This window comes from Cherax quadricarinatus, chromosome 39 (genome assembly GCF_038502225.1).
Source record: "Cherax quadricarinatus isolate ZL_2023a chromosome 39, ASM3850222v1, whole genome shotgun sequence".
NCBI classification, from domain to species: Eukaryota; Metazoa; Arthropoda; class Malacostraca; order Decapoda; family Parastacidae; genus Cherax; species Cherax quadricarinatus.
The window spans coordinates 10,148,243-10,220,331 of NC_091330.1; the positions used below are offsets into that span (position 1 = coordinate 10,148,243).

General features: G+C 40.2%; 2 protein-coding genes across 4 annotated transcripts; both read left to right on the top strand.

The window, feature by feature from the left end:
* The first annotated feature begins 17,170 nt into the window (after positions 1 to 17,170).
* Positions 17,171 to 23,682, top strand: LOC138853767 (golgin subfamily A member 6-like protein 1). 3 transcript variants are annotated; one of them, XM_070092361.1, is made up of 2 exons: positions 17,171 to 17,495; positions 17,526 to 18,934. In XM_070092361.1, the coding sequence occupies exons 1-2, from the start codon at positions 17,204 to 17,206 to the stop codon at positions 18,818 to 18,820; spliced, it is 1,587 nt and encodes a 528-aa protein (XP_069948462.1). In that variant the 5' UTR covers positions 17,171 to 17,203; the 3' UTR covers positions 18,821 to 18,934. The 3 variants fall into 3 exon arrangements, with proteins under 3 accessions (XP_069948462.1, XP_069948460.1, XP_069948461.1); XM_070092359.1 differs by lacking the exon at positions 17,526 to 18,934 and adding an exon at positions 22,192 to 23,682 and having other exon boundaries at positions 17,172 to 17,495; XM_070092360.1 differs by lacking the exons at positions 17,171 to 17,495; positions 17,526 to 18,934 and adding exons at positions 21,900 to 22,221; positions 22,252 to 23,682.
* Positions 23,683 to 34,612: 10,930 nt separating this feature from the next.
* LOC128696223 (uncharacterized) lies at positions 34,613 to 53,847 on the top strand. Its single transcript, XM_053787348.2, has 3 exons — positions 34,613 to 35,476; positions 51,215 to 51,552; positions 53,135 to 53,847. The coding sequence occupies exons 1-3, from the start codon at positions 34,865 to 34,867 to the stop codon at positions 53,385 to 53,387; spliced, it is 1,203 nt and encodes a 400-aa protein (XP_053643323.2). The 5' UTR covers positions 34,613 to 34,864; the 3' UTR covers positions 53,388 to 53,847.
* The last annotated feature ends 18,242 nt before the right edge of the window (positions 53,848 to 72,089 follow it).

The following is a 72,089-nucleotide window of genomic DNA, read 5'->3' on the forward strand; positions in this document are numbered from 1 at the left end:
ACCAGATGATTCAGTCACCAGATGATTCAGTCACCAGATGATTCAGTCACCAGATGATTCAGTCACCAGATGAATTAGTTACCAGATGATTCAATCACCCGATGATTTAGTTACCAGATAATTCAGTCACCAGATGATTCAGTCACCAGATGATTCAGTCACCAGATGATTCAGTCACCAGATGATTCAGTCACCAGATGATTCAGTCGCCAGATGATTCAGTCACCAGATAATTTAGTCACCCAACCTAGGGGCATTGCTTCGTAACCCAACCAAACGATATTGTTCGACCTTCGACCACTGGATTTGGTTCGTTACCCGGCCAAATGGGCACTCGTTCACGGCTCTGATAATGAATCTGTCACTAGTGGAACCCAAACAAATAATCAACGATTCTCCAAGGTGTGCTGGGCTACAGGCAGGGAAAATTTATTGCGAGAAATTAAACCGCGCTTGATGTTAGGGAGCACGACGTACTGATGTGTGTGTGTGTGACATGGGAAGGAAAGATGGAGTAAGAGAAATGACACAGTTTGTAGTTTATCTTAACATGTATTTTTAAAAATTTCGGACATCGAACTTTAGCTGCATATTCAAATTTTGACATAAGCTATTGTTTTGAAACATTTCCCCATTCGTACATCAGAAGGGTATTGTAAAGTTAGTGTACCACAATAGTTTCCCAAAATTTTGTCTGTGGTGACTCTTAAGTCTCTCTTTCTGTATCTATTTCTATGTTTTATCACTATCTACGCAGCGCTGTATAGCACTTGTGGCTTAGCGCTTCTTTTTATAATAATAATAGTAATAATAATAATAATCACTATCTACAGTGTATATTTTATTGGGCTTGTTGTCTGTCGCTTTCTCTTATGTCAATAACATAATTCGGGAATAAGAAAGATAACAGCCGATAATATTAAAGAGACACGGGGGAAGAGGAGACTTGGTGGGACACAGTTTTGCTCTGTGAAGAGCTTTATCAATTAACTCTTATCCTTGATTTGACGAAGCTCTACAGAGAGCGAAACGAGTGTAACTAGAACAGACTCTTATGCAACTGTGTCTTTCCTATACGATACCTGTTTACAGTCAACTATTATGCATTTCTCATTCAAATGGCTCAATTTCATTTCTTCTTGTAATAATCTACAGACGTTCATATTGCTTTCTTTGTAGGAGAATTTTTTTTACAGCATTATGAAAAACATGTTCATATATTGCATTTCTTCTGGCAAGTCACATGAATAAATTAGAAACATTTTGGGAACCAGTACTGAGCCTTGCGGGACCTCGGTGGCGCCATATCCTGTGTGAGCGTGTATTCACCTTTGTGTACTCACCTAGTTGTGGTCGCAGGGGTCGATTCATAGGGGTCGAGTGTGTGTGTGTGTGTGTGTGTGTGTGTGTGTGTGTGTGTGTGTTAAGTACATGTACACGTCTTGGGTATACATGACATAGATAATACGAATATTGTTTAATCTTATCTAATCTTTAATCTTACCATATGCTTTCAGACTGCATTTATGTCTTACGCAGAAATATTATAGCGCCTGGGTGAAGAGAGGCAACCATCCTTGATAAACAAATTGGAAGGATAGCTCTAGTTCACTGAATCAAAAGCCCTCTATCCTTAAGGTGAAAAGCTAGGAAATGATACCCTTTGAGGCCAAATTAACTGCAAAATATATAAAATTTTACCTCCCTCAGAATTTCTCTCTCTCTCGCTAAACACATCATTATTATTATTATTATTATTGTTGTTGTTACTAACATTATATTTATATATGGATCACCCATTACAGAAATTGGAATAGGCTCGCTCATCCAATTTAATATAGACCTCGAGGGACTAACAGATCACAGGAGAAGCCAATCTTTATAACCAAATCGCATAATGGTCACCTGGATACTGGCACTAACATATAACTAGCTGCATATAAGGACTCCCAGAGATCATAATGCCCACGAGGAAAAATAAATAAGAAGCAAAGAATTGCTCTACTATTGTTTGAATTCAAACTAGAGTAGTGAACTTAATTGTGTAGGATGATGAGCACCACCACGACCACCACGACCACCCATGACCACCCAGGTTGTTGCCAACAGGACTTTGGGAAAGTTTGAGAACAATGGCCATTTAAATCTAATTATGCTTTTTTAGAAGCTTTCGGCAAATTCGAAAAATGTATAAGTTTACACACACACACACACACACACACACACACACACACACACACACACACACACACACATATTCAACACATTGGCCGTTTCTCACCAAGGAAGGTGACCCAAAAGAAACACTTTCACCATTATTCACATATCACTATGTTTGCAAAGGTTTAAAGATACGACAGTTTAGATGTCACTCCAAACAGCCAATATCCAAAATCCCTCCTGTGGGGTGCAGACATTGTACTTCCCACCTCCAGGACTCAAGTCTGGCTAACCAGTTTCCCTGAATCCTTCACAAAATATTACCCAGCTTACACTCCAACAGCTCGTCAGGTCCCAAAAACTATTCGTCTCCATTCACTCCTAACACGCTCACACATGCCTGCTGCATGTCTAAGCCCCTTGCACACAAAACCTCTTTTACTACCATCCTCTATCCTTTTCTAGGACGACCACTTCAGATTTATACACCCTCCAAGTCATTTGATTTTGCTTTACCCTCTCTAAATGACCAAACAACCTCAAAAACCCGTCTTCAGCGCTCTGAATAAAACTCTTAGTAACTCCACACCTCCTCCTAATTTCCACACTACGAATTCTCTGCATGCATATATATATATATATATATAATATATATATATATATATATATATATATATATATATATATATATATATATATATATATATATATATATATATATATATATATGTCGTGCCCAATATGTAAAACTGGTCAATTAGCAACAACTCTTTTAAAATTAAGTCCTTTCTAAAATTTTCTCTTATACGTTTAAAGATATATTTTTTTCATTAATGTTAATGTAATTTTTTTTAATTTTGCTCCAAAAGAATCTTAGAAAACTTACCTAACCTTATTATAACAAGAACAATTTATTTTAGCCTAACCCAACTAAATATATTTTAGATTTGTTTATAATAATTTAATACTAAACAAACACAGTGAAATGTATCTTTTTCATTAGGTTCAGGATGATTTTGGAGAAATTATCGCATATACAAATTTTCGCTTGTCTTATATGGCAAGATGAGCGTTGCTATTTAAGCCAAGATCGCAAGTTCTGCCTATTCGGCACGACGTATGTATGTGTATATATATATATATATATATATATATATATATATATATATATATATATATATATAAACAAGTCGGCCGTCTCCCACCGAGGCAGGGTGACCCAAAAAAAGAAAGAAAATCCCCAAAAAGAAAATACTTTCATCATTCAACACTTTCACCTCACTCACACATTATCACTTTTTGCAGAGGTGCTCAGAATACAACAGTTCAGAAGCATATACGTATAAAGATACACAACATATATATATATATGTCGTGCCGAATAGGCAGAACTTGCGATCTTGGCTTAAATAGCAACGTTCATCTTGCCATATAGGACAAATGAAAATTTGTGTATGCAATAATTTCGCCAAAATCATTCAGAACCTAACGAAAAAAATATATTTCACTGTGTTTGTTTAGTATTAAATTACTGTAAACAAATCTAAAATATATTTAGTTGGGTTAGGCTAAAATAAATTGCTTTTGTTATAATAAGGTTAGGTAAGTTTTCTAAGATTCTTTTGATGCAAAATTAAAAATTTTTACATTAACATTAATGAAAAAATATATCTTTAAATGTATAAAAGAAAATTTCAGAAAGGACTTAATTTTAAATGAGTTCTTGCTAATTGACCAGTTATACATATTCGGCACGACACATTATATATATATATATATATATATATATATATATATATATATATATATATATATATATATTAATTGACAGCCGTGGGACAGGAGCTACATTCTGTCACTGTTTATTGGATCGAGATGAGAGGTGTGTAAAAAAAAAAAAAAAACTTGCACTGGCTGGCAGCTAGTGACTGCTTTTTCCTACCCACTTAAATACTGTCCACACTGCTATCTCCAAACTTTACGTATCTTGTATGCTTCACTTTCTCATTATTGTATTATAGACCTCGTGGTGCAGTGGTTGTCGTCGCCACTGGCTAGCACCCCCGCTTTGCACTTTCGTATCCCAGACAAATCTTCCGAGTGTGAACACTGAGGCGAAGTACACAGTACTATATCCACTTAGATGAATGGTTCAGAGAACCTCAAACTCCTCCTGTTCTTCACCATTCTCCTTTGTATGGACTGATGAAGCCACTGTGTGGCGAAACGTTTCCTCATTAAAGATACCTAAGTGTTGCACATGTGTCTAAGTGTGCAAGTTTGAGCGTCTAGTATATACTAGGTGTTGTTTACTAAAGCCAGGAGCATCAGGTTGGTCTCAGGATATTTTATATCCTCCCGCATGCAATGTCTCTCGAGAGATATTTTATATCCTCTCGCATGCAATGTCTCACGAGAGATATTTTATATCCTCCCGCATGCAATGTCTCACGAGAGATATTTTATATCCTCTCGCATGCAATGTCTCACGAGAGATATTTTATATCCTCTCGCATGCAATGTCTCACGAGAGATATTTTATATCCTCCCGCGTACAATGACTCACGAGAGATATTTTAGAATGCTCGGCAATTCGCAACGAGATAAATTATTTAAAAATATTTTGTTTCAGGCCAAATAAATATTTGAACCACCGCACGTTGTTTTTTTCGCTAATGTACTGGAAAGGTTAGGTTAGGCAAGATTCGCTGGGTTTCAGTCATATGATAACCCAGCCACTGGAGATTTTGGTCATCAGACGGAGGTCTGCCGCTGGCTTACCGGGCCACCCTTATAAAAATTAAGGTGACAATTATATCCCACATTATTACTGGAAAGGTTATCGATTGTTTGTTTAACAGGAAGTACAATGTATCTGCCGGGTGTAATGTAGACATTACACCCGGCAGATACATTGTACCAAGTCTTCCTTACTATGCGTAAGGAAGACTTGGTTGACATAGTTACAGTCTTCTTGCAGAGATGCTGGAGTGGAAGAAGTGTTTTGAGCTCTTAAGAACACGAGGATCATCCCACACTCCACTCTGTCGTTGTGACCTGAGAACGAGCGGTGAAAACTTGATATATTATACCGTCAACTTGCAGGCAAAGACATATGAGCCAACACTTCGGACCATTTCATTACGAAACGTTTCGATACTAGGATATTGTTGAGTCCATTCACATGGCTTCCCTATACAAACCTATGTTACTTCGATCCCAGGACCGAAACTTTTCCGTAGGAGGACTGAAGAAACCACTCGTGGCGAAACGTGCACAAGCGTCTTCGTCCACACGTTTCCATAATAAAATACTCAAATGAATAAAAAAAATGTTGATCACTTTTATTGGTTCACTGTTGTGGCCTTGAAGTCCAGTTTACAGTTAAGCCTTCTGTTACAAAACTCGTCTTCTTAACCTTCTCCAATGGTATGGTAGAGTGTTAAGGTAGCATTCTTGTTGAACATATGGCCTGTTTACGATTTTGTAACAATAACTTTTAATAAGAATTCAGGATTACAAAACAAATAACTAAAACTTAAAATCTTTACTAGTAGAGTTTTAGCTTAATGTATGATATGTTATGATTAACATAAAATAAGGAGTTTAACTCTTACATTTCTCTTGGTACGTACTAGTACATAGATATGAATAAATGAACCTCTTATGAAACTCTTGAGGTTGAGCTTTGTACTGAAATCACCAATATGCACCTATAATGGTTATTAAGACAACCACAAAGTAACTTATAATGGTTATAAAGACTTATCTGAACTATCAATTCAGAGTATACAAGAACTCGTAAGTGACGGACTTAGTCTCATTTCCATCCAACATGACTAAGAATAGCTTAGACCACGAATTAACATAAAGGCCGACAAGGCTTATTCAGTCACCTGAAAAAGATTAATTTACCAGAGTATAAATAACTCTAAAGTGACAAGCTTAAGAAAGGAAGTCAGTCATGAAAGAAAAACGACCACAAGAGATAACTTGACATGTCTCTTATGAGAGGTCAATGAGTGAGGTAAGCTCCCTTGGCTATGCAAGCCCAGACTAGAAGTGGGAATGCTAGTCAGAGTGAGTGTGAAGGACATACTCTCAGCGAGTGCTGTAAAACTACTCAGAGCAAGGGTTGTGGACCTACTCAGTAAGAGTAGTGAACCTACTCAGAGCAAGGGCTGAGAACCTACTGCCGGTACCACTGAGTGGTAAGCAGACGTCACGTTGGTCACGTGACTGAGGGAGACTTAAGTACCTGAAGTGCTAACCGGCACTTACACTAGTGGTTTCCCACTACATGACAATATTAACAACTGCTAACAAAACGTAATATAATACAATATTAGCATTAGCATATATATTATAAAATAAAGGAGCACATCCTTGTATAAAATATAACGGGTATGCCCATACTCGTAACATCTTCCGACGAGCTCATTTACAGGGTAAGAGCTGAGTTTTAATTCTTCCTCAGCTTATTTCTAAGGTGATAGTCCCAGCTCCTTCCAAGAGTATGTTTAATAATTCACAGTGTGTGTGTAATCATTCGCAGAGGGTATGTGATTATTTATTGTGTGTGTGTGTGTGTGTGTGTGTGTGTGTGTGTGTGTGTGTGTGTGTGTGTGTGTGTGTGTGTGTGTGCGCGGTCAGCTTACTCTCAAGCTTATCCGAGGTAATGAACTGACTTCTCTCCCAACAGCCTTGAAAATGGAGATACACCCGATGAGATCTATATTTAAGGAACCGAAGCTATTCCTACACTTTTTTGGATGAAGTCTAATTACCTCCTATAGCCCAGGCTTCATTTGGCCCATCCGGATTTATCGCTTAACCATGAATATTATGGCTGCTGCTACTACTGCTATTACTACTACTACTACTAATAAATATTATTATAGTAATACTCTTAATAATAATTGTAATATGACCAAGACAGTATTAGACAGTATTACTGATAACGGCATGAAGTCTTGTTATCTTCGTTATGTTATGATAACTCATTGAAGAGTATCTCTTATCATATTACGAATACTAACTTCTTGAACTGCTTGTTATTTTAGGTATGATAACTTTTATTTCTGTTTGTTATGCTTGTTATACTAAATATGATCATTTCTATTTCTGCTTGTTATACTAAGTATAACTAATTTTGCTTGTTATCCTAATTATGATAACTATTTCTGCTTGTTATACAACCTTGCTAATCAGCCTCGTCAGTTTCAACTCCTGATACGAGGACAGTTTCTTTAAACAACTATTTTGTATGACTATGGGCAATCCCCCGAGTGCTGTACTGGCCAACGTATTAATGGAGAACCTCGAATCAGGAGGAATTCCGCTCCATCGTACCTAACACCGTGACTTGGTTATGGACCGTAAATGGCATCTTGGTCATTTCTACCTTTGACGTCTAGATATCCGTGCCATCCTAAGTAAGATCAATTCAGCGGATCCCTCAATCAAATTCATTCTGGGCTTGAGAGACAGGAGAGACTTCCCCAACTGACGTCCTCCTCTGCAGGACACCGGGCAGTGATACTCTTCCTACATTGTAGATAGGAAGCTCACTTACAGGGACGGCCTTATATCCATTTATTCTCACCATGACATACCAAGAGAGAAGTAACAATTAACTTCCTTCTTCTAGTCCTTCACATTTCCAGTCCTCTATTCCTTACATAAAACAAGCCTTCACATACTTCCACTTTCCATCCTCTTTCATCCAGGACTAAAGACACAGGGTTCTGTTCATCCTATACACCAGTCCACTGAAACCTCCACTAAAAAGTACTCATACGCCTATGTGGTGGAGCGACTGATAACACAATCCCAGGTTTAACCAGGAGTAACATCAACGTGAGGAGTAACATCAACGTGAATATTGTAACTCCCACATCCATCAGACACCAAACCAAAAAACGACACACTTCCTCTCCCACTGATTCTGATGCTGGGAGCTACACAGTTCCGAGCAGACACTTCATGTTCTGTGTTTCTTGATCCCTTTATATCACAGGAGTGAACGAGGCCCCAAAACCCAAACGTTTCGTAAAAAAATGTCGTAAGTGTTTGCACACGAGTCTTTCCCCTCATACACCTGGTTTTGTCACTCCTTGTGTTGAATGACCCACATGGATTTAGAGCTTAACTTAAAATGAACATGTATAAAAATCTTGGTAACAGAATAACTCCAATAATAAGATCCTGTTTAATATTCGTCTTTTAATATCCTGTCACTCATTAATTTTAAAAGAGGTTTTCTCTTTATATTTCAAGAACCCATAAAAATTCTAAGTAAATGGGATTATTATTATTCTCTTTTAACAAGATTTAACGAGATAAAACACCTCAGTTACTGGGAGCGCTTGAAGTTCCTGAACCTGTACTCCCTGGAACGCAGGCAGGAGAGATACATGATCATTTACGCCTGGAAAATCCTAGAGGGACTAGTACCGAACTTGCACACGAAAATCACTCGCTACGAAAGCAAAAGACTCGGCAGACGATGCAACATCCCTCCAATGAAAAGCAGGGGTGTGACTAGCACGTTAATAGACAACACAATAAGTATCAGGGGTCCAAGACTGTTCAACTGCCTCCCAGCATACATAAGGGGGATTACCAATAGACCCCTGGCTGTCTTCAAGCAGGCACTGGGCAAGCACCTAAAGTCGGTACCTGACCAGCCGGGCTGTGGCTCGTACGTTGAATTGCGTGCAGCCAACAGTAACAGCCTGGTTGATCAGGCTCTGATCCACCATGAGGCCTGATCACAGACCGGGCCGCGGGGGCGTTGACCCCCCGAACTCTCTCCAGGTAAACTCTCCAGACTCGACCTCTCACTCCCGTCTTGTGACGGAGTCGTTCTAAGCTACAGTATTTTTGTTTATCTTCTGGCACTGGGTGTAACACACACACACACACACACACACAATGACATGACGGATATGATAGTCAGAGGTGTCCCTGTTTGGAGACGATGTGAAACTAATGAGGAGAATATAAGCAGACGAAGATGAGGTGGGCCTACAAGGGGGATCTGGACAGGCTGTAAGCCTGGTTCGACAAATGGCTCCTGGAGTTTAACCTCAGTAAGTGCAAAATTATGAAGCTTTGGGAAGGACAAAAAAAAACCGCAGACGGAGTACAGCCTATGAGATTAAAGGTTACAAAACTCACTCAAGGAAAAGAATCTTGGGACAAGCATCATACTGAGCACATCTCCTAAGGTGCTGAGGCATACGGGCACCTGACAAAACTGACAACAGCGACACTGTACACTGTGTACGTGAGACCCAAACTGAAGTATGCAGCACCAATATGGAACCCCCACCTGGGCAAACACGTCAAGAAATTAGAGAAAGTGCAAAGGTTTGCACACAAGACTGGTTCCGGAGCTGAGGGGTTTGTCCTACTAGGAGAGGTTAAGATAACTCAACGTGACAACACTGGAGGAAAGGAGGGATAGGGGGATATGATAACAACATATAAAATACTTAGAGGAATTGACAAGGTGGATACGGACAGACTTTCAGAGATGTGACACAGCAGCAAGGGTTGCTGTTGAGACCTCACATGAGTCACAGGGATGTTAGGAAGTACTTCTTTAGTCATAGAGTTGTCAGGAAGTGGAACAATCTGGAGAGTAATGTAGTGGAGGCAGGATCCATACTTAGCTTTGGCAAGAGGTATGACAAAGCTCATGAAGCAGGGAGAGAGTGAATCAATGAAGAGGCGGGGCCAGAAGCTATGAATCGACCCCTGGAACTACAAATAGGTGAATACACACACACACACACACACACACACACACACACACACACACACAACAAGCACTCCCAGCATAAACACAGGCGTTGACACACGTACACATCTTAAAGTGAAAACCCAGCTAATGAAGGCGTTACGTGTATCTTATAATTACCACAGCACAGGTGTTAGGTCCTTAATTCTACACATTTCCTGCGTTTATTCTGACAACTGTTTTTCTTTCTCTCTCTCTTCGTTTCTTTTTAAAGTTTGCATAAAATATTACCAAAAAACAACAAGACAGATGGATTAGATGTACTGAGGAAGAAAAAGATGTTCGGGAAAGTGTTTTTGTGCTATTTTTATACTATTATATATATATATATATATATATATATATATATATATATATATATATATATATATATATATATACATATATATATGTTGGGTTACTGTTAAAATGAAAAAGAATTTCTAGTAGCATACGACAAATGGTATGAAAAAACCGAATCTCCCTTAATTTTTATGTCTGGAATGTTTTAATTTACTTTGATTAGAATAAATCAAGTCCATTCCTCGAATCCAAATTTTTTTAATCTCCTCGATCTAGCGTGGCACTTACGTAAGGAATGTGAGGTAAGTGAGTAGTATCATTCCCCTACACATCTACGTTGTTGCTGAGAAAGAGTTAGTTCACTGACGGAATGAGAGCAGCAGTACAGGCAGAGAACGATTGCAATTTGGCTGAGAAAATAACAGCTTTGCAGGTGATGCCGACGGGGTGATGACAGCCAGAGCGGTGTACCCGAGATCATGAGCACTGCAAGGTGTGTATGATTTGAGAAATGAATAGGCATTAGGTGTGCTAGCAAAGTGGACGGGAGTGATGCTGCTTCGAGCTGTTCCTGCACACACACACACACACACACACATTGAAGAGTGAATGCAGATCACTACTGATTTAGAGTTCAGCGAAACAGCCCCCGGATCACAAACGTAGGATTCGGATTATAATCCTGGGTAAGGCGAGACGAATCACTGAATAATGGTATACAATACCTGCAAAATTAGGAATTAGACACATGTACAACACTTGGGTAACTTTACTGATGATGTTTCGGCAACCAGAGGCTTTTTTAACTCAAAACAGAGAAATGCGAAATGGAAGACGAGGTAGTCAATCCTTCAGCTTGGAAGCCGGTGTTCAGTACCTAAGACTTGATGAATCTGGTGTTCAAAAGAAGTAGAAAGACACTCTCTAATATCCTGGCGTTAGGTGACGTACATATTTCTAAGTCTTCATCAAGGAGAGATATACTGACGTCTCCTTATACCTGTTGCCCTAATTTAACTAACCGTAAAGAGGAACCTGGATGTTAGTCACTTGTTGTGGGTGGCATCTTAGGAGAGGGCAGTGTACCTAAGACAGGACTAGATTTTAAAATTAATCGGGGCAGGATGACAGCTCCTGGCCTGTAAATAAGACGACGTAAACGAGCTGAAGTACCGCAAAAACTCTTACTCTCTGACTTAAGTAGTGAATAAGAAAAAAAAAAGTGTTGACACCAGCACTTAAAGCCGCCATTACGAAAAAAAATAGAAGACGTCGAGACAAAAAAAAATCAAGATAAAAATTTGCTATTTTTTTTTAGAAAAAGGGAAGTGTTGATGACTTAAGAAAACGTGCCAAGTGGCTACAGCTCAAGCTTAAGAAATAACAAACAGAAATAGAGAAACGAATGGCAGAATTAAACAGAGAAACGCGACAGATGATGAAAGGTAAACAAGGACTTGAGAAGATGAAAAAAATACGATGAAAGCTAAATGGTTACCAATGAGAAAAACAATAATGGTGATTTATGAGTAACTAAGAGGAATGGGGCTCCAAGTGGACCCTTTCGAGAGGAAAAAGAGGGATATGGGGAGTGCTTGATGCTAGAGAAGAACCCTTGATATTGGAGCTGTCCTTTCATTCCTTGAAACCAAACGTAATTCCCCTCTCTCGAGGCGCTGCTTGACCCTTACGCATTTAGCGCTTCATCGTCAAGATATCAAAGCGGCGAGAAAAAAGTGAGTTAGATAAAGAAATTAAACCAAAGAAAATCTAAAGAAAAAAAATGACGTACAAACAGACGAACCAAGAAGATCAAGAAATACTTCTTAAGTAGGAAAAATATATGAAAAAAAAGACGTAAGAGATGAAGATGAACGTTGAATATTTCTTAAAGTCATTAAGAAGTAGTAAAGAAAATCGTTAAGAAGTATTTAAGGTCATTAAGATGTAGTAATGAGCGAAACACATACTACTGCAGAGAAGAAATCTACAGTGACGTTTCGCCTTTTCAGGCTTCTTCAACCATGGAAGCAGCCTGATGAGGCCGGTCCAAAGGCGAAACGTCCCTGTAAATTGTTCCAGTCCCTGCCATAGTGTCTTCTGTACCTCACTAGTCGGCTGTTAGTTAGTTAATTAAAGATTAGCCGGTATTCTCCCGGCCCGGGCCTTTTCCAAGTGGTGGCCCGGCCTTGGCTCCGTCTTTAGGGAGTGTCTGAGAACTAAGTCTCCCATGGGAGGAGGCACAAGTACCTCCTCATCTTTGGGACCAACTGTCCCTAGGCCTAGCCACAAGCTAGGCCTCTCTGGTCTGCCATCCCCGCCACAATGGGGCTAATAGGAATGACAGTCTTATGAGCTAAAGGCTCGGGCTCAGGCACCTACCCTACCCTAGAAGGGTTAGGCATGGTGTCGATCAAGTCGGCTGTGTGACATTTGTTTTCAGGATGTGTTAAGAGTGGACACAGAGGAACATCTAATCCAGTGGAAAAACGTCACTTTGTCTGACCTTTTTGGGGGATTATTCTAGATAATTTACACTATGATAACTGCACTTACGTGTACCTGCGCCTAAATAGGCTTAGTTACTTCTTTACCTACTTAGTTACCTACTTATTTACCTACTTTACATACTTCCAGTGATGGAAAGTGATTCCACTTCAGGTGACTACCTTCCACACTACACCTCTCTTCTGTTCACCTATTTCCGTCTGATATTCTAGCTTGTTAACTGTTGTTAACTGTAATTTTGAGTGTTAAATACTGTTAACTGTAACAGCTATATAACTTGATTAAGTTTTATATAGTGCGTAATGTTGTTAACCACCGCAAAAATTGTTCGTCCTGTGACTTGTCTGCATAAATTATTTGGACTCAAATTTGAATATCAAGGGCCACCAACATGCATCAAGGTATTCCCTTCTGAAGGGCTCTTGGAACGATGGTCCTTCAACAGCATCAAGACTTAACCAGTCTTGAAGGGGAGTTGGGGAGGAGAGAGATGACCCACCAGAGAGGACAATAGGCGAAACATCTATTACTGAGAGCAATAATATCAATGAAAAATGCTAATCAGAGGACAAAGACAGGATGTTCCAGAGATGGGACACAGAAACAAGGGTTTACAATTGGAAGTTGAAGACTGATAAGTCAAAGGGATGTTAGGAAGTATTTCTCCAGTCATAGAGTTGTCAGGAAGTGGAATAGCCTAGAAAGTGACGTATTGTAGGCAGGCACCATGCATACTTTTAAGACGAGGTTAGATAAAGCTCATGGAGCAGGGAGAGAGAGATGACCTAGCAGCGATCAATGAAGAGACGTAGCCTTGAGCTCTGAATCGACCCCTGCAACCACAAATAGGTGAGTACACACACACACACACACACACACACACACACACACACACACACACACACACACACACACACACACACACACACACACACACACACACACACACACATTCCAGGGCCGACCTCACAACAGCGACACACAACACCCACACAAAAGTGGAAACCCTAGAAGCTACAAGGAGGCTGGCGTCTCTCGGGAAGACCAAATTGGTGAAGATGTTGTGACGGGTAATGACAGAGAGGAAAAAATAGTCTGAATAAATGTGACGCGGGATGGGAGAGTCCCGCAAAGTGACCTAGGAAAAGAGAAGAGGTTTCTACTCCCGGAGCCCGGCCATGCGCCAGGCTCGTTTGGTGACTGCCTGGTCAACCAGGCTGGTGATGCTGGTGGCTGCATCCTGGGCATTTCAATTGCGGCATGATCCCAGAATTACATAACACCAGTCCGCTGCACCTCAATCATCCCAGAATTGCATAACACCAGTCCGCTGTACCTCAATCATCCCAGAATTACATAACACCAGTCCGCTGTTCCTCAGTCATCCTAGAATTACATAACACCAGTCCTCTGTACCTCAGTCATCCTAGAATTGCATAACACCACTCCGCTGCACCTCAATCATCCCAGAAGCAGCATCGCTGATAGTCATCCCAGGATGATGGGAATGATAACTTAAATAACTTGGGTTACAGGGCACCTACACGTGCCAGTTGTGCCAAGAACATGGCAGTAGTTAAGAAGAAGAAGAAGAAGAAGAAGAAGAAGAAGAAGAAGAAGAAGAAGAAGAAGAAGAAGAAGAAGAAGACGAAGAAGAAGAAGAAATTAATGATAATAATAATAATAATTAATTAATAATAATAAAACTAATAGTAACAATAATTAATAAAAACTAATAATAATAATAATAAATAATAATGATATTATTATTAACAATAAATTATATAAACAATAATAAAAATTAATTACAATCATAATAATAATGTAATTAATAATTGAAATAACTTATGAAGGTGATAGGTAGCTCAGTGGTGATACAGGTAGATAAGAGAGATATAAACACAGGTAGACAAGACGATAGATGGGGACATTAATAAGAAAAATAAATAACATGATAGACACAAGTACGATAGACACAAGTATATAGACACAAGTACATAGAAAAGAGAGATGGAGACACAGGTAAATAAAAAGAGAGATGAAAACAAATAAGGCGATAGATGAAGATATAGATGAGATAGATGGAGTTGGAAATATTTTTTTTTTTTCAACAAGTCGGCCGTCTTCCGCCGAGGCAGGGTGACCCAAAAAAGAAAGAAAATCCCCAAAAAGAAAATACTTTCATCATTCAACACATTCACCACACTCACACATTATCACTGTTTTTGCAGAGGTGCTCAGAATACAACAGTTTAGAAGCATATACGTATAAAGATACACAATATATCCCTCCAAATTGCCAATATCCCAAACCTCTCCTTTAAAGTGCAGGCATTGTACTTCCCATTTCCAGGACTCAAGTCCGACTATATGAAAATAACCGGTTTCCCTGAATCCCTTCACTAAATATTACCCTGCTCACACTCCAACAGATCGTCAGGTCCCAAGTATCATTCGTCTCCATTCACTCCTATCTAACACGCTCATGCACGCTTGCTGGAAGTCCAAGCCCCTTGCCCACAAAACCTCCTTTACCCTCTCTTTCCAACCCTTTCGAGGACGACCCCTACCCCTCCTTCCTTCCCCTATAGATTTATATGCTTTCCATGTCATTCTACTTTGATCCATTCTCTCTAAATGACCAAACCACCTCAACAACCCCTCTTCTGCCCTCTGACTAATGCTTTTATTAACTCCACACCTTCTCCTAATTTCCACACTCCGAATTTTCTGCATAATATTTACACCACACATTGCCCTTAGACAGGACACCTCCACTGCCTCCAACCGTCTCCTCGCTGCTGCATTTACCACCCAAGCTTCACATCCATATAAGAGTGTTGGTACTACTATACTTTCATACATTCCCTTCTTTACCTCCATAGATAACGTTTTTTTGACTCCACATATACCTCAACGCACCACTCACCTTTTTTCCCTCATCAATTCTATGATTAACCTCATCCTTCATAAACCCATCCGCCGACACGTCAACTCCCAAGTATCTGAAAACATTCACTTCTTCCATACTCCTCCTCCCCAATTTGATATCCAATTTTTCTTTATCTAAATCATTTGATACCCTCATCACCTTACTCTTTTCTATGTTCACTTTCAACTTTCTACCTTTACACACATTCTCAAACTCATCCACTAACCTTTGCAATTTTTCTTTAGAATCTCCCATAAGCACAGTATCATCAGCAAAAAGTAACTGTGTCAGTTCCCATTTTGAATTTGATTCCCAATAATTTAATCCCACCCCTCTCCCGAACACCCTAGCATTTACTTCTTTTACAACCCCATCTATAAATATATTAAACAACCATGGTGACATTACACATCCCTGTCTAAGACCTACTTTTACCGGGAAGTATTCTCCCTCTCTTCTACACACCCTAACCTGAGCCTCACTATCCTCATAAAAACTCTTAACAGCATTTAGTAACTTACCACCTATTCCATATACTTGCAACATCTGCCACATTGCTCCCCTATTCACTCTATCATATGCCTTTTCTAAATCCATAAATGCAATAAAAACTTCCCTACCTTTATCTAAATGCTGTTCACATATATGCTTCAATGTAAACACTTGATCTACACATCCCCTACCCACTCTGAAGCCTCCTTGCTCATCCGCAATCCTACATTCTGTCTTACCTCTAATTCTTTCAACTGGAAATATATTAAGATAAAAACAGTTGAACCACATTTGTTCAAGTATTGTATTTACAACAAGAAAATGTTTGTATGGGCGAAACATCATCCGTGTTCCTTCAGTCATTGCAGCTGATGTTTTTATATAGTGTTCTGTATAGTGGCGAAACATCATCTGTGTTCAGCTTCAGTCACTGTAGTTGATGATTTTATGTTGTGTTCTGTATAGTTGCGAAACATCATCTGTGTTCAGCTTCATTCACAGTAGTTGATGTTTTTATGTTGTGTTCTGTATAGTGGCGAAACATCATCTGTGTTCAGCTTCAGTCACTGTAGCTGATGTTTTTATATTGTGTTCTGTATAGTGGCGAAACATCATCTTTGTTCAGCTTCAGTCACTGTAGTTGATGTTTTTATATTGTGTTCTGTATAGTGGCGAAACATCATCTGTGTTCAACTTCAGTCACTGTAGTTGATGTTTTTATATTGTGTTCTGTATAGTGGCGAAACATCATCTGTGTTCAACTTCAGTCACTGTAGTTGATGTTTTTATATTGTGTTCTGTATAGTGGCGAAACATCATCTGTGTTCAGCTTCAGTCACTGTAGTTGATGTTTTTATATTGTGTTCTGTATAGTGGCGAAACATCATCTGTGTTCAGCTTCAGTCACTGTAGCTGATGTTTTTATATTTGTTCTGTATAGTGGCGAAACATCATCTGTGTTCAGCTTCAGTCACTGTAGTTGATGTTTTTATACTGTGTGTTATGTATCTCAATTAAGAAAAATGAATTTAAAAATTATTAAAATTTGTTGTATTTTACTAACATGTGTCCTGCCAGTCGCTGAGACTGGTAAGAGACGCCATCAAGGACGGTCTCAGGGCCACAGACGTAGTGACGTGCTTGTTGAAGGCAAGGACCAGAGCCCAAGAGCTCGAGCTGACCTCCAACACACGGACTATTATGGCCTCCTGGAGGCTGAGATACTGAGACGTCAGGCAGACGGTCCTGACGTTGAAGTAACTCGTGAAGACCTTCCTGAAGGAGGTCACCCGCGATATGACGGTGCTGAAGGAGGTCACCCGCAACATGACAGTGCTGAGGGAGGTCACCCGCGACAGCACGATGCCGAGGACTCCGCTCACCCTCGACAGCACAGTGCTAAGAAGGTCAATCACGGCGCCCTCAAGGATCAACTGTACAACTTGCAGGTCCTCCTTGAAGAGTCCCGGCGCCAGGAACGTCAGTCTAAAGAGGAATACCACGAGATTGAGAGTATCTCTCAGGAGTGTTCTCAGGCAGTACCCGAGGCTGCTCTGCTCTTGCAACAGGAACGCAGAAAGACTGAGGAGCTGAGAGCTCTAGCTGATGCTAAAGCTCTTGAGCTGAAAGCTCTTCAAGAAACCCATGAGAGCCTCAAACGCAAACATGGCAAAGCGAATGCTCGAGTGAAGAAATGGGACCGAAAAACCTCTAATTTGGTAAAGGCTCGTAACGAGGTTGAAAACAATTATAATAACTTACAAGAAGAGCATGAACGGCAGCTGAAAGCTTATCAAGAGCTCCTTCAGTCGCACAAAAAGGAAAGGAAACAGAAGAAGGAACTTAAAGAAAAGTACAAAAAACATCTCCGTCGAAACAGAAACATTGTCGAACACAGTGACAAACACCGAAGTTTAAACAATGAACTGGAGGAAAAAATTAAAGATTTAGAAAAGAAATTAAACGAGAAACACAGTCAGTTTGAGGCGCTCCGCGGTGATCATAATGAGCTTAAAAACGAACATCGAAATGTTAAGCGAATCGCAGAAGAAAGAAAGAAGGAAAATTTCAAACTGGCTGAGCCTCGCAATCAAGCTGTGTACAGATATGACGTCCTTCTCAAGGAACACAAGAAGGAGCGTAAGGTGTACGACAAGGCTTCACGTAAACACGAAACACTCAGTCATAGTAACAATCTAATGGAGCATAATCTGGAGAACCTACAGAAAATGTTAGATGAGAAAGATCGCGAGGAGAAGGAGTATCTAGCAGTACTCAAGAGCAAGAAAGAAAAGTATAACGAACTAGACAAAACTCGCGCTAATCATCACATGCGGGAACGTAAGTGGCTTCAAGCAGTCACTAAGTTCAAGGAAGAAGCAAATGATCTGTATAATCAGCTGAAGCGTTACCGGTCGCTAACGGAGGAGAGAGAGAGAGAACTTCACAATCACTATAATACACTCGCAGACAAAGATGAGAAGATTGGGTCCTTAACGAAAGAGCTGGAAGCCGTGAGACTGTCAGTAGCTGACAGTCAGCAAGATCATAGCCAGTGTCAGCGGGAATATCAAAACTTAAACCTAAAGTACCGTCGCGCACTCCATATCAATGATTACCTTAAATCTTCACCCCACTGACCCTTGTACCAGTGTGTGGACCGTTGTGCTCCAGTGTGTGGACCAGTGTGTGGGTGGATCGTTGGGTTTCAGTGTGAGGACCGTAGTGTTCCAGACTGGGACTCATTTTCTTGATGCTGCGCGTCAAGTCTCCCGGTGTAGGCCTCCTCCTGCGTGCAATTCACGATGGAGGGTAGAGTTTTAACCCATGGTAATGTGGAGCAGGGACGGATTTTCCCGGTCTTCTACAGTCACCATTTTCAACACTTCAAATAACCTCTGTAAATTGATAAATCCCCTGGCGGGCGAAACGTCTTGGTAATAAGGATACCTAGGTGTTGCACATGTGTTATCAATACACACACATAGATACACGTCCACTGTCAATAACTATACGTACATATTTTTTTATTTAAGTTATCCTGACATTTACGATATATCTTTTGTATCGTTTTTAATAAAAATTTTATATGACTTTTAGCCATATAAAATTGTTATTAAAAACAATTGTTATTAAAATACAACAGTTTAGAAGCATATACGTATAAAGATACACAACATATCCCTCCAAACTGCCAATATCCCAAACCCCTCCTTTAAAGTGCAGGCATTGTACTTCCCATTTCCAGGACTCAAGTCCGACTATATGAAAATAACCGGTTTCCCTGAATCCCTTCACTAAATATTACCCTGCTCACACTCCAACAGATCGTCAGGTCCCAAGTATCATTCGTCTCCATTCACTCCTATCTAACACGCTCATGCACGCTTGCTGGAAGTCCAAGCCCCTTGCCCACAAAACCTCCTTTACCCTCTCTTTCCAACCCTTTCGAGGACGACCCCTACCCCTCCTTCCTTCCCCTATAGATTTATATGCTTTCCATGTCATTCTACTTTGATCCATTCTCTCTAAATGACCAAACCACCTCAACAACCCCTCTTCTGCCCTCTGACTAATGCTTTTATTAACTCCACACCTTCTCCTAATTTCCACACTCCGAATTTTCTGCATAATATTTACACCACACATTGCCCTTAGACAGGACATCTCCACTGCCTCCAACCGTCTCCTCGCTGCTGCATTTACCACCCAAGCTTCACATCCATATAAGAGTGTTGGTACTACTATACTTTCATACATTCCCTTCTTTACCTCCATAGATAACGTTTTTTTGACTCCACATATACCTCAACGCACCACTCACCTTTTTTCCCTCATCAATTCTATGATTAACCTCATCCTTCATAAACCCATCCGCCGACACGTCAACTCCCAAGTATCTGAAAACATTCACTTCTTCCATACTCCTCCTCCCCAATTTGATATCCAATTTTTCTTTATCTAAATCATTTGATACCCTCATCACCTTACTCTTTTCTATGTTCACTTTCAACTTTCTACCTTTACACACATTCTCAAACTCATCCACTAACCTTTGCAATTTTTCTTTAGAATCTCCCATAAGCACAGTATCATCAGCAAAAAGTAACTGTGTCAGTTCCCATTTTGAATTTGATTCCCCATAATTTAATCCCACCCCTCTCCCGAACACCCTAGCATTTACTTCTTTTACAACCCCATCTATAAATATATTAAACAACCATGGTGACATTACACATCCCTGTCTAAGACCTACTTTTACCGGGAAGTGTTCTCCCTCTCTTCTACACACCCTAACCTGAGCCTCACTATCCTCATAAAAACTCTTAACAGCATTTAGTAACTTACCACCTATTCCATATACTTGCAACATCTGCCACATTGCTCCCCTATCCACTCTATCATATGCCTTTTCTAAATCCATAAATGCAATAAAAACTTCCCTACCTTTATCTAAATGCTGTTCACATATATGCTTCAATGTAAACACTTGATCTACACATCCCCTACCCACTCTGAAGCCTCCTTGCTCATCCGCAATCCTACATTCTGTCTTACCTCTAATTCTTTCAACTGGAAATATATTAAGATAAAAACAGTTGAACCACATTTGTTCAAGTATTGTATTTACAACAAGAAAATGTTTGTATGGGCGAAACATCATCCGTGTTCCTTCAGTCATTGCAGCTGATGTTTTTATATAGTGTTCTGTATAGTGGCGAAACATCATCTGTGTTCAGCTTCAGTCACTGTAGTTGATGATTTTATGTTGTGTTCTGTATAGTTGCGAAACATCATCTGTGTTCAGCTTCATTCACAGTAGTTGATGTTTTTATGTTGTGTTCTGTATAGTGGCGAAACATCATCTGTGTTCAGCTTCAGTCACTGTAGCTGATGTTTTTATGTTGTGTTCTGTATAGTGGCGAAACATCATCTTTGTTCAGCTTCAGTCACTGTAGTTGATGTTTTTATATTGTGTTCTGTATAGTGGCGAAACATCATCTGTGTTCAGCTTCAGCCACTGTAGCTGATGTTTTTATATTGTGTTCTGTATAGTGGCGAAACATAATCTGTGTTCAGCTTTAGTCACTGTAGCTGATGTTTTTATATTGTGTTCTGTATAGTGGCGAAACAGCATCTGTGTTCAACTTCAGTCACTGTAGTTGATGTTTTTATATTGTGTTCTGTATAGTGGCGAAACATCATCTGTGTTCAGCTTCAGTCACTGTAGTTGATGTTTTTATATTGTGTTCTGTATAGTGGTGAAACATCATCTGTGTTCAGCTTCAGTCACTGTAGCTGATGTTTTTATATTGTGTTCTGTATAGTGGCGAAACATCATCTGTGTTCAGCTTCAGTCACTGTAGCTGATGTTTTTATATTGTGTTCTGTATAGTGGCGAAACATCATCTGTGTTCAGCTTTAGTCACTGTAGCTGATGTTTTTATATTGTGTTCTGTATAGTGGCGAAACATCATCTGTGTTCAACTTCAGTCACTGTAGTTGATGTTTTTATATTGTGTTCTGTATAGTGGCGAAACATCATCTGTGTTCAGCTTCAGTCACTGTAGTTGATGTTTTTATATTGTGTTCTGTATAGTGGCGAAACATCATCTGTGTTCAGCTTCAGTCACTGTAGCTGATGTTTTTATATTTGTTCTGTATAGTGGCGAAACATCATCTGTGTTCAGCTTCAGTCACTGTAGTTGATGTTTTTATACTGTGTGTTATGTATCTCAATTAAGAAAAATGAATTTAAAAATTATTAAAATTTGTTGTATTTTACTAACATGTGTCCTGCCAGTCGCTGAGACTGGTAAGAGACGCCATCAAGGACGGTCTCAGGGCCACAGACGTAGTGACGTGCTTGTTGAAGGCAAGGACCAGAGCCCAAGAGCTCGAGCTGACCTCCAACACACGGACTATTATGGCCTCCTGGAGGCTGAGATACTGAGACGTCAGGCAGACGGTCCTGACGTTGAAGTAACTCGTGAAGACCTTCCTGAAGGAGGTCACCCGCGATATGACGGTGCTGAAGGAGGTCACCCGCAACATGACGGTGCTGAGGGAGGTCACCCGCGACAGCACGATGCCGAGGACTCCGCTCACCCTCGACAGCACGGTGCTAAGAAGGTCAATCACGGCGCCCTCAAGGATCAACTGTACAACTTGCAGGTCCTCCTTGAAGAGTCCCGGCGCCAGGAACGTCAGTCTAAAGAGGAATACCACGAGATTGAGAGTATCTCTCAGGAGTGTTCTCAGGCAGTACCCGAGGCTGCTCTGCTCTTGCAACAGGAACGCAGAAAGACTGAGGAGCTGAGAGCTCTAGCTGATGCTAAAGCTCTTGAGCTGAAAGCTCTTCAAGAAACCCATGAGAGCCTCAAACGCAAACATGGCAAAGCGAATGCTCGAGTGAAGAAATGGGACCGAAAAACCTCTAATTTGGTAAAGGCTCGTAACGAGGTTGAAAACAATTATAATAACTTACAAGAAGAGCATGAACGGCAGCTGAAAGCTTATCAAGAGCTCCTTCAGTCGCACAAAAAGGAAAGGAAACAGAAGAAGGAACTTAAAGAAAAGTACAAAAAACATCTCAGTCGAAACAGAAACATTGTCGAACACAGTGACAAACACCGAAGTTTAAACAATGAACTGGAGGAAAAAATTAAAGATTTAGAAAAGAAATTGAACGAGAAACACAGTCAGTTTGAGGCGCTCCGCGGTGATCATAATGAGCTTGAAAACGAACATCGAAATGTTAAGCGAATCGCAGAAGAAAGAAAGAAGGAAAATTTCAAACTGGCTGAGCCTCGCAATCAAGCTGTGTACAGATATGACGTCCTTCTCAAGGAACACAAGAAGGAGCGTAAGGTGTACGACAAGGCTTCACGTAAACACGAAACACTCAGTCATAGTAACAATCTAATGGAGCATAATCTGGAGAACCTACAGAAAATGTTAGATGAGAAAGATCGCGAGGAGAAGGAGTATCTAGCAGTACTCAAGAGCAAGAAAGAAAAGTATAACGAACTAGACAAAACTCGCGCTGATCATCACATGCGGGAACGTAAGTGGCTTCGAGCAGTCACTAAGTTCAAGGAAGAAGCAAATGGTCTGTATAATCAGCTGAAGCGTTACCGGTCGCTAACGGAGGAGAGAGAGAGAGAACTTCACAATCACTACAATACACTCGCAGACAAAGATGAGAAGATTGGGTCCTTAACGAAAGAGCTGGAAGCCGTGAGACTGTCAGTAGCTGACAGTCAGCAAGATCATAGCCAGTGTCAGCGGGAATATCAAAACTTAAACCTAAAGTACCGTCGCGCACTCCATATCAATGATTACCTTAAATCTTCACCCCACTGACCCTTGTACCGGCGTATGTTCCAGTGTGTGGACCGTTGTGCTCCAGTGTGTGGACCGTTGTGTTCCAGTGTGTGGGTGGATCGTTGGGTTTCAGTGTGAGGACCGTAGTGTTCCAGACTGGGACTCATTTTCTTGATGCTGCGCGTCAAGTCTCCCGGTGTAGGCCTCCTCCTGCGTGCAATTCACGATGGAGGGTAGAGTTTTAACCCATGGTAATGTGGAGCAGGGACGGATTTTCCCGGTCTTCTACAGTCACCATTTTCAACACTTCAAATAACCTCTGTAAATTGATAAATCCCCTGGCGGGCGAAACGTCTTGGTAATAAGGATACCTAGGTGTTGCACATGTGTTATCAATACACACACATAGATACACGTCCACTGTCAATAACTATACGTACATATTTTTTTATTTAAGTTATCCTGACATTTACGATATATCTTTTGTATCGTTTTTAATAACAATTTTATATGACTTTTAGCCATTATTTATCATATATAAACTTTATGTAGCTATCCTTATTATTATAATTACCTTATTATTATTATTATTATTATTATTATTATTATTATTATTATTATTATTATTAACAGCTTTATTACCTATAAATCAATCCCTACATTTCCTTCGTCATAATTTAGTTTTTTTTTTTAAGTGCTGAGACTGCATCTTCAACGACCACACTACAAGTATCACCAATGTCAAACGGTAGCCTGTTAAAAGTTATGCACTCGGGTAGGATTACTGATCCTCTTCTGTCTCGTGCTGGTGCGTATAACAAGTGTTTGTGCACACAACGGCTGACACATCCTCACCAGGTAACTGATTTTAGGTACCTGGTGTGAGGTAAATACCACCACCACTAGTAGGTTCCAGTAACCTGTTATGTATATACCTAGTGTACGTAATTTAGACATGTGTGTTAATGGGGAATTTACCGAGGAGACGTTTCGCTCACAGGAGCTTCATTATCAAGTTTGAAGTGTAGTTTGAATATGGAGTATTCCAGACTAAAGGAGTGAACACTTCATCAACTGTCTCCACTATTTTATTCACCTCCGTATTCGACTTAAGAAGCCTGCTGTGTAGGTGAAACTGATGTGTACCTGAAGTATAGCTTATTAAAAGCACCTTGGTTTTGCACCTTGGGTTTCCACTGTAACGTCAGGATCAATAGGTGGCGATCCAGAGAGGTAACGCCTGATGTATCTTGTCCACATGCCCAAGCAATTGAGGGGTCTGGAGGGACTTTTTCGAAATGTAAATGCAATTTTTCCTCCTAACTTTCTATACGGTTTTCGTGTTAACTTCTCTGCCTCATCTATGATACATCAACCTTATAGTCAATGACACTCAAGGGGGCTGGCATCGACACGCTTGCTTAAGTTTACTAAGACTCTATTTGACACACACTTAAACCTCCGTGTCGGAGTACACACACTCAGCCATGTACTCACCCGACACACACAGTGTTACTGGATCCTCTTTCAACAGGCAACCAGCAGAGAGAGAGAGAGAGAGAGAGATAAAGTCAGTTGATCAAATTAAAATACTGGCCCACAGATGGCTCCAACTTCATCCTGTTCCTTACTTGTATGTTTCATAACAATAAAAATGCTTTCAAATAAGCTGATGTAGGTAACAGATCTTAGCTTGCCAATAAAGTTAGGAATCCTTAACCTGTAAATAGCTTGTCAATAAAGCTAGGGATCCTTAACCTTGTCAAACCCTGTGTAAAGAGAGAGAGAGAGAGAGAGAGAGAGAGAGAGAGAGAGAGAGAGAGAGAGAGAGAGAGAGAGAGAGAGAGAGAGAGAGAGAGAGACAGAGACAGAGACAGTTTTAGGCAAGGGGAATAGGCAAGGAATCGATGCTAGGCAATTCAGCTTCACACTAGATTAGTATTGCATTCACAGAAACAATTAGCGGATTGGATACCTGGAGAGGGTTTCGGAGGTCAATGCCCCCGCTGCCCGGTCTGTGACCAGGCCTCATAAACAGGAAACAGAAAAGGATAAGAGCGACGATTAAGTTAAAGAGGAGTAAGAACAGCAATAGATGAGAAAAAAAAAACAAAGAAAAAAGATATAAGGGCTGTCATTACACTAATTGGTCACTGGAAGAGCGTGTAAAATATTAAAAATAGCGAGAAATCCTGGAATGACAAATACACGCAAAGGAATGACCTTCAGAAACCTAAACGAAGATTTTCAAGTCACTCTTCACCACATGTGCGACCAATACTTGAGTACACAGAGCCACTGTGGAACCCTTACCTAGCCAAACAAAATGGGAAACACGATATAGTTAAAAGGAATTCATCCAGACTATTGAAGAAGCCGAGAAGAAAGATCTTCTACGAAAGATGTTACTTGCTAGATTTTTTTTTGTCTGTAGATAAACAGTGAGAAGAGATATGATCACAACATTCAAAATATTTTGATGCAGAGATAAGGTAAATAAGAATACTGATAGATGCTGCTCACTCATCAGAGTCAAGAAGAAACTAGGCAACATTTCTTCAGATAAAGAATAAACAAGTGGAAGAAACTACACAAAATTTCACAGACTCCATTAGACGTTAATAGATTCGATAGAATACACCTCAGTCAGTGTTTCCAGTTAAGGGGAGCCTAATACCCCAGGTCAAGAGTCCTCCACAATTATGAAGACCTCTCCCCATCCTTTGAAGGGATTGTATTCAATTGAAGTTTATATTTCCAGTGTATATGTTCAGTCATTTCTTGAACAAAAATAAACAATTTACTCTTAAAAAACATCGAAGATCATTTTGTTCCAGTGTTCATAATTAACCCATACATAACTATCTATCCAGGTCTTGAGAACGCTGCTATCCTTGTGTTATCAAAGTACTCGTCACTTGAAGCAGATCTGAAGTGAAAGGCATATCAGTGGAGGACAAACATGAGCACTATCAAGAGTACTAAAGATATCCATTCAAGAGTACTGAGGATATCTAATCAAGAAAGATCTCGAAATACATTTAAATTGATAAATTTAGATTTAGAGACTGGTAAAAAAACCAATGCGCAGATCGATCAAGTCTACCAAATCAGGAAGGAATCGGATTTATGAAGTGTCAGATCTAACCGAGAGTGAACTGCTGTCTTCTCTCGACGAAGGAAAAGAAACACAGGTTTAGTACAGAGTCTTCATAACAAGTGCTGCTTCATGAAAAACGCCTTGACTTAGTGCCTCTTCAGTTTTTTTTTGGTCCCTCCAAGGAAGTTCCTTGATGCCTGTGATGGGGCTTTGATCTCGCCTTCCCTTGATCGAACCTGATTGCCTCCCATACCCTCAAGGTGCTGGACGACCCCACTGGGTTTAGCACTTCTACATTGAATATAATGATATTAATAATGAAGATGATACTTCTACTACTATTGCTATTAATAATAGTAATAATAATAATAATAATGACCTTGAAAAAAGAGAAAATGCAATATAATGCGATACTTATTATAATAATTATTAAGTTTATTATTATTATTACTTTTATCCTTATGAGTAGCGCTAAACCCGTAGGTGACAAAATTTCACCTAGTGAAGGGGAGAGTAAAACCAGTTCCATGGATCAAAAGCCCATCACCAACAACAAGGCACCCTTTCTATCCCTCCCTTCCATCGAAGGGTCCAGGACCCTGGCGGCCGGAGACCAGAATTATAGGCGTTAAAGCAATTTATCGGTATAATCGACAGTTGTTAATTGTTACGTTCAAGTCTTCAAGTCAGATGTGTTTACGACTTGTGGTTAGTTAATAATTCTAGTAGACGGGGGGAGGGGGTGGTTGTTAATGGTTGGGTTGGTGGTTGTTAGTGGTGATTGTTGTTAGCGGCAGGGTGATAGTTGCTGTGGTTAAGGTCGGGGCTGTTAGTAATTGGGTGGTGGTAGTAGGGTGGTGGTAGCAGGGTGGTGGTAGCAGGGTGGTGGTAGCAGGGTGGTGGTAGCAGGGTGGTGGTAACAGGGCGGTGGTAGCAGGGTGGTGGTAGTGGGGTGGTGGTAGCAGGGTGGTGGTAGCAGGGTGGTGGTAGCGGGGTGGTGGTAGCAGGGTGGTGGTAGCAGGGTGGTGGTAGCGGGGTGGTGGTAGCGGGGTGGTGGTAGCAGGGTGGTGGTAGCGGGGTGGTGGTACAGTGGTAGTAACTGATGAGTTTGAGGGTGGAAGTTGCAGGGTTATGGTAGAGTGGTGGTAGCAGGGTCGTGGTAGCATGGTAGTGGCAGCAGGGTGGTAGTTGAAGGGTTATGGTAGAGTGGTGGTGGTGTAGTGGTAGCGGGGTGGTGGTAGTAGAATGATTATGGTAAGGTGGTGACGGGACGGTAGTTTAGTGCAAGACATGCTAAGGATTATATAACCCAGGTGAGTTATTAACCTAGGATAATCCAACGAAGTCAATTATATGGCTTATTTCCACTGTCAATGAGAGTCGAGAGAGAGAGAGAGAGAGAGAGAGAGAGAGAGAGAGAGAGAGAGAGAGAGAGAGAGAGAGAGAGAGAGAGAGAGAGAGACCTAAACCCATATACACCAGAGCACTTTTAAACCCATTTCAAATTACGATTAAAGAAAATGGTGAAAACTCTCTGTGCTACTTCTATTAGAGCGGCGCTCTTTTTGAAGCACTAACGCTCCACAACGCCTCTTCTAATTAGCAGCTCTTTTGTAAGCTGGACGACAAGGGTAATAATATATATGATGGGGACCTTTTTAAAGGTCTCCGGAGGAGGAATGATCTCGCTTGGTAGACGTATGTCTGGGGATCTTACGAACCCAACATTATTTTATGTGAAGGGCTAAACCCGTGTGGTCCATTCAAGGAGTGGCTCTGGGAGCTCGACCCTCCGTGCGCTAATGGAGTGACTGCTTGACTGTGGTATTGAGATATACTCTCGTAGATTTTTTTTTTAAGTGTAGATAATCTTTTTTTTATTTCTTTTAGATGGAATTTAGTTTTATATAAAAATAAGTGAGAGAAAAAATATTTCCGACGAGAAATTATTTGAACCGAGGAAGGGCAGGGTAGTTCCTAATTCCTTCCTCCCGTTCAGTTCATAAGTCTGAGGGAATATTAATACGACCTGAGGCGGCGAAACTTTTCAGGTTCCACTTCGTTTGTAAGGGGTTCATTTTGTATGTTCCAGCATGACAAACTTTTCTCAGGGAGCAGCTTAGTTTATTCATGCATACATACATACATACTACACACACACACACACACATATATATATATATATATATATATATATATATATATATATATATATATATATATATATATATATATACATATATATATATACATATATATATATATATATATATATATATATATATATATATATATATATATATATATATAATTATATATATATATATATAAAATATATATATAAATATATATATGTCGTGCCGAATAGGCAGAATTTGCGATCTTGGCTTAAAATAGCAACGCTCATCTTTCCATATAGGACAAGTGAAAATTTGTGCATGCAATAATTTCGCCAAAATCATTTTGAACCTAATGAAAAAAATATATTTCACTGTGTTTGCTTAGTATTAAATTATTGTAAACGTATCTAAAATATATTAGTTGGGTTAGGCTAAAATAAATTGTTCTTGTTATAATAAGGTTAGGTAAGTTTTCTTAGATTCTTTTGGTGCAAAATTATAATTTTTACATTAACATTAATGAAAAAATATATCTTTAAACTTATAAGAGAAAATTTTAAAAAGGACTTAATTTTAAATGAGTTCTTGCTAATTGACCAGTTTTACATATTCGGCACGACATATATATATATATATATATATATATATATATATATATATATATATATATATATATATATATATATATATATATATATATATATATATATGTCGTGCCGAATAGGCAGAACTTGCGATCTTGGCTTAAATAGCAACGCTCATCTTGCCATACAGGACAAGTGAAAATTTGTGTATGCAATAATTTCGCCAAAATCATTCTGAACCTAACGAAAAAAATATTTTTGATTGTGTTTGTTTAGTATTAAATTATTGTAAACAAATCTAAAATATATTTAGTTGGGTTAGGCTAAAATAAATTGTTCTTGTTATGATAAGGTTAGGTAAGTTTTCTAAGATTCTTTTGATGCAAAATTAAAAATTTTTACATTAACATTAATGGAAAAAATATATCTTTAAACGTACAAGAGAAAATTTTAGAAAGGACTTAATTTTAAACGAGTTCTTGCTAATTGACCAGTTTTACATATTCGGCACGACATATATATATATATATATATATATATATATATATATATATATATATATATATATATATATATATATATATATATATATATATATATATATATATATATATATAGAGAGAGAGAGAGAGAGAGAGAGAGAGAGAGCAAGCAAATTAATAAACAATTCAATAACATATATATATATATGTATATATATATATATATATATATATATATATATATATATATATATATATATATATATATATATATATATATATATATATATATATAAAACTTTTCCTTAAAATGTGTACTACTATACCTGACGTGCGTTTACAAACGTACCAACACTATCAAATTCAGTCCCACGGGTGTTTTTATACACAGCTGAGTAACTTTCATTATGCATCAAGAAAAGATATCTACTATCTTCCTTTGAGAGCAACTTCTTCACTGTCTACCGTTATCTCACGTAGTTCAATAAGACCCAGATAACCTAGTTTGCAGCCCGGACGTGGGTGATGGTGTGACCCCCTTCCCTCACCACCCACACTCACCTACCCAAACACACTCATTGAGAGCACACACAAAGACCCTCAAAATGATGGAAGATCCTGTAACCGTTTTCTCGAAAGACTTACCTAAGCCAACACACTTCGCGTGTAATGTCAAACCAGATCTTAGCGCAAAACCACATTAAAAATTTTACCTGGCGGTCTTCGGAGAATATTATAAAAAAAATCGTTCTTGGGTTTATTAAGGAGGTAAGTTTGTGTGTATGTTATAGGGAAGTCTCGAAGGAACGTTAAATTAAAACTGCCAAATCAGCCCAGGTGTCCACCCCCGCCCACCCTCGCTCGGGAAAGACAGATGCTCAAGTACCAGAAATTTTATCAGCCGTAAAGGTCCTTTTCCCCCTGTGTTGTATTGGACATCTGTTCCTTCCCTGCACGAACTTGTCCCAGTCGCCTACCTTCTACGATAAAGTCCATAAAAAGGGAAAAAAAGAATAGGAAGCGAATTTTGAATTGTCTCCTTTTAATTGTCCTTACAAACGCACGTCAATGGGTAATCATCCCCATAAACCAAACTGTTCTTATGGCTACCATAAAAGCCGCTAGGTAATCCCTTACGGGACCACCAGCCTGAGGCAGCAGATGGGAGAGGGAGTCAGTTGGCTATGTCAACAAAGATGACGACGGGAGAACTGCGCTCCGCAGATGATCGATCGATTCACAGAATCTGGAGTGGTGGGGGAACTTGCTGAATGGAACGCTCGTGGGAAGTGATGGAACCAACGGAATGGTGTGTAACTTGCGGAATGACGGGACTTCCGGAATGGTGGAGCGTGTGAAATGTGCAACTCACGGAGTGGGTGACTTACGGTATGAGACACCTTACACATCGCTGAACTTGTGGAACGAACAACTTGCGGAGCGACGGAACTCGAAGAATAACAGAAACCTTAGGAAATGAGGTGCTCTAGAAAGTGAGGTACTCAGGCACTCTAGAAAATGAGGTACTCTAGAAAATGAAGTAGTCTAGAAAGTGAGGTACTCAGGTACTCTAGAAAATGAGGTACTCTAAAAAGTAAGATACTATAGAAAACGAGGTACTCTAGAAAGTGAGGTACTCCAGAAAGTGAGGTACTCCAGAAAGTGAGGTACTCTAGAAAGTGAGGTACTCTAGAAAAGTGAACAGTGCACAAACGACCCACACTGTCGAGTGGAAACTTTAGACGACGTTTCGATCCGTGGTGGATTGAGCGAAAATCCACATAGTCAACACTATAAAACAGCCAGATGGTGGAAGATATACATAACATACTTATAAGTTAATTACTACAGCTTTATCTGGCTGACTTAAAGCCGCTTTATAAGCACAGAGCACCAAGCACTCTGAAATCTAAAGCACCTGTCTGGTAGTCCTTTGTATCGGCACGTTTAGCAGTGTCTCCCTATTAGATGATAGAGCTTCCACCACGTCTTGTTCTGAATGAGCTACACTTCATACAAATAATAATAATAATAATAATAATAATAATAATAATAATAATAATAATAATAATGATAATAATAATAATGATAATAATAATAATAATAATAATAATAATAATAATAATAATAATAATAATAATAATAATAATAATAATCATCATAATAAAAATAATAATAGTGTGGAAAAAGTTGCTAATTCTTTGTCTCTTATTTATAGTGTCGTAGGTGGGATGTTATACCTGCGTCGTGTTATTGTTTATATTTATTACTAACACCCCTGTTATATCAACATCTCTCGTTATCACTACCTTTCCGACCACAATTATCTTCGCCACAGCGATTCTAACCACCACTGTCTGACTCACTGCTATTATACATTAGCTATGATTTCGTGCATGACACACGGCTGGTATTACTCTCATACCTTCCAGGCGCATCTTGTAAATCTTCCTTCATGACTCGACACCACATTATCTTGGCACTTAAGGAGCTGATTAAGCAATTAAGACGAGAGAGAGAAAGCGACACTGGTGTTTACTGACTTGCTAATGAAATTTCAGCCTTCTAATTGACTCTCATTGTCTGTAAGACGTTGCCTCTGGTGTCATGAAATGACGGAATTTTGACGGAGGTGAAGAGGATGAGATTACAAACAGAAGGGCAGGGTGAAAGATGAGAAGCAGGAGAGGTGGAAGAATGATGATTTAAATGAAGACTATGGAGAAGAAGGAGCAGGAAGAGGAGGAGAAGGATTGGTAAATGGAACAGGACAGTAAAGAATTTAGAAAGGCTATGCAAAAGAAGGAAGACGAAAGCGAACACAGAAAACATGAATGAGATAACATGTGGAAATATAAAGAATAAAAGTGCAGAAGTCACTTTTGAATGAGTATGAGATTAACTCATTAAGATATTCAATACTGTATGTGTCGGCTGACGGGTCTTTGAAAGATAATTTGAAACTCATAAAAAGAGAAAGAAAGTAGCAGAAGTGTTAAGGAATTAGTAGAAATATTAAATGTGTTTCAGTGGATGTTAAAAAAAAGGATATATCACAGTAGAGTGGTGCCATGTGAGAGTCACGTTGTTCGTGATTTTCTCAGCAGTGAGGAGACTGGAGGCAGCGGAGTTATTGTATCTGAAATTAATATGTAGAGAATGAACAGTTAATAAATCAGAAGGAGAGTTGTGGTACGAAGCTTCAACATCCAACACACACACACACACACACATATATATATATATATATATATATACGAATCTAAAGTAAAATAAAACAAAACTGTACAACCAAATTTATATACATAACATACATGGCGTAACACTATTTTTACGGAAAAACAGATATACACATCACCATGTGAAATGACGAATCAATATATCGATCGCGTTCTCAGTTATTGATACAAGGATAAAAATACTCAATTGGCACCCGCGACTCAACAGCTGGTGCCCAAACCTCTGAGAGCATCGCTCACCGCACCAATAGTATCCATCTTCCTTTACGTATAACTGATTATCTGAATTGACAGATTCTATAATCGTAGACTAGGTTTGTAATCTATTTTGAAATGTGGTAGGAATTAGTGACGATGAGAGACTGAGGTAATGGAGATTATGCAATGTGACTGAAGGGAAACTTTCTGAAAGATGACGAGGACTGCTGGATAGTTTCCTACAGTCTTCGCATACCTATGGACCCTGCCCAGGAATGGAACACAAGAGGACAGAGGAATGAGATAAAGCTGGGAGGGAAAGGAAGATAGATAATGTTGTAAACAGAAAATCGATTCTCTGAGATTCCCAAAAGACGAAGCAGTTTTGAAGAGAGGATCTGACAAGAAAAAAAAAATACGCTAAAGAGCCAAAGTAATATTTATGTTTCATAAACCTATTAGGATACAGAGCTCAGGTCAGATTAGCATAATTGATATAATTGAGTGATTTAACATGAAAACCAAGGCCGCCTGCCACCCCTATTGTTGCTGCACAATATGTCGTTCACTCATACACCAGGTTGTTCCCATAGCAACGTTTCAAAATATAATGAAGGAAGAGTTTCCTACACAACATGTATGGCTGCTGTTCCGGCCGTCGGCTGAAGGTTTATTCTAATCCAATGAGTTACAACTACACTTTTTTATGGCGAATTGAGATTTCTGGTGAGTCTATTGTGTCCCCATGTGGCTGCTGCTGTTATTATTGCTGGCTAAAAACTAGCTTCCACGTAGGAAAAAATCGCTCCCTTTTCCCGTTCTTCAGGAATTCACAGCCTCTTAAAACACAACACTAACAATAAATCATAGTATATTACTCGTGCTGTTTTTTTATATTGATGAAATGAGATTTCAGAGGGTAAACATTGCTATACATGGCAGCTTAGCGTTGATGTTGGCAACTCTGGAGGATAATAAGTTTTCACATCCGCAGCTGTTCCAGCCAGACCTAAAAACATCACTGCTATATTATTTTACCATGTTTTCTGCCGTGGTTATTACTTATTATTGTTATATTACGACGTATGCTTCTTTAAATGTACAGAGTAATGTTGGTAGGCTTTAGAGTGGTTCGTGGAAGCTGGGAGAGGCAGCCAGAGCATGATACTTCAACAAAGAGCTGACGGCACGCGCCGCACCGGACACGCGCCACCCACGGCACGAGCCGCACGTGTGTGTGTGGGGGCGGAGGTTCTCCCCGAATCCCGCTTTCTCATTGGCTGAATATTTGGCGGGAGGGATTGTGATTGGCGGGCTAACATGGGGTGGGAGGGGCTAATGCACGCGCGTAGGTCTTTCAGCCCAGACACGCGCAGACGCATTCCGTTACCGCCACGGTCGGTAGGGAGACATTGTCGCGCGCTAGAAAACGGCCAAAACGGCGGCAAGTTTGAAGTGACGAGGATAAAACCGTTATTACCCGCTAGTGTCTGAAAAATTAGATCGGTGGTGTGGGTGTGTTGGGCGCAGGATCTCTCTTGTGTGTTGAGGACTGTCCTCCCTGGCTGAGGAATTATGCTCTAGGAAGGACAGTGTCAAGCTAGTATAAGTACTTAGAGGCTAGAGGGGCGGCCATGTCGACGGAGGTGGCGGTCATGCAGAAGCCACTCAAGGTGGAGGTGCAGAGTCCACTGAAACCGGAGGTTCTGAAGCCCTCCAACGCCGCCAACCTACAAAATATCACCAACAGAGCGGTCAACATATCCGCGAAAATCCCTGTCATCACCAGCAAAATCACCTCCAGCTCCGTCACTAAGCTAACTGAGAGCTTCAGCAAAAACGGATTAGGGAAAGTCAACCTCAGGATTCAACCAGTCTCCTCCAAATGTACTGTGATCAAATCGTCTTCTCCCCAGAACACCAAATCTCCCTTGAAGCCTCTCACGCCCATCAGACCCTCTCCAACAACTAAGAACTCCATCACCTCCACCGTCTCCAACTCCATCACAAGATCCCCAACCTCTTCAGCTGTTACAACCCTTGTCAAAACGCCTACCTCCGTCGGTAAACATTTAGAGTCGTCGTCTCTATCTTCTCCTTTTCCTGTGTTCCTTTCGTCTCCTTCGTCGTCCCCGAGTCTAAGTTTGTCACCATCGAAGTGCAGAAGAAGAATTAGTTACTCAGACTCCGAAGTTCGTCTTCCAGTCTCCAGAAGAAATGCCAGAGAGCGAAACAGAGTCAAACAAGTAAGACCCACTGAAGCTCTTCTTGCTACTTCTTCATGATTGTCATTATTATTATTATTATTATTATTATTATTAATAATAATATAAGCAGATATTTCATTTGTTTTACCTATCAGTGTTGCTAGATATTGCTGCACACTGCTGAATTTAAAAATTTGAAGCTGTTATGACTCACGAAAACGTAATAACACGACTGCAAACGAGCCACGGAGCGGGTGGGGTTTGAACCCATGGCGAATGACTCTTAAAACTCAAGGCCAGTACGTAAACCACTGGGCCAGCTGGCCGAGTGACTCACTCACCATGGGTTCAGAACCCATCCGTGCCGTGGTCTAGAAGCTATTATCCTACCTAAGCTCATTTCAAAACCACATTCTATATCAGGTATATTACTATCCCCAGGATGATTCCAGAAGTCTATTATATAAATCATGTACCTACAATATGCACCTAGGTGAAGAGAGGTAACAGGTGTACAGAGGCACTTGCTCTAATCTCCGCCCGCCCAGAACTGGACTCGAGTTCTTTGGTTGTGAGCTGAAGGTACCAACAACTGAGATGTGAGCCCCCTTACTGTTAATTCTATTTCATAAAAGCATTAGGTACTAGCATTTTAGATAACTTTTAATATATATATAAATATATATATATATATATATATATATATATATATATATATATATATATATATATAAATATAAATATATATATATATATATATATATATATATATATATATATATATATATATATATATATATATATATATATATATATATATATAAGTCGTAACGAATAGGTAAAACTGGTCAATTAGCAAGAACTCATTTAGATATTAAGTCCTTTCTAAAATTTTCTCTTATACGTTTAAATTATAGTTTTTCATTTATGTTAATGTAAAAATTAATAATTTTGTACCAAAAGAAACTTGGAAAGCTTACCTAACCTTATTATAACAAGCGAAATTTAATTTAGCCTAATGCAACTAAATATATTTTAGATAAGTTTACAATAATTTAATAATAAACAAACACAATGAAATACATTTTTTTCGTTAGGTTCAGGAAGATTTTTGTGAAATTATTGCATACATAAATTTTCACTTGTCTTATTCGGCAAGAAGAGCTTTGCTATTTAAGCCAAAATCGCAATTTTACCTATTCGGCACGACACACACACACACACACACACACACACACACACACATATATATATATATATGTATATATATATATATATATATATATATATATATATATATATATATATATATATATATATATATATATATTTATTATCACACTGGCCGATTCCCACCAAGGCAGGGTGGCCCGAAAAAGAAAAACTTTCACCATCATTCACTCCATCACTGTCTTGCCAGAAGGGTGCTTTACACTACAGTTTTTAAACTGCAACATTAACACCCCTCCTATATAAATATATATATATATATATATATATATATATATATATATATATATATATATATATATATATATATATATATATATATATATATATATATTATACATATGATACCGATGGGGTACTAATGGAAATATGTATTATCAAGGAAAATCTGGGGTATCAAGGAATATGTGGGTATTAAGGAAAAAAAAACACTGAGGGGTAAAGGTTCGATTCTCATTGCAGTGTGCGCCAGACATACCAGTCTCGCTATCTGATTTTTCTCAATAGAACTGTTCCTTCTTACTCAGTTCAGTTTACAAAATAAGCTTTCATCTTATCTGAGCTCATCTCAAAGCAACACACTACCTGAGGTCTACCACCACACTCCAGGATACCAGCCACAACAGTCGGCTAGCACCCTCCAGGTGTCTATTTACTCCTACGTTCAGAGGGCAAACAGGTGAAAGGAGACTTGCCCCTACGTCTCGTCCTGCTCGAAAGACGAACCACTATGCAACTGTCACCTCAGCTTTTACTAGTTAGTCAAACTGGCTTTCTTAACCAAAGAAATTAAGCTGGTTTTTCAAGTGCTGCTCAACTTGTAACAATTACTCAATCTGTAACGCTCGCTCGTTAATCTTAGAAAATGTATTCCTTGTCTGTGGGAATCATTTGAGCTAGTAGCAACGAGGCGGTCAACGAGCACTAGCCGTTGAGTAAACACTGGCTGGCTCAACGCAACGGTATAATCAATACTTTGAGATATAACACTTAATCTACTCTCTCTCTCTCTCTCTCTCTCTCTCTCTCTCTCTCTCTCTCTCTCTCTCTCTCTCTCTCTCTCTCACACACACACACACACATCTTACATCAACGGGTGTTTCTAATCTTACTCTCATCCACCGGATTCTTCAGACTCGTGGGCACCGAAGGATATCGAGTGACCTCCTTCACCCCAGTTCTCCTCCTCTTCTTCTTCCAGGATAACTCCTTGGTTGTTCCTTAGAGAGAAGCTGCTGGTGTAAGTGTGTGTCTTGGTGATTGCCAGATTCCATGTTCCCGGCCATTCTTTGTTCTGTTGAGTGCTTCCATATTTCTTCTTTCCTTTTCCATCCTTGCATTCCCTCTTCTTCTTCTTCTTTCACTTCCTCTTCTTCCTCAGCTTCCTTGTTCTCCTGGTTTTTCTCCTCCTCATCCTCTACCTTCTCCTTCGCTTCGTCTTCTTTCTCTTCCTGTTTTCCTTCCCCTCCCATTTTCTTCATCCTCGTTTTCTTAATTCTCTTCCTATTATACCATACGTCTCCTCCTCTTTTTCCTGCTGTTTTTCATACTATCTTTACAACACATTTCTTTTTATTTTTTAATTGAAGTCAACCTTCTTTATTTGCTCCTATCCCTACTTGTGTATTTCTTATGTCTTCTTCACTTTCGTTCTTGTCTTCCATGTTTTTCTTCATTCCTGAGTTTGCCGGATTGTTTTGAGGCGTTCATCTGACGAGTTTGCTGATGTCCGTTGCTGGTTTTATTTAGGGAATTAATTTCGGGTTGGGAAAATACGCGCATTTTGATTTTTCACTTGTGGAAGACAGTTGTGTTTACCGTGGAAATGTAAGTCACTTTGTTTGCGTGTATGTCTGTCTAGTGTGTGTGTATGTGTGTGTGTGTGACAGTGTGTGTGTGTGTGTGTGTGTGTGTGTGTGTGTGTGTGTGTGTGTGTGTGTGTGTGTGTGTGTGTGTGTGTGTGTGTGTGTGTGCTCACCTTTATGTGGTTGCAGGGGTCGAGTTTCGGACTGTGTGCGAGCCCTTACCTAATTTCCACTTTCCTGTTTCTGTTGATAAAGAAATATAAAGTTTAGCTCTCGGTCCTCCCCTCTGAAGCTAAATCGGGCTGGTGTAGTTTTTTTCTAACACTTATTTCTAGGTTGATGAGCTGCACAGGGAAAATGTATCTTCAGTAAAGATAACCAAGTGTTGGACTTTTATCTTATTCCTCAACATGTCAGTAATGTATATTATTAATAATTATGGATCACCTGGGTTCATGTGTGCGTATTGGTGATACGTTCGGTGCAGTGTTTTCCTTCAGGTCTTCAGCTCTCATTTCTGCAGCCGTTTTCCTCCCAGATAATATATTGTTTCAGGCCTCTATCTTGCCTCCCAAGTTTTAACCCTGTAGGTGTCAAAGTCGCACTAAAAAAGCCAGAGTTTAGATTTCATAACTTGTGAGTGATTCCGCTTGCTTATTTTCGAATTTTTCAGTTGATGGGAATTTTCCCTGCTTTCTTGCTCTAAGATGAGGGGCTCTTGATCAAGGGAAATTGAGAAAGCTCTTTGCTCCCTCGGATCAAGTCATCTTTGTTCATAACACTTTCCCAAGTTACTACTACTGCTGCTACTGCTAATAATAATAATAATAATAATAATAATAATAATAATAATAATAATAATTCATTTCTGTATGTAGACGCCCTGCTCTTCTATCCTCTGTTCCTCTCCTTCATTCCCACCATTTCCTTCCCTTCAGTCACTCTTCTTGCCTTTTAATCACCCATCATTATTGCCCCTGTTCACTTTACTAATATCTTTCTTAAGGAACTGTCAATTATTTTGAAATCTGGTCTTGTAGACAATTGTTGTGTTAACAGCAAACAAATTAATATAAATGAGTGTTCAGAGAGCAGATAACTAACTAAAAATACATAATGGATTCAGAGTTGATTCTTGTGGTGCTCAATTCTTTCTTTCTATTTATTTAGTTTACGGAATGGACAGGGGAGCCAGCGGAAGGCGAAAGATATGTACGCTGAGAAGTGTATATCAATCAGCGTATATACACTGAGAGTTGATTTTTAACTTCTATTTTAGGTGATTAAAGGTATCTTGACTGGCTGTGGAGAGGTAACATGCAAACGTTGATAAGCCTCGTGTAGTCAACAAGCTTTAAAAACCAATTAACCAACCAGTCAGCGGAAACTTTGGTCAGATGACCAACAGCTCCGATGACCTGGTCACCATGTGACTAAAATCCGCGTTAGAAGTTTTCCAATATTTATGATGACAAACAAATTACCATCACAATTACTACTGACGTTATACAATGAGCATAATCTTCCTCGTTTTCTTTATTCCCGGTTACCTTTCAAACGATTTTTTCCATTCATTTTAGTAATGTAATAAAAAAAGGCACAATACCGTGACTGGTATTGTTTATTTTCTACTGCAAATGCTCCGTAATTTAAAAAAAATATGTTGCGAGGAACTTTACTGACTTTTTAAAACAAATATATATAGTGAGCACATCCATATATCAAAATGTTACAAGATAACACAGTAATATACATGATTATGTTTATACTTAAATCTCTTGTGTTTTTGGCTGTTATTCCAAACACTTATAATTGCTTCCAGGGTGTAATTACCTATTTGTAATGGCTGAAATATAGATCAGCTCATTGTGTACCCTCTTTCATGTTTAGTTTTTCACGTAATTCTTTACATTTTCTTTTGGGTGCAGTGTTTCGTGTCATCCAGAGGCACAGTCCAGCCTCCAGCACTTCTTCTGACCAAATATTTTCTTCAGTGTTCTCAGCGCTGCATAGTCTCTCGACTTGCAACTGTAGCCTCTTTGCTGTTTCTGTTGATGGTGCTAATTTCTTTACCAGGCTGAGGGACTTACCACTTCGAAGTATTTCTCCGAGGTTATTGGACTGATTGCATCAGGCCGAGTATGTTAAGAAGACACACTATGAGGGTCATGTCATTTTATTAAGATGTTCGAGAACTGATACAGTCCCAGGTGGACCAAACGCCTTCAAAATAAAATGCTATGAACTCATGTCGTGTCTTATTAACGTAACTATGTAAGTTTTCTTGTGGACTTCTAAGATTTTTATTTGTAGTTATCAAATGTCTTTTTCCACCCAAAATATATTAGTTTTGTTATTGATATTATTATTATTATTATTATTATTATTATTATTATTATTATTATTATTATTATTATTATTATTATTATTATTATTATTATTATTATTGTTGTTGTTAATTTATGCCTGAGAAAGTACTAAGCCATTAAGGTTACACAACGCAGGGGGGAACAGGAGGAAATTGGATTCGGTCTGATTCGATACTTTACACTGAAGGAATTCCGTCTAATACTTAGGTCAAGCAATCTATCTCTTCTTACTTCTAGCATCAAGTATTTAACAAACGTATGAAAGTTGTCAGTTTTTTTTTTTTTTTTTGAGTGCATGAGAGTTTGGTTCCTCTCTGGTGCACCGTTCTCCGGTAACTGCTCTTACGTTTGACGTGCATTCACATAGAGGATTATAGCGAGGTATAGATGATGTAATCAGTCCAATAACCTTGGAGAAATAGTTCGAGGTGGTCAGTCCCTCAGCCTGGTAAAGAGTTCAGCTGCGATACACGAATATTTTTAACACATTTACGTTTGACGTGCATTCACATAGAGGATTATAGCGAGGTATAGATGATGTAATCAGTCCAATAACCTTGGAGAAATAGTTCGAGGTGGTCAGTCCCTTCTTCAGAGTGCAGACATTGTACACTCCTTCTTCAGAGTGCAGACATTGTACACTCCTTCTTCAGAGTGCAGACACTGTACACTCCTTCTTCAGAGTGCAGACACTGTACACTCCTTCTTCAGAGTGCAGACACTGTACACTCCTTCTTCAGAGTGCAGACACTGTACACTCCTTCTTCAGAGTGCAGACACTGTACACTCCTTCTTCAGAGTGCAGACATTGTACACTCCTTCTTCAGAGTGCAGACACTGTACACTCCTTCTTCAGAGTGCAGACACTGTACACTCCTTCTTCAGAGTGCAGACATTGTACACTCCTTCTTCAGAGTGCAGACATTGTACACTCCTTCTTCAGAGTGCAGACATTGTACACTCCTTCTTCAGAGTGCAGACATTGTACACTCCTTCTTCAGAGTGCAGACATTGTACACTCCTTCTTCAGAGTGCAGACATTGTACACTCCTTCTTCAGAGTGCAGACATTGTACACTCCTTCTTCAGAGTGCAGACATTGTACACTCCTTCTTCAGAGTGCAGACATTGTACACTCCTTCTTCAGAGTGCAGACACTGTACACTCCTTCTTCAGAGTGCAGACACTGTACACTCCTTCTTCAGAGTGCAGACATTGTACACTCCTTCTTCAGAGTGCAGACATTGTACACTCCTTCTTCAGAGTGCAGACATTGTACACTCCTTCTTCAGAGTGCAGACATTGTACACTCCTTCTTCAGAGTGCAGACATTGTACACTCCTTCTTCAGAGTGCAGACATTGTACACTCCTTCTTCAGAGTGCAGACACTGTACACTCCTTCTTCTCAGCCTGGTAAAGAGTTCAGCTGCGATACACGAATATTTTTAACACATCGACACTGCACACTCCTTCTTCAGAGTGCAGACACTGTACACTCCTTCAGAGTGCAGACACTGCACACTCCTTCTTCAGAGTGCAGACACTGTACACTCCTTCATAGTGCAAACACTGTACACTCCTCCTTAAGAGTGTAGACATTCTACATTCCTCCTTAAGAGTGCAGACACTGTACATTCCTTCAAAGTGCAGACACTACACTCCTTCAGAGTGCAGACACTACACTCCTCCTTCAGAGTGCAGACACTGTACACTCCTTCAGAGTGCAGACACTGTACACTCCTTCAGAGTGCAGACACTGTACACTCCTTCAGAGTGCAGACACTGTACACTCCTTCAGAGTGCAGACACTGTACACTCCTCCTTCATAGTGCACACACTGTACACTCCTTAAGAGTGCAGACATTGTACATTCCTCCTTAAGAGTGTAGACACTGTACACTCATTCAGAATGCAGACACTGTACACTTCTCTTTAAGAGTGCAGACATTGTACATTCCTCCTTCAGATTGCAGACACTGTACACTCTTTCAGAGTGCAGACACTGTGCACTCCTCCTTCATAGTGCAGACACTGTACACTCCTCCTTAAGAGTGCAGACATTGTACACTCCTCCTTCAGAGTGCAAGCACTCTACATTCCTACTTCAGAGTGCAGACACTGTACACTCCTCCTTCAGAGTGCAGACACTGTACACTTCCTTCAGAGTGCAGACACTGTACACTTCCTTCAGAGTGCAGACACTGTACACTTCCTTCAGAGTGCAGACACTGTACACTCCTCCTTCAGAGTGCAGACACTGTACAAACCTTACACTGGTCATTTACAGATAACAGGAACAGAGCCTATTTTAAAACAGATACTTGTGATCCTCCCTTTGTAACTTAAGTCCGTCCTGACGCCTCTGTCAGCATGATTGCCGTCTCTTAGTTACGTAAAAAAAAAAAAGTTCCCCTACCTGTTTTAATTTAATTTCTCCTATGTATGGAATAGGTTATCCTAAGAGATAACAGTTCCCAAGTGGCAGTAGCTCCAGCTAGCCTGGAAGGAACCCTTCGAAGTTGCCATAGTCGATAAACCTTTATTGTTATACTTACGATGTCTTCATTGCCTCACCGAAGAGTCCCAGCTCAGGATGACAGATTTCAACGCTATGAGCCGCATTTTTCGCGACGGAATATTACCATGAAGCAGAGCATTGACTTCCACTGTGTAACTACCATGCAGAATAGCCTAGCAGAACACTGTTGATGTGCCTAATTTTGCTAAATAATAATAAAATATATTTTCGTTTTTGTAAATTACTCTTTGTAGAAGAGTCAGAGTCTGAAAGAGAAGTGTCAGAGTCGAGGAATATGTACTCAGGTCATCTCTCTCTCTCTCTCTCTCTCTCTCTCTCTCTCTCTCTCTCTCTCTTTCTTGGCTAATTTTCCTCGTAGTATCAAATTCCTCAATGGTGTCAGGAAGGAGGTTAGGTTAGGTAAGATTCATCAGGAAACAGGACAAGTGTTTCCTGACGCGATGACCCGCCACAGAAGCTTTTGGTCATCTGATCGAGGCCTTCCGCTGGCTTACCCCTCCACCCTTTTAAAAAACTGGTTAGGAAGGAGATTTTGTTGTTTACGTGATTTGCTTGGAAATTCTGTTATTGCCGACAAAGGATTTCCTCGGGGGTGAGGCTGAGAATCACCTAGAGTAGAGAACAGCATCCCCGGGATTAAACTGAGAAAGGTGTCCCCGGGGTGAAACTGAGAGCGGTATCACAGGAATAAGACAGAGAGCGGTATGCCAGAGGTGAGACTAAGCAGCATCCTGTGGATGAGACTAAGAGCAGCATCCCAGGAGGGAGGGGGGGGGGAGGGTGAGACTGAGAGTAATATTCCTTGGGTGAGGCTGAGAGCATTCCGGGAAGAGGCTGAAAACCATTTCAAGGCTAAGAGCATCATACCCAGGGTGAGGTTGCAAGCATCATCCCCAGGGTGAAGTTGCGAGCATCATCCCCAGGGTGAGGTTGCGAGCATCATCCCCGGGGTGAGACTGAAAGCATCATCCTCAGGGGAAGCAAGAGAGGACAGACAGACACACACACACACACACTCAACGGAAAAAAGGTCAAGGCAAACCGGACAAAGGAACCGGAAGGTTCCCCCGTCCTCCCCTTCCCCATCCCACCATCTCCCATTCCACCCCCTCCCATCCCCTCCCTCCCTCACCTCTGCTCCAGAACCCAGGGACGTATAAAGTAGATTAAATACCTTTACTGTCACTCGAACATCCTTGTCTGTGTTCTAATGTATAAGAAATCTCAGAGACAAGAATAAACAACTTAAGACTGAGAACTCTTAATCCAGCCTCAATTATCTTATATAAAGTTTTAAATTGAATTAAAAAGCAAGGTAAAGGAATTCAAAAGTAAAGTAACGCTACTGTCTGTTCACTGTTACACAGAGTTCGTCTGTTGCAGTGAGGAAAGATCCGTTTGTGGCTAGTTTCATGGTCATGGATCATTGTGGCCAGTTCCGTGGTCATGGATCGTTGTGGTTAGCTCCGTGGTCATGGATCATTGTGGCAGCTCCGTGGTCATGGATCACTGTGGCAAGCTCCGTGGTCATGGATCATTGTGGCAGCTCCGCGGTCATGGATCATTGTGGTTAGCTCCGTGGTCATGGATCACTGTGGCCAGCTCCGTGGTCATGGATCACTGTGGGAAGCTCCGTGGTTATGGATCACTGTGGCAAGCTCCGTGGTAATGGATCACTGAGGCAAGCTCCGTGGTGCTGGATCACTGTGGCAAGCTCCGCGGTCATGGATCATTGTGGCAAGCTCCGTGGTCATGGATCACTGTGGCTAGGTCCGTGGTCATGGATCACTGTGGAAGCTCCGTGGTCATGGCTCATTGTGGCAAGCTCCGTGGTTATGGATCACTGTGGCAAGCTCCGTGGTTATGGATCACTGTGGCAAGCTCCGTGGTCATGGATCATTGTGGCAAGCTCCGTGGTCATGGATCATTGTGGCAAGCTCCGTGGTCATGGATCACTGTGGCAAGCTCCGTGGTCATGGCTCATTGTGGCAAGCTCCGTGGTTATGGATCATTGTGGCAGCTCCGTGGTTATGGATCACTGTGGCAAGCTCCGTGGTCATGGATCATTGTGGCAAGCTCCGTGGTCATGGATCACTGTGGCAAGCTCCGTGGTCATGGATCACTGTGGCAAGCTCCGTGGTCATGGATCATTGTGGCAGCTCCGTGGTCATGGATCACTGTGGCTAGGTCCGTGGTCATGGATCACTGTGGAAGCTCCGTGGTCATGGATCACTGTGGCCAGCTCCGTGGTCATGGATCACTGTGGCAAGCTCCGTGGTCATGGATCATTGTGGCAAGCTCCGTGGTCATGGATCTTTGTGGCCAGCTCCGTGGTCATGGATCATTGTTGCCAGCTCCGTGGTCATGGATCACTGTGGCCAGCTCCGTGGTCATGGATCATTGTGGCCAGCTCCGTGGTCATGGATCTTTGTGGCCAGCTCCGTGGTGTGATGAATGGTTTTGAAAACCGACAAGTTGAAGAATTGAGACACTTATGCAACACATGGGAATCTTTATTGAAGAAACGTTTCGCCACACAGTGGCTTCATCAGTCCAATACAAAGTAGAAATGGGTAAAGAGAGTAGAAGTTTTGAGGTAATCAGTCCCTCAACCTGGAATCGATGTGTTCAGTCCATCACTCTTGTAGGAAGTGCAGCACAGGGCCAGAGAGGTGGCTTATATACTGCGGTGAGATGAGTCCAAGCAGGAGGAGGCGGGATCACAGTGGGACCTGCCACTAGTGTAAGTAGGTCGTCGTCCAAAGGTTGGGCAAGCGTTGAAGTCTTTGTACCAAGATCCCATGATGTTGAGGGACTGATTACCTCATACTCCTCCTCTCCTTAAACCTTCTGCTTTGTATTGGACTGATGAAGCCACTGTGTGGCGAAACGTTTCCTGAATAAAGATTCCCATATGTTGCATAAGTGTCTCAATCTTCAACTTGTCGGTTTTCCAAAGCATTCATCACACTCGGGAGTTTGTTCCACTCATCCACACTATTGCCAAACAAGTGCTTTCCTATATCCTTCTTGATTCTGAATTTTTCCAATTTAAAGTCATTGCTGCGAGTCCTGTCTATGTTAGATTTTTTTTAGCACGCTATTTACATCCCCTTTATTAATTCCTGTTTTCCATTTATACACCTCGACCATATCCCCCCCCCCCTAATTCTACGTCTTTCTAGAGAGTGCAGATTCAGGGCCCTTAGTCTATCCTCATAGGGAAGATTTCTGATACATGGGATCAACTTTGTCATCCTCCTTTGTACGCTTTCCAGTGCCTATATATATCCATTCTGTAATACGGTAACCAAAACTGTGCAGCATAATCTAAATGAGGCCTAACCAAAGATATATAGAGTTGAAGAACAACCTGAGGACTTCTATTCTTTATACTTCTTGATATGAAGCCAAGAATTCTGTTAGCTTTACTGCGAACGCTGATGCACTGTTGTCTTGGTTTTAGATTACTACTAACCAGAACTCCTAAATCCTTTTCGCAATCCGTAATATTAAGATCTACATTATTTAGTTTATATGTGGCATGGTTATTCTCCTTTCCAACATTTAGAACTTTATCATTTGTCTATATTAAACTGCATCTGCCACTTATCCGACCACTGCATGAGTCTATTCAAATCATCCTGGAGTGCTCTAATGTCCTCATTAGAATGAATTGGACGGCCTATTTTGATGTCATCAGCAAATTTGCTTATGTCGCTATTTATTCCCTCATCTATGTCGTTTATGTAGATTGTGAACAACAAGGGGCCCAACACTGACTCCTGTGGAACACCGCTTGCGACGTGCCCCCATTCTGATTTCTTTTCATTTATGCAAATTCTCTGCTGCCTATTCGTCAACCATGCCTCAACCCAGGAAAAAAATTTCTATTCCGTGTGCCTTAAGTTTCCTCAATAGCCTCTGATGTGGAACTCTATCGAAAGCCTTATTGAAGTCCATATACACAATATCATATTCAATACCATGATCTACCTCCTCAAACACCTTAGTGAAGAAAGTTAGTAAATTTGTAAGACAGGAACGCCCCTTTGTAAAACCGTGCTGAGATTCATCAATCAATTTATGTCTTTCGAGAAGGCTACGAATTGCTTCGGCAATTATTGATTCCATAAATTTTCCCACTATGGAGGTAAGGATTACTGGTCTATAGTTCGAAGCTAAGGACATATCACCTGCCTTGTAAATAGGTATTACGTTTTCCATTTATCAGGCACTATACCAATTTGTAATATGTTGAAAAGATTAGCCAAAGGTATATTAAGTTCCTCTTTACATTCCTTTAACACCCTTGCAAACAGTTCATCAGGGCTTGGGGATTTGTTAGGTTTTAATTTCTCTATTTGTCTGAGAACCATATCACTAGTTACCGCAATCGTGCATGGATCACTGTGGCCAGCTCCGTGGTCACGGATCACTGTGGCCAGCTCCGTGGTCATGGATCACTGTGGTTAGCTCAGTGGTCATGGATCATTGTGACCAGCTCCGTGCCATGGATCATTGTGGCCAGCTCCGTGGCCATGGATCATTGTGGGCAGTTCCGTTGTCATGGATCACTGTGGCCAGCTCCGTGGTCATGGATGATTGTGGCCACCTCCGTGGTCATGGATTACTGTGGCCAGTTCCGTGGTCATGGGTCACTGTGGCCAGCTCCGTGACCATGGATCACTGTGGCTAGCTTTGTGACCATGGATCATTGCGGCCAGCTTCGAGGCTATGGATCATTGTGGCCACCTCCGCGACCGTGGATCACGGCGGCCAGGTTCGTGGCCATGGATAACTTTGGCCAGCTCCGTGGCCATGGATCACTGTGGCCAGCTCCGTGGTCATTGATCACTGTGGCCAGCTCCGTGGCCATGGATAATTGTGGGCAGCTCCGTGGTCATGGATCACTGTGGCCAGCTCCTTGATCATGGATCACTGTGGCCAGCTCCGTGGTCATGGATTACTGTGGCCAGTTCCGTGGTCATGGATCACTGTGGCCAGCTCCGTGGCCATGGATCACTGTGACCAGTTTCGTGACCATGGATCATTGTGGCCAGCTCCGAGGATATGGATCATTGTGGCCACCTCCGCGACCATGGATCACGATGGAGAGCTCCGTGACCATAGATCACTGTGGCCAGCTCCGTGGCCATGGATCATTGTGGCCAGCTCGGTGACCATGGATCACTGTGGCCAGCTCCGTGGCCATGGATCATTGTGGCCAGCTCCGTGACCATGGATCACTGTGGCCAGCTCGGTGACCATGGATCACTGTGGCCAGCTCGGTGACCATGGATCACTGTGGCCAGCTCGGTGACCATGGATCACTGTGGCCAGCTCCGTGGCCATGAATCACTGTGGCCAGCTCCGTGGCCACGAATCACTGTGGCCAGCTCCGTGGCCACGAATCACTGTGGCCAGCTCCGTGGCCATGGATCACTGTGGCCAGCTCCGTGGCCATGAATCACTGTGGTATGACGTATGGTGTAAGAAACATTATCAATAAAAGATGGCATTACACTTCACTTGTCTCTCTTATCCCACAATTCTTGGTGCGGGAACATGTTTCATCTCGTTTATTGCCTCTGGGGGTCGCTGCCCCCCCCTCTGAATATACAAAACATTTAAGTTTGTCAATAGTTATTTTCGTGAGTGGCTACTGTTATTTGTTATTATTATTATATTGTTTGTTATGATAAAAGTGTGTCTTGAGCTGATGGATTTTTTTTTAGCAGTCAGGGATTCGTCTCCCTCAGCCTGTGTCTTTCCTGGTTCTGATGTGGAGGTTCGAGTCACCGTCCGCTAATGGAGGCTTGGTCTCTGATCGGTCAGGCTATTGGCGTTCGGCACTGGTTTTGGTGAAATGAAAATGCTGTTTTTGTTTCCCCTCCGTTCCTTGATCCATCTCTTTTCTTGTTATCGTCTCCTTCAGACTCTCTTTTTAATATCTGTTACCTACTTCCTCTCTCATTTCAGTCCTCTTCTCTCTCTCTCTCTCTCTCTCTCTCTCTCTCTCTCTCTCTCTCTCTCTCTCTCTCTCTCTCTCTCTCTCTCTCTCTCTCTCTCTCTCTCTCTCTCTCTCAACTAATATCATCGACAGGGTCAATCACATAATTTTCATATTCCTGTTTCTCTTTGAGATTTACACAGGCATTCAAAAAGCTGTCTTTGTTGTTTAAAGTCTTAAGCCCCGTTTGCTAGCAGAGCAACGGTGTAACAATGCCAGTATGGCTTCAGCTCTTGTATCAAGGAAGACTTCGTTGTGTTGCCAAGAGGCTCAAATATCAACATCAACACGTGGGTTAAAGTCTCCTCTCTCTTTCTTTCTCTCTCCATTAATTCTCAACAACCTTCATATAAATTATAAGGACTCTTGTTGTTTGTCTTTCACTTCTTTCTTATGCACAAAATTTGCCCATTGACTGTGTCTCAACTTTTGTGTTTGCCAAGCAAGTTACTGTCGTGATGAACTATTAACCTTGCATCTTCTTCTCTTCCCTCTCTTCCGTCTTCTCATCTCCTATCTGTTGTTATACTAGGTTTCAATTTGCAGCTGCTGGTCTAATAAAATTCACCTAAGCATTGGCTTCCTTCCACTGTGACCTGCAGTGTCGCTACAGTGGGGCCCATGCGAACCTGCCTAGTGTGTTAAGAACTACACCTAGCTGGGCGACCCTTATCTGGCCGGCATGGTGCAGTTAGAGCATCAGCCTCCTAGTATCAAGGCTGTCTCGTCATGGATTCCAAATCCACCTGTTCCGTGAGCTGTTCGCAATCGTAATTTCTTAAGTCAACGATGTTGTGGATGAAATGATACAAGTGTTGACACTTTACTGGATACGGTTCAGTCCTGGAGACCTATGTCTCTCCAAATGAAACCTATCCAAATACAGAGTCAGAAAGAGTCACCTATCCAAATACAGAGTCAGAAAGAGTCCTAAATATTTGCTTTAAAGGCTGGTAGATCTTAGAGGGAAAAATCTGGACTGATTTCTGGTCTTTGTCTTTTTTCTGTGGAAGAAACTGGTAAAGTTGAAATACTGGCTGTTATGCAAGTTTGTCCTGTCATCCGTAATGTCGGTATCATTACATTCTAACTTCAGCTTATCTAGTGCTCGCAGCAGAAGTGTTTCTCCCTCCTGTCTTCCGTTACTTGACCTCTCTTCACGTTCCACATAAGTTGGTTGTGCTTCAAGGTCGTTTGTTTTCTCCTCTATTCTCTTCTCTCTATCTTTTTTTTTTTTGTTTACAAGTATCTCGCGTTATCATTTTTCGTTGCTGTTATTTCTGTTTCCTACCCCTTCAAGGGAGGTCCAACAGGGCGTTATATAACCTCTCTCTCTCTCTCGTTCACGGATATCGTAGGACTTTTGTTGCAAATGGTTTAGAAAACCGACAAGTTGAAGAATTTCACATTTATGCAACATTTCGTTTCGCTAGTCAGTGGCTTCTTCAGTCCAATACAGAGAAGAATGGTGGAAGATGGAGAGGAGTTTGAGGTAATCAGTCCCTAATACTGGAGTCGATGTGTTCCGTCCATCAATATTCACTCCATCTCAAGATGGAATGAGACTGATTACCTCAAAATCCTTTTCATCTTCCACCCTTCTCTGTAATGGACTGAAGAAGTCACTGGCCAGCGAAACGCTTCTTTAGTAATGATACCCAAATGCTGCACAAGTGTCTCATTTTTCATCGTAGGAGTTCGCTGGATTCTACCTGAGCATGACTACTCATTTTATTTCCCTCTCGTTCACAGATATCGTAGAGGTTTGCTAGGGTCTACCTAAGCATGATCACTCGTTCTACCTCCCTCTCGTACACACAGGTGTCGCAGGGGTTCGCCATTCTTCGCCAGCACGTTCCTCAGGCCGCCCGCAAGAAGAAGCTGAGCAAAGTGGAGACTCTGCGTTGTGCCGTGGACTACATCCGTGGTCTCCAGCTGCTCCTGGACGACCACCCGCCGACCACCCAGCCACCCTCACTCGTGCCCACCCCAGTCGCCACCCACCTCCACCAACACCATCTCCAGCACCATCACCATCAGCAGCAGCAGCTGCTGCATCAACATCCCCAGGTGTTCTTGCAGGCCCACCCTGCTATAGAGTCGCATATCCTGAAGCTTCCTGTGGTGGATGAGACCTTCCAGTCACCAGCCTCCCTCAGGTGAGTTCCCCACCACGGTGTATTGTCTTGCAAACTCTGTTTTCAGAGGATTTTTGTCGACGTCGGTGGCTGGGAAATGTATCCCGTGTGCTTTTTACCCGTGTGGTGTGTGTGTGTGTGTGTGTGTGTGTGTGTGTGTTTATTGAGACTTAAATAATAGTAGTCAGAGTGTAACACACCCCCAGACTCGTGGATTTTGTTGTGTTTATATGTAAATATATGTACCGATTTTGCAGCTTCCTAGTGATAAATTCTCTTCCTTCATGCTGAAGATGTTTTGTCTTAGATTTCCTTGGTTCATTTGTGAGTTTAGTTTCCATTTTCCCTTTCTCCTGCTTCCACACTTTGCAGATTCTTTATTTACTTTCTCATTTTCGTTTCTAGGAATTTTGAATGTTGTGAACATGTGAACGTATTTTTTCCCCTCAAGGGAGGTTCCTTGATGCTGGTAAGGGGCTCTTGATCTAGGGAATTGGGTCTGTGCTCCAGTTGCCTGAATGCCTTCCATTCCCAACACTCCCCCACTCCATGAGCTATATATTCATTAAGGGGTTAACGCTCCCCATGAGAATAACATATTTTTTTCATCTGTGCTGAAACTGAATTTTTTTTAATGTATTTCAGGAATTAATTCTTAATTCCTGAAATACATATTCCAGCAGGATTCTCTATCGTATGTTGCTCTTTTCCGGTCGGGAAATTGATCCCTAGACCTTGGTAGTGAGAGCCGCGACTCTCACCTCTCATCCATGGCTTACATCGTGGATAATACCCTCAGAGACACCCTGTTGAGAGTCATGATTGGTGTTCGTTTATTTACTAGCGCTGCATACATATGGTACATATGCAATGTGGGGAAGACTTTTGTTATTGGTCGGTGTTGCGTCTTTATTCAGTATATACTTCATGTGACTTCATCCTGCGTCTGAGAGTTCCGGTGTTGAGTTACTTGCTACAGTTACTTCTATTTATATATGCTGTTTTTTATACAGCAGCTGCTTCCCTCTTAGTGATGTTGATATTACTCTCTCTCTCTCTCTCTCTCTCTCTCTCTCTCGCTCACACACAGTATTTTTTTTTTACACAGGGTTTTACAAGGTTAAGGTTCTTATCTTTGTTTACAAGCTAAGAGCTGTTACTGATAATAATCTCTCTCTTTTGTAGTACTGTCACTGCTCTCTCTCTCTCTCTCTTGTAGTACTGTCACTGCTTTCTCTCTCTCTCTCTCTCTCCCTCTCTTTATCCGGTGGTTCTGGTATTACTGTCCATCTCTACGATGTAGTACTGGTATAATGCTCTTAGTGTCTCCTTCCGTGTTTATCACACACACACACACACATACACACACACACACACGCATCTATTAACTCATATTCACGCTAAAACTTGGAGCAAAACGCGACAATCAATTTACAATTGGAGGTCAGGTTTCGCCTCGCCTTTGTGACAACACTGCTCTCACCAACTCATTTCCTCTTTGCTCACTGCGTCTGAAGTCTTCATATGATGTAGTGCAGTAGTCTTTGTCAACAGCGATTTTCTGCTCTATAAATCGTTGTAACGTCTCATTTTTCTTCCGTAGATACGATGGTGTTGCTGGAGCCTTTCTGAGGACCTCTCCATCGGATTCTGAAGAAGGACAGTCCCCCGCGCACACCTTTTACAACGACAAACTGTCGTCTTCAACCACCTCGCCGTCTTCATCGTCGTCCTCCTCCCTGGGCGTGGGCGTGGGCGTCATCAAGAGCGAGGGTGAGGAGACGAGGAACTACGGCCGGGAGGAACAAGACCTGCTGGAAGCCTTGGCATGGTGGCAGCACAATATCCAACCATAGGGTAGGAGTGCGGGCGTTTGAATGGGCATGCGGACGTTTGGATGGGCGTGTGGGCGCTTCGATGGGCGTGTGGGCGTTTGAATGGGCGTGCGGGCGTTTGAATGGGCGTGCGGGCGTTTCGATGGGCGTGTGGATTCTCAACTGATCTGTGGAACGACTATGGGAGTACAAGTGAATAAGAAAAGTGCTCATATAAACACACGACTCAAAATACAAACGCAGCTGTTACAAAACTTAAGGAAAACTTACGAAACACTTCACGAAAAAAAATATAAACAAAAAAAATTGTGACTTATCCTCCAGAAAAAAAAAACTGGCGTTGAAAAATTCCGATGAGTGAAATACATTGGTGTGAAAAAAAACAAAATATTTCACAGTTCCTAAACGATATTGTAATTACAATACAAAAAATCCCCAGGAAACTTGCACTGCCTGACTTCAAAAAAAAAAAAGATATAATGAGAGCTCACTCACTCTTGTAAGTGAATGTGATCACATTCACTTAGCGTTTTCTGACAAGAGACAAACATTTATGTAAAACATTCATTTTTCTCATCAAGTTTCGCTAGTAAATACTGTGTTTCGGACTAGAAATTCAGAAGACTCTTACTGGAACAACGTCTCGCTCTGCGCAGAGCGAACATATTGCCTCCATACAGCTCTACGCAGAGCGAAACGTTGTTCCAATTAAAGCTTTTTCACAATTTGGACTCAGCAAATTCATATATTATTTGATTATTTGTGTCCCTAAAAATAGATTTTTCCCCCATCAGAGTAATGTTAATTGAGAATGAATGGGCGTATATTTACCTACACTCTAGTTAAAGAATGCAAATTAGATTCTTAGTCTCCATGTGAGGAAGAATCAGTTCTCTGCTTGCAGCCTCACCAGGGACAACTCTGTGCAAGGTAACTGTACACAACATTTAGCTAGGGAAGGAAGAATTACTTGTCCTTTCCATGTAAAGAGGTACCTCTTACTTCCTTACTCAACCTCTTTTTTTTTCTTTCATCTATGTCTCTCTCTCTCTCTCTCTCTCTCTCTCTCTCTCTCTCTCTCTCTCTCTCTCTCTTAGAGTTTTTTACAATTTTAGGTTTAGGGTTCCTAACTATTTACAAGCTAAGAGCTGTTTTCTACATCAGCTCTCTCTCTCTCTCTCTCTCTCTCTCTCTCTCTCTCTCTCTCTCTCTCTCTCTCTCTCTCTCTCTCTCTCTCTCTCATTCTTTCCTCTCGAGTTCTTTACAAACCTTTGGGTCTGATCTCTCTCGTGTAAGGTACTTTTTGCAGGTAAAAATCACTCACCTATCTCAATTTATTCTCGACCTAGCTTCAGACACCACTGCAGTTTCCACAGCACACTGCCACAGCCTCCCTGCACCCTCCCTCACAGCCCCTAGCCAAGTCTGACCTGATTCTTCTACTCACTTTACGTTCTAGTCCAAGCTAAGTTTTAATTTGCATTATAATTTAGCTTTCAATACCCCCATTTTTTATGGAATCCATCGTCATTTATCATCTCATAGTATTAAGATATATCACACAGTCTTCTTTCTTAATTTATTGATACATATATAGATATATATATTTTTTTCTCGCCATTTAAGTGTGTGATTCTGGCTCTGACAGCTTCAAATGCCTTCCTTGTACTGTGGTTGTGAACAGCTCTATCTATGCTTCATTCTTTTCTACGAAAGTGCCTTTGCAATGAGCAAAAACAAAAGTGCTTCGTAGGGAAGACAAGTGCCTTATAACACCGTGCCTGATTCCTTGTTAAAACTAATGACTGGTATATTCACTTTGATAACACTAATAATTGGTATATACCCCTTGATAACAGTGATAATGGGTATATGCATATACTAATAATGGGTATATATCTTGATAACATTGATATAATTGGTATATACCCCTTAATTACATTAAAAATTAGTATATACCCTTTGATAACATTGATATAATTGGTATATAACCCTTATAGCACTGCAAATTTTTACTTATCCCTTGATAACATTGATAATTGGTATATACCCCGACTTCCTAACACTAATAATTGATATATACCTCTTGCCAATACTAGCAACGTGTTGGCCCTTTTCTTAGACAACATTTGGCTCTAGACTTGAGCCTTAGTAAGCCTTATCAAGACACCAAACTGATTTGCCCTTATTCATATTCTCACGAAAGCTTTCACTACTCAGTATCGAAATTATAACGTTCACTTACTCTTCCGTTACAACGAAACATGTATCTCCCCTCTAAGCTTGTTTACACGTATACTGATATTTGCGTCTTGTGTGTGTGTCAGTGTTCTCGCAAAAGTCCTGTAGTTTTTTTTATAGAAATTCAGCACATATGTCAAATATACCCTCACATGTACCTGATAATTCAAAAAAGAAAAAATATATATTCTGTATATCTATATAAAAGTTACACACGGCACTATTATATATATATTTTATATATATATATATATATATATATATATATATATATATATATATATATATATATATATATATATATATATATATATATATATATATATATATATATAAGATGCACCTCTGAGTTAGCAAAATATGCCAAACTTGGCAAATTTCTTGTTTTATAACTGTCACTGATTATTCTGTATTTAATAAAGAAAAGACCAGCAAGAACTGCATTTTATTATTATTATTATTATTATTATTATATGTTATTATTATGTCTTCTATCTTTTTTCCTTCTTTTTCTCCCTCTTTTTCATGAGGTTCTTAAGCTTCAACAACAGACGGGCTTCTCAGAGTGTTGTTCTCGTAACATTACTATGACTTTTGGCTCTTTCCTGTGTTCCCATGACAATAAGAGGCGAAGTCTTAATAATAGTGAGTCGCTTATGAGCTTACTTCAGAAGGAAACAGTCTTAAGGAAGGCGATAATGAAGGAAGAAAGGAAGGAAGAAGAACAAGACTGAAAAGATGAAGAGGAATAATAAAAAGGTGGGAGAAAAGTTAGGAAATTGATAATGATTACAAAAAAAAAAAAAAAAGGAAATAAAATATTACGTTTAGTAAGAAGATGAAGAGAAGAAACATTTGGAGAAGATGAAAGAGACGAATAGAAAAACATAATCACGAGACAAACGATTTCTACAGTTAACAACAATAACACCAACACCAACACAATAAATAATGGCACCGCAAACGCTGTAGTAAATAAAGAAACTCATGGCCGGCCATCATCTATAACCGAACCAGCTTCACAATCAACCGTTCGTCATTCAGGAGGAAGACAACAACAGTCACTGCTGAGAAAAATAACTTGTAATTACAACAGATAATTTTGATCTCAGTCGACCATGCTGAAGAGATAGAAGGATAACTATTTTTTACTCGCTCTTGCCAAAGGTTCTCGCTACTCACCGTCAAAAATCACTTTAAGAAAAAGCCTAATTTGAGATTTTTTCTCATTTTTTTTATCCGTAAAAGGTAGTTTAAAGAGAAATTTTAGCTAAAAAATTGTGATTATTTGTATGTTCCTAGACAATATAACATCAATTTTTGTTATTTATATACACAGTGTAGCTAAAATTTCTAATGTATATGTAGAACGAACTACTGAGGCAACGTATCGTTTTATTAAGGAGAGCTTCATGGAACATAAGAACATAAGAAAGGAGGAACACTGCAGGAGGCCTGCTGGCCCATACTAGGCAGGTCCTTTACAATTCATCCCACTAATAAAACATTTACCCAACCCAATTTTCAATGCTACCCAAGAAATAAGCTCTGATGTGAAAGTCCCACTCAAATCCAACCCTTCCCACTCATGTACTTATCCAAACTAGATTTGAAACTACCCAAAGTCCTAGCCTCAATAACCCAACTAGGTAGACTGTTCCACTCATCAACTACCCTATTTCCAAACCAATACTTTCCTATGTCCTTTCTAAATCTAAACTTATCTAATTTAAATCCATTACTGCGGGTTCTCTCTTGGAGAGACATCCTCAAGACCTTATTAATATCCCCTTTATTAATACCTATCTTCCACTTATACACTTCGATCAGGTCTCCCCTCATTCTTCGTCTAACAAGTGAATGTAACTTAAGAGTCTTCAATCTTTCTTCATAAGGAAGATTTCTGATGCTATGTATTAATTTAGTCATCCTACGCTGAATGTTTTCTAACGAATTTATGTCCATTTTGTAATACGGAGACCAGAACTGAGCTGCATAATCAAGGTGAGGCCTTACTAATGATGTATAAAGCTGCAGTATGACCTCTGGACTTCTGTTGCTTACACTTCTTGATATAAATCCCAGTAATCTATTTGCCTTATTACGTACGCTTAGGCATTGCTGTCTTGGTTTAAGGTTGCTGCTCACCATAACCCCCAAGTCCTTTTCGCAATCTGTATGGCTAAGTTCTACATCATTTAATTTATAAGTACTAGGGTTATGGGCACTCCCAAGCTTCAGAACCTTGCACTTATCTACATTGAACTGCATCTGCCACTTTTCTGACCAAGAATAGAGTTTGTTTAAGTCCTCCTGAAGTTCCCTAACATCTACGTTTGAATCAATTATCCTACCTATCTTTGTGTCATCGGCGAATTTGCTCATATCACTAGTAATTCCCTCATCAAGATCATTGATATATATTATAAACAACAACGGGCCCAAGACTGATCCCTGTGGAACGCCACTTGTTACAGATCCCCACTCGGATTTAACCCCATTTATGGACACTCTCTGCTTCCTGTCAGTGAGCCATGACTCGATCCACGAGAGCACTTTTCCCCCAATGCCATGGGCTGCCACTTTCTTTAACAGTCTATGGTGCGGAACTCTATCAAAAGCCTTACTAAAATCTAAGTAAATAATATCAAATTCTTTATTGTGGTCAACAGCCTCAAAAGCTTTACTGAAGAAAGTTAATAAATTAGTTAGACAAGACCGGCCTCTTGTGAATCCATGCTGAGTATCATTAATCAAGCTATGCTTATCGAGATGGCTTCTTATAATCTCAGCTATAATTGACTCTAGTAATTTGCCTACAATTGAGGTCAGGCTTATTGGGCGGTAATTTGACGGTAACGACTTGTCCCCTGTTTTAAAAATAGGAGTTACATTAGCCATCTTCCACATATCAGACACTACACCTGTTTGAAGAGATAAATTAAAAATATTAGTTAATGGTTCACAGAGTTCCATTTTGCATTCCTTAAGAACCCTTGAAAAAACCTCATCAGGACCCGGCGACTTATTTTGCTTCAGTCTGTCTATCTGCCTCACAACCATCTCACTAGTGACTGTGATGTTACATAATTTATCTTCTTCTAGCCCACTGTAAAAATTAATTACTGGAATATTGTTAGTGTCTTCCTGTGTAAAAACTGAGAGAAAATAATTATTTAAAATCAAGCACATTTCATTCTCATTGTCAGTAAGGTGCCCATAGTTATTTTTAAGGGGACCTATCTTATCTCTAACTTTTGTTCTATAGACCTGGAAAAAACTTTTTGGGTTAGTTTTAGAATCCCTAGCAACTTTAATTTCATAGTCCCTTTTAGCTTTTCTTATCCCCTTTTTAATGTCCCTCTTAATGTCAATATACTGATTCATAAGATGACCCTCACCTCTTTTGATACGCCTATAAATTCCTTTCTTATGCCCTAGTAGATATTTGAGCCTATTATTCATCCATTTTGGGTCATTTCTATTTGATCTAATTTCTTTATATGGGATAAACGCTCTTTGAGCAGCATGTATAGTGTTCAGAAAACTGTCATATTGATAGCTCTCTTCGTTACCCCAGTCAACAGATGATAAGTGTTCTTTAAGCCCATCGTAATCTGCTAAGCGAAAATCTGGGACTGTTACTGAGTTATCGCTACTATCGTACTTCCATTCAATGCTAAATGTAATTGATTTGTGGTCGCTAGCACCCAGTTCCTCTGAAATTTCTAAATTATTAACAAGGGATTCATTGTTTGCCATAACTAAGTCAAGCAGGTTATTTCCCCTTGTAGGTTCTGTCACAAACTGCTTCAAAAAACAATCCTGAAATACTTCTAAGAAGTCGTACGATTCTAAATTCCCAGTCAAGAAATTCCAATCAACATGACTAAAGTTAAAGTCTCCTAGAATTACTACATTATCGTGCCTTGTGGCCTTAACAATTTCCTCCCATAGTAGTTTCCCTTGGTCCCTATCTAAGTTAGGGGGACGGTATATCACTCCTAAAATCAGTTTTTCATGCCCCTCTGAAAATTCTATCCAAACAGACTCTGTATGTGTTACTTCAGACTTAATACCCGTTTTTATGCAACAGTTCAAGCGATCTCGGACGTACAATGCCACCCCACCCCCCCTCCCAATACTTCTATCTTCTTGGAACAATTTAAAACCCTGAATATGACATTCCGCAGGCATGTCCCGACTTTTTGAATTAAACCACGTCTCAGTTAAGGCAAATACATCAATGTTACCTACACTAGCAACTAATCTCAACTCGTCCATCTTATTCCTAGCACTACGGCAATTAGCATAATAAACATTGAAAGACTCTCCTTTCTCTTTACCCTTCCTGCTCATAGTGAGGTATACTACCGGCACGTACATGCTCGTAAACTCATACTGAGGTATACTACCGACACGTACATGCTCGTAGTGCTATGCTGAGGTATACTACCGACACGTACATGCTCGTAGTGCTATGCTGAGGTATACTACCGACACGTACATGCTCGTAGACTCATACTGAGGTATACTGTTCGTAGAAGGTAAGAGAGCACGTAACTTGGGTCAGCTCTCTGGTAGAAAGGCGAATTTTTTCCCATCGTTGACGGGCTGGGATGACACTTGGTCGGGACTGGATGATACTCATAATGTAGGTAAGATTCCTGAAGTAGGCGGTGATGATCAAGGAGGAATACGAAGTTAGTCACAGAAGGAACTGAGTAACTCAGTACCGATAAGTGCCTTCGTTGCTGCCTTGTTTTAATAAATTCAAGGAGAAAGCTACATACATTTAAACAAAAAACATGGGAAAGACAGACAGCAGTCGACTTGAAAAAGTCCCCAGCGGGGCTGTCTACTGAAAACTGCCTTCTTCTATCTACAGTAAGGGCTCTTGTGTGTTATTTAAGTAAGTCAAGGGTAGAAAAAAACACAAGTTTGTGTTAGTCTAACTTCGACTGATTTACTAGACCGAGAGAATAGCAGCGGGACACAGGGATATGTAGATTCTGAAGCCGAAGTGGCTTGTTTCCTGTGTCTCACGCAGGAGCATATGGATACTCTAAAGGATTGAAGAGGACTGGGTGATTATTATTATTATTATTATTATTATTATTATTATTATTATTATATTACTATTATTATAATTATTATATTTAGCAAATCGTGAAGTCATAATTTTAATTAATGTAGAATTTGTACTCAAGGATTACTATCTTTTTCTGGTTGAGGTTACCAGCATTTGCCAACTCTACCAAGCTATCCTGTGATAGATAAATGCTGAATATCCATCTACTCACGTACAGCCACACACCTACACATCCTCTGTCTACCGATCTCTTGTCTATTCATTTGCAATCTACCCATCTACCGCCTGCTCGTCTACCCTTCTACCGTCTACTTCTCTACAAAGAGCAGGTCCAACGTGTAGTGCGTTCTGTCACGGAGATTTCCACTATACATGGATCGGGGGGAGGTATTATTGTTATAATGGCTGTCTGAGGGTGTGGTCGCTTCCCTGCCAGCAACCACCACTGCTATCGCAACTACCAGCATTAGAGGAGTACCAGTATCGATATCCCTCACCGCTCCCCGTGAGCAACCATCATTGCTACCGAAACTGTCAGTATTAGAGAAGTATCATCGTTATCCCTTCCACCCCGTGAGCACCAACCATTGCTACCACAACTACCAACCAGCAATAGAAAACTACATGTATCACCTTTGCTATCCCTCCCCCCCAACCCAGAAGCAACCACCATTACTAACTAACCCACCAGTAAATATCACTATCTTTAGCCCCTCTCCCCGCGAGCTGCAACCATTGCTTTCACAACTACCAGTACATGTATTAGACAAGTATCACCATCGTTGTCACCCCAGCTGCTACATGTAATCTTTGAAACACAAACACACCTCCACCTCCATAATGTAAGCACCGGATATGTGTGTGTGTGTGTGTGTGTGTGTGTGTGTGTGTGTGTGTGTACTGACCTATTTGTTATTGCAGGGGTCGAAACGAAGGAAGCGTGGCGGTAAGAAGGGCTGGTCGAATTACATTTGAAACTATAAGAGAGTAAGGGTCAAAATCCGGCTGTTTGGGGTGGAAAACCATCCATTGTGCAGGACCAGAACAAGTACTTATTTCCTGCCGAGAATTTTCAGTGTGTTATATATATATATATATATATATATATATATATATATATATATATATATATATATATATATATATATATATATATATATATATATATATAATTGTACACATATACTGTGTATTCGCACACACACACAGCGTGGAAGTAACAGATTTAGAATGTAATTTTAATAGGGAAATGCGGAAACGATTTGTATGCGTGTCTGCTCTAGTTGCGTGTGTTGAATGCAAAGTTTTATATGTATGTATTTGTCCTTGTATGTTGTGTGTGTGTGTGTGTGTGTGTGTGTGTGTGTGTGTGTGTGTGTGTGTGTGTGTGTGTGTGTGTGTGTGTGTGTGTGTGTGTGTGCGTGTGTGTGTGGAAGCTGACCAGAGTTTTTCCTGTGCATTTAAGACGATGTTTTGGTTATATCGTAGTTTCCTCTGCGCCAACAATTTCCAGATCATAATTCGACCTCTCGCTAGCCTCGTGATTAATTAATCGAGACTCAAAATTTTCAATACCCGAATCTTAAAATTTTTGATACCTGAGAAGTGTGTGCGTGAACTGGGTATATATGCATGTATGCAAGATAAGCCACGGGGGGGGGGAATCTTTAGCTCAAATACTTTCACACTTCTCAGTGCGTCATGAGGAGCTGTGCAATGTTGCAAGGCTGCAAGTGAAGGATTGAGGGAATAGGAAATTAGAATTTTGGGGCTGGTTATTGCATCTTCTAATTTCCTATACCTTGACTGCTGAGAACCCGGAGGCTGTCTACTGTCCCATGGGTGGGGGAGAGAGAACGGCGAAGGTCGTAGGGTTGGCACACAGACCGCAGCCTCAAATTCAGAGAGGCTGCGGCTAGTGTCTATCTACGCTGCGCTACTATAAGAAAAAAATCCCCTCAGTCTTTCAGCTGCTATCTTGCAACATTGCACAGCTCCTGATGACGTACTGAGAATTGTGAGAGTACTTGAGCTAAAGATTTCTTCCTCCCCGTGGCTTGTCTTGCATTATTAAGATCGCCTGTCTGCGATTGTTTGAAATATGCATATATGCTGTGTATGCATGCATGTATGCTGTGTATGCATGCATGTATGCTGTGTATGCATGCATGTATGCTGTGTATGCATGCATGTATGCTGTGTATGCATGCATGTATGCTGTGTATGCATGCATGTATGCATGTATGCTGCGTATGCATGGGTGTATGCTGTGTATATGCAGTATACATGTGTATATGGTAAGTAAATGTATGGTGTCTGTATTTATAGTTTATGTTTGTATGTTGTGTGTATGTTGCACAGACACACAAGCTGCTAAACGTACATGTACGTATAACAACATACATGTACATGATAATGCTATTCAATTATGTTCAATCCCAATAATTAACGTAATATAGCATTATATTGAAGGGGAAGCGCTAAATCTGCAAGGGTCATGGTGCGCCTTGAGAACAGAGAGAAATCATGATTGATCGGAGGAAAGGAAAAATAGCTCCAATTCCCTGGATCACGAGCCCGAGTCACCGCTGAGAAGCGTTGGCATCATTTCCGAGAGAGTATTGTGGGCGGAAACACGATTTGTATACGACGCAACAAATCCAAAAGTGATATTTTACTCCGGGAATGATTTACCTTTAACGGAGACTTCGATATAACGAACAGTTTCCCTTGTCCTTGTTTGATTTTTTTTTTTTTTTTTTTTTTTTTGAGAACGGACACCTGATTTGTGTTCGGAATTTTATAAACGACAAATGGCAATTTTTTCCGTCATTTTTTTTTTCCTTTAACGGATACCCATTGTCTTTTGTTGAGTAAGTGAATTTTTGTTTCCCTCTTTACAACGTTCTTTTCTTTAGTCTTCGTAGAGAATTGTGTGTTATTCTATCTTTAACTCATTTATCATTTCGTTCAATTTCGTTTAATTTGATTGTATCCATGTTCTCAAACTGCTATTGTTCTCCGACACTGTCAATCTGTTCTTCAGATTGACAAGAACATAACATTAGCACTTCTATCAAAGTGGATTTAGATATAGAAGGCTGGAACAAATTGTACTAGATACAGTTCACGAATTTTTCGCACTGAGGGAGACTTATGACAAGGTTTCTATCATCCAGGTATACTCCAGGTATCCTGTATCATTGTTAGGTTTCAGCTTGACAACGGCAATGGTCCTGGATGGTCCGAAACGTCGTCATATGTTTCCGCTAAGTGCAGGTTATTTGTTCGAAGCTGTCGTTTGTATGTATGAGGAACAGCAGTGGTTGCGATAGGGAACCTTGTGGCACTCCACTTGTCATACTTGACCCACCCCAACACATCTCCCCAGACTCTTACTCACACTCGCCCTCTTCCAGTACTATGACTTTCACCATTTTCTCCTGGTTCAATAAGGAAGGACACAGGTGCAAAATGTGTCTAGTCTCACCAGCAGCAACAGCCTGGTTGACCAGGCAAGCACGAGATGAGGCCGGGTTCCGGGCATCATCCGGTGCTTGCCTGGTCAGTACTGATGGAACGCGTTCGTATCCATTTACTATCTACTAATATCTAGATACCTTTTCGACTCGTTTCGATGAATCTGTAAAATAGTTGCGTGAGCAACGTTGGGAAACTTTGTGTAGAGACGTTTCGCTCACCTGAGCATTGTTGTAAAAAAGTTTCGTAATTTTTTTCACGTGTGTCTGTTACATATGTACCGGTGTCATATAACATGTGTGATACATACCTTGAGAGATACCATGTGTGATACCTTCCGTGATAAATTGCGTACAAAATAATATATATATAAATGTGTGTATGTGTGTGTGTGTGTGTGTATCCTAGGTAGTAGGTTGGCAGACAGCAACCACCCAGGGAGGTACTACCGTCCTGCCAAGTGAGTGTAAAACGGAAGCCTGTAATTGTTTTACATGATGGTAGGATTGCTGGTGTCTTTTTTCTGTCTCATGAACATGCAAGACTTCAGGTACGTCTTGCTACTTCTACTTACACTTAGGTCACACTACATATGCTGTACAAACGTATATATGTACACACCCCTCTGGGTTTTCTTCTGTTTTCTTAATAGTTCTTGTTCTTGTTTATTTCCTCTTATCTCCATGGGGAAGTGGAACAGAATTCTTCCTCCGTAAGCCATGCGTGTTGTAAGACGCGACTAAAATGCCGGGAGGAAGGGGCTAGTAACCCCTTCTCCTTGTATATATTACTCGATTCAGTCTGAAAGATCAGACAATAATCTCTTTCAGATTAGACCGTAAGATCAGACCGTACGGTAAGATCAGACCGTACGGTAAGATCAGACCGTACGGTAAGATCAGACCGTACGTTAAGATCAGACCGTACGGTAAGAGCTGACCGTAAGATCAACTTCGCTGATCTTACGATCAGCTCCTCACTTCATTTCGCGGATTTGACTCTCTAGATCATCTCAGATCAATTTCAGATTTTAATTATTGCCTCATCTCACAGATGAGATTTGAGATTAAATTCTCCCGCTAATCTCTCATTCAGATCTTTGCCTCGTTTCACACACCAGAATCTTGAGATAACTTCCCCTAGAGCTATACTATAAGGCTCTGGTCACCAAATAGCTAAAACTGCCGTTTGATGGTTTCAGTGATCGACGTCTCGCCCACAGTAGCCGTTTCTTAACTTATGTGGCAACTACCTTTGCCCTTGTTGCCGCTATCAACTCTAGTAGCCCCTGTCGCCTGATGGATATTTAACCTCCGTGGGGCAACCCACCATTGTCTGCTATACCGGCATGTCTGCACGAAACGCAGACCTGTATTTAACACGTAAACACGGGAACGTGTCGCGCGACAATCCGGGTCACGGTGCTGAGCTCCCAGCTCGGCGCGGAGCGATTGTCAAAGCTAATTTAGAAAGCTACGTTGACGAATGGACCTCCCTACGTGGCTAACATGCTCCCGAGTTTGTCTATGTACGAGAGGCAGAGGCTGGCTGAAAGATTGTAGTGTACAGTATGTGTGAGGCTGGTTCTTGGAGAGAGAGAGAGAGAGAGAGAGAGAGAGAGAGAGAGAGAGAGAGGAGAATTGCTTACATGCGTGATTTACAAAGTCGTAATTACACGATTGCAAACAGATCACGGAACGGGTGGAGCTTCAACCTATGGCATACCTAGTTGGATAAGTATGGAGGCCATACCTCCTTGGATGAATCTTGTTAGAGCTAGCTGACCCAGTGGTTAGCGCACTGGCCTGCGAGTTTTAAGACTCACTCGTCATGGGGATCGAGCCCCAACCGTTCCGTGATTTGCTTACAAGAGCACTGACGAAAGTGGCTCCTTTTCCACAAGATAAAGCAAGACTTATTATTACTTATCTTCGTAATGTCAGATGTAGAGAATGCCAGCGGTGGAAGTCCATCGTGTAAAAAGTGGGTACCAGAGTCTAAAATGGAATGTCTAAATTGTAGTACTAGGTCTAAATTGTAGTACTAGGTCTAAATTGTAGTACTAGGTCTAAATTGTAGTAATAGGTCTATATTGTAGTACTAGATCTAAATTGTAGTACTAGGTCTAAATTGTAGTACTAGGTCTAAATTGTAGTACTAGGTCTAAATTGTAGTACTAGGTCTAAATTGTAGTAATAGGTCTATATTGTAGTACTAGGTCTAAATTGTAGTACTAGGTCTAAATTGTAGTACTAGGTCTAAATTGTAGTACTAGGTCTAAATTGTAGTACTAGGTCTAAATTGTAGTAATAGGTCTATATTGTAGTACTAGGTCTAAATTGTAGTACTAGGTCTAAATTGTAGTACTAGGTCTAAATTGTAGTACTAGGTCTAAATTGTAGTACTAAGTCTAAATTGCAGTACTAGGTCTAAATTGTAGTACTAGGTCTAAATTGTAGTACTAGGTCTAAATTGTAGTACTAGGTCTAAATTGTAGTACTAGGTCTAAAGGTCTAAATTGCAGTACTAGGTCTAAATTGTAGTACTAGGTTTAAATTGTAGTACTAGGTCTAAATTGCAGTACTAGGTCTAAATTGTAGTACTAGGTCTAAATTGTAGTACTAGGTCTAAATTGTAGTACTAGGTCTAAATTGTAGTACTAGGTCTAAATTGCAGTACTAGGTCTAAATTGTAGTACTAGGTCTAAATTGTAGTACTAGGTCTAAATTGTAGTACTAGGTCTAAATTGCAGTACTAGGTCTAAATTGTAGTACTAGGTCTAAATTGTAGTACTAGGTCTAAATTGCAGTACTAGGTCTAAATTGTACTAGGTCTAAATTGTAGTACTAGGTCTAAATTGTAGTACTAGGTCTAAATTGCAGTACTAGGTCTAAATTGTAGTACTAGGTCTAAATTGTAGTACTAGGTCTAAATTGTAGTACTAGGTCTAAATTGCAGTACTAGGTCTAAATTGTAGTACTAGGTCTAAATTGTAGTACTAGGTCTAAATTGTAGTACTAGGTCTAAATTGTAGTACTAGGTCTAAATTGCAGTACTAGGTCTAAACTGTGGCCAGTGTTTAAAAAAAAATTATTTAAAAAAGCCGTGCATACTGTCTCGAAAATGGCTGTCAATTGTTAAATAAAGTCGTAAGCAATATGGCAATGTCTAAAAAGAAATGCACAGTGTCTAAAAGGAAATACCCAGTGTCTAAAAGGAAATACCCAGTGTCTAAGAGGAAATACCAAGTATTTAAAAGGTAATGCCCAGTACCTAAAAGGTAATACCCAAATTTAAAAAGGCAATACCAGGTGTCTAAAAGGTAATGCCTAGTGTCTAAAAGACAAAACAAAAATTGAAGAAAATAGTTAAACGCTAAGTATATGGTGTTCTCGAGTTTCTAGGACACCTTACTATGTTTAATAGAACAGTTGATACAGTTGAGTTGTTTTTTGAAAACAATAACCACCACAATTTCTTATTTTAAAGTAAATATGATTATAATATATACAAAACCTGGGCGAAAGAAACTTTTGACAACGTTTCGGTCCGACTTGAAGCATTAACCATCGTTTCAGCCACGGTATTATGCCTTATTTTATTCATTATATGTAATATGGTATAATCGGGAGTCGATGTATTGACATGGTATAACAAGGTTTAACAAGGTTTAACAAGGTTTAACATGGTATAACAAAGTTTAACAAGGTTCAACAGGTTTAACAAGGTTTAACATGGCATAACAAGGTTTAACAAGGTTTCAGGGAAACCGGCAGGCCGGACTTGAGTCCTGGAGATGGGAAGTACAGTGCCTGCACTCTGAAGGAGGGGTGTTAATGTTGCAGTTTAAAAACTGTAGTGTAAAGCACCCTTCTGGCAAGACAGTGATGGAGTGAATGATGGTGAAAGTTTTTCTTTTTCGGGCCACCCTGCCTTGGTGGGAATCGGCCGGTGTGATAATAAAAAAAATAATAAAATAATAATAATAACAAGCATGGCTGGATTGAAACTTGTAAAAACCCCGTTAAAGGTAGAGCAACACAAATGTGGACATAATGTTAAATTTGAAAAGAAGTTATTACGACAAATATGTGATAGGAGATCTGGAGTTTCTGGAGTTTATCTGGAGAGAGTTCCGGGGGTCAACGCCCCCGCGGCCCGGTCTGTGACCAGGCCTCCTTAGGTCAGTGTCCCAGGATGCGACCCACACCAGTCGACTAACACCCAGGTACCCATTTTACTGATGGGGAACATAGACAACAGGTGGAAAGAAACACGTCCAATGTTTCTACTCTGGCTGGGAATCGAACCCAGGCCCTCACCGTGTGAAGCGAGAGCGTTAACCACCAGGCCACCAGACAACAATGGAAAAGAATGGAAAGGAAACGTAGAGAGGAAGCAATTGTATTTTTTAACTGCAAGGAAAAGAGTACTGCATCACTAATTAGGAACAAAGCGAAAGAAATCCTGCTTAGAATTTTTCAAAATAATGCAGAAGTTTTTCAAGGTGAAAGAAATCCTAACCTGAATCTTCTGAATAATTCAGATTTTTTTTTTAGTAAAGGAGGTTTTAGCCTTAGAAAGGGTAGGCAAATCTGAGATAAACAGAAACCAAACGAAATTGTGAGAGGGGAAAGTGTGAAGAAACGAAAGTGTGAGAGGGGAAAAAACAGATTGCAAGTAAACACCTTGTACAGCTCATCAATGGAAAATTAAAACCAAGTCAAGGAAAATATATAGAAAAGAATATAGACCGAAATGTGAAAACTAACTGGGGGAGAATATGGCAAATTTCGACTGAGAGATTTAAAAACCTAAAGGAAAATCGGGACAATAAACATGCAACTACAGGAAAATCGGGACAATATGCAACAAAAGGAAAATCGGGACAATAAACATGCAACTACAGGAAAATCGGGACAATATGCAACAAAAGGAAAATCGGGACAATAAACATGCAACTACAGGAAAATCGGGACAATATGCAACAAAAGGAAAATCGGGACAATAAACATGCAACTACAGGAAAATTGGGACAATATGCAACAAAAGGAAAATCGGGACAATAAACATGCAACTACAGGAAAATCGGGACAATAAACATGCAACTAAAATATGATATCTGGAAATCAGGACAACAGAATTTTACGCTTCAGCGATTGTGGGGACAATAGTCGAGTGCAACTGGGATGTACAATCAGTGATGAGTGGACAAATTGAAAAAAAAGCAGGCTGAGGCGAACTAATATGAAAACTTGACGAAAGTAAATAAAATTTCTGCACAAGAAGAAAGGGGCTCAAGAGACTAGAATGAAAATAGAAAGAATAGGATAAACTGACGACCTTTTCTGTTGTTAATAATGCTTGTAATAAAAGGGGAGAGAGAGAGAGAGAGATAGAGAGAGAGAGAGAGAGAGAGAGTGAGAGGGAATCCTTAACCTAAACCTGAAAACCCTGTATAACATGAGTGAGAAAGAGAGAAAGAGAGAGAGAGAGTAGATACACGAGAAAAATTAATGCTGCTTCCTGCATAAAATATCTGAATAAACAAAGAGCCGCCAGGAGGAGAATCTCAATAGACTGGAAGTGTAATATTAACCGTAAGTGCGTACACACGTGCTCAGCTAGTTATCTCTGAAGGGCTGAGCTCTAGTGCTTGGGCCCCACCCTATATACACATCCTCTTGATCAGCAACACATAACACTGTACACATAACACGCTGTCATTCAATAACACATCACATAAATAACAACGAATCACATCACACTTTCGAATAAATATAATGTTAAATTGTACGTTAATAGAAAGTAAAGAATATGTAGCAAATATATTTAAAAGTTCAGATATTCTTTATTTTTACAGACTTGTTGAAACAGTAGTGGATTTCTTATACAATAAATTTACCTTTAATATGCGTAAATTAGAAGTGTTTTTAGAAGGAGACTCAGTGATAATTTTAATGATTTATTAGGAAAGAGAATCACCGTGATGGATCGAAAGACACAGTACCGTGACTGGAACAATACACAAATAACCGGCACACAGGAGAATGAAATTTGTGACGATGTTTCGGTCCGTCTTGGTGTGACTAGTTAATGGTCCAAAACGGACCGAAATGTCGTTATAAGTTTCATTCTGCTGTGTGCGGGTTGTATATGATAAGAGCCAGTTTTATGAGTTTCGGACACAGCGGCGTCCCGGGGTTGGCGGGAACGCTCGACCAATCAATAACATTCGCGGGAAAAGGCTTTTGGCGCGCAATCGACACCCGGAGAATGGAAAAAACTGTTTTCCTTGTCTAACCTGTTAGTATTTCACGTGATCTATATTCCTATAGGTGGGTCAGATAGAAGCATCACTTCATATTCCACAAACACAGCTCCCTGTACCTTATGAGGAACAGGAGCTGCAGCTCAACTCTCTTAAAAGAATCAGGATCTATAACCCAACCTTTCTGAGAGATCCAAGAGCTGTTAAAATCTCAAATTAACCACAAATAACCAACCCCCCCCCTTGGAAAAAAAAGAGACCACGGTCGCAAAATGCTTTCCAACAAGAGAAGTGAAGAGCTGCTAGAAAACAGTCAAATATACAAGAACATCACTGGAGTGAGAATGGTATGAATTATGAACCCTCTACCAAGATTACGGGTATCACGTCACCCACTGACCGTTCAAGGGGTAGGGAGAACAGATTCTCCAGCTTTTCATTCATATTCATGATATATATATATATATATATATATATATATATATATATATATATATATATATATATATATATATATATATATATATATATATATATATATATATGTTGTAGTAGTGGACATTGTGGGTTGAATAACACTGAGTATTTGCACAACGAGCCGTTGTTAATGAATTATCCATATAATGACTGTCGGCACCTTTCATTGTATGTTATGTTGACACGACTCATTCTAGCACGAATGAATTGTTATTACTATTCCATTATTATTAATAATTATATTTGTTATTGTTATTATTATATTTATTGTATATTAATATATTATATTTGTTCTTATTATTTGCTAGTATTATTATTATTACTACTATTAGTAGCAGAGGTAGTAGTAGTAGTAGAAGTAGTATTTAAGTCATTGGAAAGCATTAAATAAATAAAGGGCATTCAATTCATTAGGAATGGGAAGTAGTCATGTTCGACCCGCGGAAAGGGAGGCCAACCCCATTTCCTGGGGATGAAGCGATGCTTGCACCAGCCACTCCTGCTGTTGTCAGCTCGACTGAAATATCCAATTCTCTTCTTACAAGTCTGGAAATTTAAGCCTTAAGGCGCTACATACATATCAGTTTCTCTCAGTTCATGTTTTTTTTCCCTGTTACTGTCATCATTTCGTTTCGTTTCCCCTTTCAACACCTGCGTCATATTAGTGACACTTGTTGCCTGTTTTATGCAAACACCTGTGCTTCATTAACACCCCTACAAGGGCTCGTTGGTCGAGGAAGTGGAGTTTCCCTCCCCCTCCCCAGGTATGGTATTACTCGTATGAATATAGCGCTTTTCCACGATAATAATAATAATAATAATAATAATAATAATAATAATAATAATAATAATAATAATAATAATAATAATAATACAATCTTAAACCTATTTATTTTGATCATCTTTCAAAATCCTAGTCTTTTTACTTTCTACTCTGTCATATTCTTAAAATTTTATACTCAGTACTTTCTTCAGACTTTGTATTCATTCTTTCATAAGACTTCGTTCTTCAGTACTTTCTCAAGACTTTGTATTTGATTACTTTCTTAACAATTTTCATTCGTTGATAAGGTGCAATGTTGAGCACCTTATCAATATAAATGAGATGGTTAATCAGTAAGAATATTGGCACGGTGTAAAGCTTAATTTGATTCAAGCTTCT

Bases quoted from the DNA above. Each gene is read 5' to 3' on its own strand.
- LOC138853767 (XM_070092359.1), top strand. From the start codon at position 17,204: ATGAATTTAAAAATTATTAAAATTTGTTGTATTTTACTAACATGTGTC. The intron at 17,496-22,191 runs GTCACCCGCAAC...TTCCTGAAGGAG, and splicing joins ATATGACGGTGCTGAAGGAG to GTCACCCGCGATATGACGGT.
- LOC128696223 (XM_053787348.2), top strand. From the start codon at position 34,865: ATGTCGACGGAGGTGGCGGTCATGCAGAAGCCACTCAAGGTGGAGGTG. The intron at 35,477-51,214 runs GTAAGACCCACT...TCGTACACACAG, and splicing joins AGCGAAACAGAGTCAAACAA to GTGTCGCAGGGGTTCGCCAT. The intron at 51,553-53,134 runs GTGAGTTCCCCA...TTTCTTCCGTAG, and splicing joins CAGTCACCAGCCTCCCTCAG to ATACGATGGTGTTGCTGGAG.